Source organism: Myxocyprinus asiaticus, chromosome 34, assembly GCF_019703515.2.
Source record: "Myxocyprinus asiaticus isolate MX2 ecotype Aquarium Trade chromosome 34, UBuf_Myxa_2, whole genome shotgun sequence".
In the NCBI taxonomy this organism is placed as follows: Eukaryota; Metazoa; Chordata; class Actinopteri; order Cypriniformes; family Catostomidae; genus Myxocyprinus; species Myxocyprinus asiaticus.
In genome coordinates, this window is record NC_059377.1 from 21,593,525 (window position 1) to 21,665,613 (window position 72,089).

The 72,089-nt window shown below is 39.0% G+C and overlaps 1 long non-coding RNA gene across 1 annotated transcript; it reads right to left on the reverse strand.

Moving 5' to 3' along the window:
• Positions 1-16,437: 16,437 nt before the first annotated feature.
• Positions 16,438-27,726, reverse strand: LOC127425335 (uncharacterized). The gene is made up of 6 exons (XR_007894604.1): positions 27,596-27,726; positions 21,754-22,307; positions 21,427-21,621; positions 21,051-21,153; positions 20,220-20,457; positions 16,438-20,025 (listed from the first exon to the last, which is right to left on the reverse strand). It is a non-coding gene; the product is annotated as an uncharacterized LOC127425335 (long non-coding RNA).
• Between the last annotated feature and the right edge of the window lie 44,363 nt (positions 27,727-72,089).

The window sequence follows — 72,089 nt, forward strand, 5'->3', positions numbered from 1 at the left end:
ATCAGACCTACCACCGTCGTGTCATCAGCAAACTTAATGATGGCATTGGAGCTATGTGTTGCCACACAGTCATGTGTGTACAAGGAATACAGTAGTGGGCTGAGAACACAGCCCTGCGGGGCTCCAGTGTTGAGGGTCAGTGATGAGGAGATGTTGCTGCCTATTCTAACCACCTGGCGTCTGCTTGACAGGAAGTCCAGGATCCAGCTGCACAGCGAGCTGTTTAAGCCCAGAGCCTGGAGTTTCTCATCTAGCTTGGAGGGCACTATGGTGTTGAATGCTGAGCTGTAGTCTACAAACATTTGATTTGATTAAGATTGAGTGGCAATACAGAGCAGATGTAATCTCTGATTAGTCTCTCAAAACATTTGCTGATGATGGGGGTCAGAGCAACAGGACGCCAGTCATTTAAACAATTTATTTTTGATTGTTTTGGTACAGGCACAATGGTGGATGTTTTAAAGCATGTGGGGACTACAGACAAAGAGAGGGAAAGGTTGAAAATGTCCGTAAAAACACCAGCCAGCTGGTTCGCGCACGCTAGCGGCTTTGCGGATATTCACCCGTCGGAAGGATCGGGTTACATCCGCTACAGAGACAGAGAGTGAACTAACCTCTGTAGCTTCAGCCGCGAGAGCTCTCTCCGCGAGGGCGGTGTTATTTCCCTCGAAACGAGCATAAAAAGTATTTAGCTTATCCGGTAGAGAGGCAGCGGTGTTCATGGCGGAGTTTTTATTCCCTTTAAAGTCAGTGATGATGTTAATTCCCTGCCACATGCTTCTAGAGTTGGTGGTGTTAAACTGTCCTTCAATCTTGCTCCTGTACTGGCGTTTTGCGGTTCTGATAGTTTTTCGGAGGGCATAACTGGCTTGTTTATGCTCCTCCGCGTTCCCGGAATTAAAAGCAGAGGTCCGCACATTAAGTGCCACGCGAACGTCGCTATTGATCCGTGGTTTCTGATTCGGATAGATCCGTATTGTCCTGGTCGGAATCACTTCCTCTACGCACGTTCTGATGAAACACATTACGCTATCAGCGTAAAGCTCGATGTCGTCATCAGAGGCGGACCGGAACATCTCCCAGTCCGTGTGATCAAAACAGTCCTGTAGTGTAGAGTCTGATTGGTCCGACCAGCACTGGATCATTCTGAGGGTGGGTGCTTCCTGTTTCAATTTCTGCCTGTAAGCGGGCAGAAGCAGAATGGAAGAGTGGTCCGATTTGCCAAATGGTGGGTGGGGGAGGGATTTGTAGCCATCCCGGAACGGAGAGTAGCAATGGTGCAAAACCCGGTCCCCTCGTGTGTTGAAACTAATGTGCTGGTGATATTTTGGTGCGACTGATTTTAAACTGGCTTTATTAAAGTCCCCGGTCACAATGAACGCGGCCTCAGGGTGCGCGGTTTCCTGCTCACTTATACTCCCATACAGTTCCTTGAGTGCCCGGTCTGTGTCGGCTTGTGGGGGAATGTACACAGCTGTGATAATGACTGCTGTGAATTCCCTCGGTAGCCAGAATGGTCGACACAGAAGCATAAGAAATTCCAGATCAGGAGAACAGAAAGACTTGATAGAATGTATGTTCCTCTGATCACACCAGGATTTGTTGATCATAAAACATACACCACCTCCTCTAGTTTTACCTGAGAGGTCTTTCGCTCTGTCCGCTCGGTGCACGGAGAACCCCGCGGGTTCAATGGCTGAGTCTGGAATCTCCGCAGACATCCAAGTTTCCGTAAGGCAGATAATGCAGCAGTCCCTTGTATCTCGTTGGAAAGAGATCCGCGCTTTCAGCTCGCAGAGCTTGTTATCCAGAGACTGAACATTTGCCAGTAGAATAATGGGTAGCGGGGGTCGATTTGCACGGCGTCTTACTCTGATGAGAACGCTGGCTCTGTTTCCCCTTTTCCTCCTGCGTTTCCGCGGCCATGCTGCCCAGACAAAGAGCTCCGCTTTCATGTTTGTAAACAGCGGGTTGGCATTGAGGAATGTGAAGTCCGGTTTTCGGTTTTCGTAGACAATGAGGCAGACAACATCCAAGACAAAAAACATAAGAATTGTGAACAAAACAAACAAAACATTGCTATGTTGTGTCGGAGCTCGCAACGCAGCAGCCATACTCGGCGCCATCTTGAGTCCAAAAAATAAATAAAAATACAGTACATCCTTGTTTCTCCAATAACTTGTTAGAAACAGCCCAAGCCATGATACTAGTTCTGAAGTGACATTTTTAAATTACTAACGGAGGCTTGGATACATCATTTGTTTTGAACCAGCAACAGCAGATTCTGATCCGTCGTGTAAGAAAGTAGTTCCATGCACAAATGTGTTTTTTTTCTACCCGTATTTGGTTTTTCCTAATTTTTTTAAATGTACTTGTTACTTGTTGTATATAAGCAATATCACACTCGCAATCATGCTATATCACGATATATATATATATATATATATATATATATATATATATATATATATATATATATATATATATATATATATATATCTTCAATAGGCTGAAAAATATCAAGATTTATTTTTTGTGGCCATATCGCACAGCCCTACTTCCGGCGGGTAAAGGCACACAGGGTTTTTGTTGTATTTACAAGGTATGAGGGTTGACACAATAAATACTTCTGAGGATGAAATAAGCACTGGATTTGTCAATGTTTGCCAGGTCAGTGGCAAATTAAAAATGTATTTTGTGTTTTGTTTGAGGCACTTAGTAGCAAGTAAATTGTATGTCTATATAGTGAAGTAGACTGTCTATATAAATGTCTTTATACATTTTCCATTATTTTCTGTACTGCTCACGAAGACTGCCACACAATTGCTGTAATATTTTTAGATATTTATTTAATTTTGTTCACACTAGTCTTTTATTGTGGCACATGATATATCATGTTTCACCACCCCTAAACGGCACATAAATCCGATACAATCTGTGGCTAGTCACTTTGCATGTCAATCTGATGGTCTCTTCCTGTCTAAGTGGGCGGTTTTTGGCCGGCAGCTTTGTCTAGACCATACATTTTGCTGTTTAGTTAAAAGTCTGGCTACGCAAGACTAGGGAGCATGGCCAAACATGTCATGAGAGAGGCGTGTCAGTTTCCGAGGGAATGAAATTCGGATTTTCTTTCATCACAGAGTGGGAAATATAATAAAAGAGAGTGATGGGTGAGATCGACACAGAACGGGACAGTGTAGGATAGCCTGGACATGTTCCTGTCCACTGTCCAATGAAGAGGTGTTTAATGAGAACTTGAGGAGAGGAAAAATGACAGCGAGGGAGTGAAGGAGATGCTAGACCAGAAAAATTGAATGTGGAGTGTAAGGTAGAATGAGAGACAAATTTGGAATATAAAACTGGTGGGGTATTAAATATTAATCTTCCTCAGGTTTGGTAGAGCTGTACGTCTCTCTCCGCAGTACATTAAAACACTCAGCAAAGGGTACGAACCACAGGAGAAAATTTAGCTCACACCCATGAACCAGCACGAGTACACACACACAAACACACACGCAAATAAAAGCAGATTTACTCTAATGAACTGTCATCCACAAGCATGAACATTTTAAATCAGGACACACCTGGGTCCATGGGCATAACACACACACACACACACACACACACACACACATATACAAAGTGAGCTGTCACATTCAGATATGCAAAACATCTCACATAAACTTTCTGCACTCAAACTCATTATATTACATCATTCTAAGACCTTCAGTCAGTGAAACAGAACTTTGCATCCAACTGTGCACTGCCATGTGTTCTGAGGATATACACATCCCCCATCTATTTAACTACAAACACTCTTTTCCCATTTTCTCCTGCAATTTACCTCTGCATCCGCACACTTCCATAATGCATGACTTCAGAGAGAAAGAGATAGAAGAATCTATTGTAATTAACTTTTTTGTTAGTGCTTTTATAATGCTTTGGCAATATTATAAGTCTTTATACTGCCATGTAAAGGCTAAAACACAGTAACTACACATTTAGTCAAATCTGAGTTATGACCGTGATCGGGTCTCTTAGACTTTGATCTGTCATGTGAAAGATGGCCAATGGGTTTGTCTCAACTACGTTCAGATAAAAAAAAAAAAAAAACAGTGTGAAATTGGTGGTACAAAATCCACTCCAAAACCAAGTAACTCTGAAGCCATTATTCTCAGTTTGAATGTTATCGTAGTTACTGCGTTTAGTGGGGCAGTTCAGTTGTGTCATTAAAACTTAATTGACTATTTTTTTCCACCTGTATAATATAGCAAACCAAAATCTCCATACAGACTTGCCCTTTAAAATCCACAAGATCCACTTTATACTGAAAGATGAATGGTTAAGAAGATGATGGGCAGGGCAAATCAAATGTCCTGGATGAACAATAACAGTTCCCAACCTGTGTGTCATTACCCCAACTCTCCAGTTCCCATCTATTGCTTGTGTAATGCAATATGTAATTCAAGCAGAGCCATTCACTTTTATAATAAAAGATAGCCTTGCAGACCAGTGTGGGTCAAGGAGAGTGTCTGGCCCGCATTAGATAGAAATAGGAAACGAAATGGGAGATGGGTTGAGCTGTATGTGTCAAAGGTTTTTCTCATATAGGTCTTACTTTAACATAATAATTATGTTTTATGCATGTATATACTTTATGTATACAAGGTCAAGTAGGTCATGACAGTGATTGTATATGATAAAGGTAAACAAAAACACAATAGTCAATTTTCTACCCTCAGGCCGAATGGTTCTCGTTGTGAAACTGTGCCATTCCATGCTGATCCGGGTCAGTTGGCACGTTTACGGCTTCTTTTTCCACTGTGGTGCTTGAATGTACACAACAAATATGTCAGTTGGCAACGCCGAGAGAGATAAACATTGGAGCAAGTGCGCTATTGAGGCTGATCGCATTTTCCAGTTTTTAGGACTGCTTTTTCTGTCACAAAAAGGAAAGCAAAGACAAAAGGCGAGAGGTTTACCATAATTTTCTGAGGGGCTGTGCATGCCACCAGACACGAACACACAGAAAGGTAAAAGTTCCCGGAGTAGCTAAAAAGGACATTTATTGACAAAATATTATACAATTAATGTAATTATATAATATATGAGTTTTAATGAGCTAGCTAGTGTAATCTACCTCCCTGACTAAAAAGGTGTGTAGAAAATAAATGACTATACTTGTTAAACTCTCATTATATAATCCGGAAGATATACCAAACATACACTATACTAAACTTTATAACAAACTTTATCAACCTCACAACAGCAAACTTTGCCAGCTGTCTAGAAACAAATTAATTACCTTGGTGTTGGCAAATTGACAATCTTGAGTCGCCACGAACTAAAGCCACTCAACAAGCACTGTTAAACACTGTAAAGCACAGTTAGCTAACCATGCTGAGAAATCTGGGCCGAGAACGGTTTGTAATCGTTCCGAACCATGCTCAAGTGGAAATGTTACTATAACCGTTCCTCACCTTGCTCAGAACCATTTTGCCCAATGGTGGAAATGCAGCTAATGTCTTTTTGTGTATTTGAATAGACACTTAAAATATGAACAAAATAAAACCTGTCAGGGAAGAAAATGGGTTCAATCAAAGTTATTATTAAAACAAATTCTCTATTGGTATCATAGCATTCAGGAGTTTGTGCACCCTGCCTTTGCTGATATTGACCCAGTAGTGACCAGCACTTATCTTCTCTTATAATACTGCATGATGTGGGAAAGTGCACATAATAGGAACTGTGGCCATTCCTCCATATAAAAACCTTCAGTCAGTTTTCAATAGGTTTATGTCTGGGAACTAGGCACTAGAGAAGCTTCATTCTGTTATTATTAAGCCCAGTTTACGGATTTAGAGGTATACTGTGATCAATATCTTGATCTTAGCCTTCTTGTATATGCTAATTACTATATATTAACAGGCTCTTTAGAAAAAATAAACAACAACAACATAATCTCCAAGAAAATTACATGTTGCTTCCAAATGTTCATTTACCCTGAAATCCCGAAATACTTACAAGTGCCATCACCTATCAATGTTTTTGCATCCATTTCATTGTGATCACCTTTTCCTCTATCCTAATGTGTGTGTTGTGCGAGCAATCTCTGAGACACAGGTTCTGGTCCCATGGAAACCAGGACGTTTTTGTGTTCACATAAACAATGGTGAGCGTGATTTAGAGGTTGCATTTTCGTTCTAAATTGACATTTACTTTACTGAAGGTTAGGTTTAGGGTTGGGGTTTGGGTTAGGGGGTAGAGTTAATAAAATATACATTGCTGTTGACTGTATTACATACAGTAATTTAAATTCACTTTTGGTGCAACTTTGTGGACATTTTACCAGAAAACTGGAGCTCACATGTGCCCATATGTTCAACAACACTTCCAGCTTCGGCCACTGGGGGCAGTAGTTCAAATTTCAGTAAGCACAGATCGATTTCAGCAGCAGAATTTTCAACCTAATTTTGCCAAATTCAGCGTGATCATTCTGGACAAACGGCCCCACAACATCACAAATTCAACTTCATGCTTCACGATAGGGACTGATTTTTTTCTCTATGACTTAAACTCTTTATATGTCAGACCCTCATCTGGTCTTTGTTGTACAATGGCTGTATTTGTGTCTTATATGATCCTTGAAACTGTCTACAATCAGTTCCGATCATGTTTGGCAAACTCCAGCTGCATTTCCAGTTTGAATACAACAAAATCTTTCTTAAAAAAAAAAAAAAAAAAAAGCCTTATAATCCATAAGCTAGTTTTATTTATGTTTTACTACAGGCAGCTTGAAGTTTCAGACTTTTTGTAAAGAATGAAAAATGACTAGAAAGGGGGAATCCTTAAGGGAATAAATTTTTTGTATTTGATTTTTTTACCATCCAAATGACTTTATATTTATAGTAAAGCATTTATTTTCAGCTATAGGAATTGGACTAGTCAGCACACCTTCTTCTTGGGAAAAAAATAATTACAAAAATGGACATACATACTGTAGGAGTGGAGCTGCAATGCTGGATTTATGGCCACCATGACTAGACAATAAGTATAATGTGGTCCTCATCACTTGCTTCCAACACTGTACCATTTTAATGTCCCCCTTTGGCCACATCCTCTTGTGAGCCTGGATGAGGGCCAGGTCAACAATAACTGAAAGGTAGTTGTTCTCTGGCACACCACTGTATGTAATGTATACTCATAATGTTTGAAAACTGAGCTCCATATAGGGTACATTGTGGGGAGTGATAGAGTCAGCACTTCACCCATTTCCCCCCTGACAACAATTGCTCAGCCTTCTGGGAAATTCATATGGTTAAGCTTACTCCTGATTAAAAACCCTGCAGTCTCTCATTAGTGCCCTGCTGCCTTGCAAAACGAAAGAGAGCAGAGCTATTGATCACATTAGCATAAAAAGCCACAGTTGCAGGTGACCTGAACTTATTGTTCTTCCACAGAAGAATAATGTGGGCAGCAGACCTCTCTTTAAACCCAAAGTTACAACCTAGCTTGGGCTCCATGAATACTACATTATCATGGCCACCTGTGCCATTACTGCACTGGCTGTGGGTCAGTAATGAAAGAACAATGTAATAGTCAGAGGTCAGACAGAGACTGGCATTCGGTCTCTGACATGCACCATTTGACTTCCCTGTTCTCTCATTCTTTCTATTCTTTTATTCCTCATGTAATATCAGCACTCAATCATGGACACTGTTGCAGTAGAAATAGTACAGTCTGTATGTTACAGAAATCGAAGATGGGAGACATTTTATTTCAAAGCTGTGGTAGTTGATTTTTGACATTTTGGGCATTATGGCATCATGTTATGACCCATTATGCCTTTGGAAATCAATTCTCAACTCTTAGCCTTCTACCTATATTCATAAAATGTACCAAACCTTTGATTATATACACTATATTGTCAAAAGTTTGTGGCCATCCAAATATCACACTAATATGTGCTTGTTGAGCATTTACATTCAAACCCATTGGCATAAGAGCTTCCACTCTTCTGGGAATGTATTTATTATTATATTGTAACATGGCTGCTGGGATTGTCTCCCATCCAGGCACTGATGTGGCATTGTCATTCTGGAATAAAAAAGGACCCACCCTTTAGACTGTTGCCATATATTGTAGTTGGAAGCACGCATATCTATAAAAAGTCAATGTATGCAGTAGTTTTAATGATTTGTCTTCACTGGAATAAAGGGGCAATGCCGATATGGGGTATCCACATACCTTTGGCCATGTATCACAGTTTAATCCTAAACTTTACCAACTTGTATACTGGGGCAAATAGATGTTAACCTCATTTTAAGTCTTTCTGAAACCGTGAGACTAGGTAAGTGGTTCTAAGCTTTTTATTGTTTCTCATTACCCAGAAGGAAAGACGCTGATCTGCTAAATAGAATTAGGGAAGCACCAGTAGCTGTATTTAAAACTGAGGCCATAAAAGATTGGTAATCTTAAGCAGATGCACAGTTTGTGAACCGTGACAAAAGCAGTGGAAAGGAATGAAAAAGTGAGTGTTTGTCCTTTATCAAAGTCTGCAAGTTAAGGACATTCTGTATGGAGAGAGAAAAAAAGAAAGGCGAAAATGAGCTGGCTGAATTTTAGAGGTCAAAAACAATAAGGGCAGAAGATAATTAATTTTATTCGATCTCTCGCACTCTCTCTCTATCACGCTTGCATTCATTCTCGACTGTTTAGAATTAGGACTGAAAGCCTGTGCCAAATTCTGTGTCAAAAATAATTAGGAAGAAAAAAAGAAAGAATAAGAAGTTAATGCAGTATTAATGATGCAAAAACTGGCTCTCACAAACACTCAAGGGGACACAAGTGCTCCTTCACTGATGCATTTCAGTTCACTGTAAACCCATATGCACAAGCGCACACTGACATCTCTACGCCGTGCCAGCCTCCAAACCCAGACGCGAACAAGCACATGAATACTTAAATGTTTTCCTGGAGTTTTTGAGTTTATAATCATGTTTGGAGTGAACATGGTGGCAGCACAAATGACTATGGTGACCTAAATTTTCTGATTGCTGTTGCCTTTTTGGGACAATGGAGAAATTGTATTTTAATTATTCTGGCCCTAGATGCAGCCTCAGATCAATGGGAGCTTAAAACCGTGATGATCAAATTTCTACCTCATACTTCTATTAAAGGGATAACCATAGTTCACCTAAATGTGATAATTCTGTTATCATTTACTTACCCTGATGTTGTTCCATTTGAATTTATTTCTTTCATTGAACACAACAGATGTTTTATTTTATTAATTTTTTACTGCATTATTTTCTTTGTTCTTCTATAATGCCATGTGGTTTCTCATATTTAACATTTCAGGTGAGACTTTTTAATGTGGATAACATGCAATAGAGTGTTGAGGTGGGATTGCATTAAATGAATCACAGTGGGAAATGTAAACCCCACAGATTGGTTTCAATGCAAGCATTGTAATGAGAGTAAACAGTGTGCATGAGGTTCCCTTTAGACTGTCTTGCATGGTCCATTACCGTGAGTAATTGTCCTTTGGCTTTAACCCATCACACATTCTCCAAATCATTTGAGGGTACCTGGAAGATATACATAGCCAATTTATTCCTAACGCCTGCTTCATTTTCCCTTTTTATTCCTATTTTTTTCTTCTTGTCTCTTTCTTTTCCAGTCTGGAAACCCTTCACAGGATGATTTTCTTGCATGTGTGAGACAGGGTTGGTTGGAAGTAGAAAGGGGGCACATTACATCCTTGCCACATTAAACAGACATTCCAGCCAAGAAGTGCTTTTAATACTGGAACAAACAGGGGTGAATTCACTAAACAGTTGCACCACTTTTGCGTGCAGTGTTTCTGCACAAAAACGTGTGTCTTAACCACCCTTTTAAGCAAAACCTCTATTTTATGTATATTAGGCATATTAAAAATTGCACCTTATTTACAAAAGTCAATGCTATTTACTTGGTGGAATTAACATTGTGCTGTTACCACCCACAAAAAGCAGTAAATGGAATTATGTTTAAAAGGGATGTACGTATGTGTACATTTTCAATTAATCATGGCAGCAGTAATTCATGAAATGATAATCAAACGATGGACAATAAAGCATTTGAACCGGGTGTATATCAAATGCACATTTTATTCGAGTGCATTTTGAGACTGTTAAAGAGCCTATTTAGTTGCCTGGATAGCAGTGGTGGAGAGATGCTGTTAGTGGTGGGGATTTTAAATCATCCCAGTTATTTGAGTCTTTTGAATCTGTTCACCAAAAAGATTAGTTCAGATTTGCGACAAATGACAATAGAAGGCTACAAATGATTTTTTTAAATGGTTTAAACGAGTTTTTGCATTAAACCAAAAGCATCAAGTTATTATGACCAGAGCAAGACTAATTATCCTTTATTAAAATGTGCGTGTCTACAATTCTACTAAGAGACTTCAGCACTGCAGAGTGTTTAAGCATCATAAGCATTTCCCGACAAATGACAACAAAGCATATCTCTCGCATTGTGAACTTCTAAGCACAAATTGTTATCAAGCTATACAAAAAAGACAACAATACTAGCCAAATATATACATATATATATATATATATATATATATATATATATATATATATATATATATATTTATGGGTTTCAATAAAGTTCATATGTCAGATGTGTGGTCAACACTCATTCTTACTTATTCATAAGTAATCCAACAATTTTCTTGTTGAACGAGATTGCTGAACTGAACGAATAACTTGCCTCCTCCTCTCTTTCAGCAAGTCAGCAGATCTTTGTTCATGAACAAGATGACTGATTCATTCATTTTGTTTGTAAGCTAATGTGCCTGTACGTTCAGTTCGTATACGAATGACTCAAATGACATGGTTCAGTTAAGGGGTGTGTTCGTTCAGTGGGTCAAACCAAAGATATGCTTCTTCACAGCACACATTTGAATGCTATTTGCTCATGCTAAAGTCAGTCTTTAAAAGCAGGACAAAGCAACACAAATTTAATTTGCATGTCTACAAATGTACAAAGACACTTTAAAAAAAAAAAAAAGAGTTTAAACACCATAACCGTTTTCGCCACAAATGACAAGAAAGCAGATCTTATTTGTTTTATATTTTGTGAAATGCTGGGCTTAACTTTTACCAAGACATAGAAAAAGTGTGTACACTGTGCACCAAAGCATATTTCCATTCATAATTCATGTCATTTTCACTGAACTTCTTCAGTCATTTTTACACATTCATATAAATTGGGGATTTTGTGCATACCTATAAACTTGAAAAGTATTTCACCCCTTTCTCTCCTTGTTGAACGTGATTGACTCACATGCCGAACTCAACGTATGACATGCTACCTCTCATTCAGTCAATCAGCAGACGCTCAGATTGATTCCTTCATTTTGTTTGCGAACGAGTATACCGAGTATATAGTACATTCAGTTTGTTCATGAAATTGTCTCATCTCATTCAGACTCAAACGTCCGACTCGACTGGTTCAGAAAATTTTTCAGTGGGTAAAATCAATTATATGCTTCTTCACAACCCACACTCAAATGCTATTGGCTCGTGCTATAATCAGCCTTTAAAGCCAAGAAAAGCCACCAAAGCAGTAGTCTTTCACTTTAAACTACAGCTCATTGGCTTCGAAAGGGAGAGATGTCAGTGAACGAGAAATATGAGTCAGTGTATGGAGGTGAACGAGAACGACTCATTCACTTAAAAGATTAATCCACAAAGACAGATTTGTTCATGAACGAAACATCACTAGATGTTTTACAGTCCTTGTAAAGTATGCCAGATCATGGTAGTTTGCATCCTCCACAACAGCATTTAGGACTGACCTACGAGATCAGAAATAGTTTTCTGCAAATTGCGTTAAACAGATTTTTTGAGCCAGTTAGCAACATTACCTGATTTGTTTAGTTCCAAATGTGTGCAAATGAATGACACCATCATCAAGCACAAATCATTCTTAGTGAATTCCATCCACAGTGTTTTCCCCAGACAATGTTTGAGCAAAATAAGATTGTGTGGTATAAAATACAAACAAGCATCAATGTTTTGTAATGTCATCTAGTTGTTTCTGTCTAACTCTTTCTTTCTTTCTTTCTCTCCAGATTGCTAAGTGTTTGCAGACAGCAGAAGTGTGTTTTGTGTTTTGTTTCTCCTCTGCTGATAATGAAGCACCATTTTCACATGAGGAGAGAGTAAGTATTTCATTTCTGTGACTGTTGCCACATGTGCATGCTGAGCTATTAATTACCTTGGTTCACTGTATGTCTTTGAAAACTGCCCCTCTGTGCTGCCATGGAAAGCCATTCTCAATTTCAATCTTCTATCAGGTATCTGGCTGAAATTACACGAATGTCATTATAATGCCCCCCAAAACCCTCACCTCAAAGGTTCCCATGCCTCTCATGTTCTTTGAAACTGTTCTTTTTATTCTCAAAAGTTTGATGTGCATATGTTTAGCAAAAAGAGAAAAAAAGAGACTCTATGTAGGGGTCTTTACATAATATTTAAAAGGGAGAGTTCACTCAAAAATTGTAATTCTGTCATCATTTACTCACCCTTATGTTGTTCCAAACCCATATTACTTTCTTGGCTTCAATGGGACACACAAGGAGATGTTAGGCAGATATCTTTTTTCCGTACAACTGTGGCTAACATTCTACCTAACATCTCCTTTTGTGCTTCACAGAAGAATTAATGTAATATATAGTAGGTTGATGCTGCATAACACATGATACTGGAACATCATGGGATGGTGGGGTATGGTTTTGTGGTTGTCCCTGGTCAGTCAATTATTCATGGAGCTGACATAATGCCACGAGAGAATGCTGCCTATGTTTGCTGAGAGTGGTCTTTGACTAAATCTCATACAGTGAGATATCACTCATGCAGTATGTGGAGAGGTGTGATTAAGACACTGCCTCAGAAAGTATAGATAACAGCTTAGGACATGGTAGGACAAGTGAGGTTGTAAATTGTCATTACATGGGTAGTGTAACGATGCTGGCAGTGCTGGCAATGACGATGACGTAGTGTTGAGAACCCAAGTGCAGTTTATTTACAAAGTGAGAACCAAAACCCTAACTATAAACGTGAAACATGAACTTGTCTTGTCTTGAGGCGTGGGGTGTGGCGAGAAAGGGCGAGGGGCATGGGACCAGGGCAGAGTCCATGGGGGGTGGAGCCATGAGAGGCTCGAGGGGCAGAGCCATGGAAGGCGGAGCCGTGAGAGGCTCGAGGGGTGGAGCCATGGAAGGTGGAGCCGTGAGAGGCTCGAGGGGCAGAGCCATGGATCTTGGTGCCCGGAGAGTAGCCGAAGACTCGAAGGGCCAGGGTGGAGCCGATGGCAGGGAGGACCAAGGCAGTGCTGGAAGCTCGGAGGAGCGAGGCGGAGCTGGGGGAATCGGAAGACTGAGGTGGAGCCGGTGGGACTGAGGACCAAGATGGAGCCGTAGGGAAGGAGGTCCCCAGTGGAGCTGACAGATCGGAGAGCCAAGGCAGAGCCAGGTGACCGACAGACCAAGGAGGAGCCGGAGGGACGAGGGACCCTGGCAAGGCCGACAGGCTGAAGGACCACAGTGGAGCCGAGGGAATGCTGAGCTGAGGCAATGTCGAGGGGCCGACAGGCCAAGGCGAAGTCCAGGGCTCGGAGGGTCCAGGAGGGTCGGAATGCCGAAAGTTCCCCTTGCCTGCTCAGGAGAAATAAGGGTGGGTATAAGGGTGGGAACCATCTCCAGGTCCAACTGCTCAGGTGTTGCTGTGACATGGCATGGAGCAGGCTGAGGCATTGCTGTGACGTGGCATGGCGCAAAAGATGGCGCTAGCTCAGCGACCATGATGAGGAACTCTGGCTTGGCGGCCATGACGTGGAACTCTGGCTCGGCGGCGGCCATGTCGTGGAACTCTGGCTTGGCATCCGCCTCCCCCACAGTGAACGTGGAACCAATGATCTATAGGGCGAGGTCGATATATTGAGCCAGGCTGAGGGAACTGTGACCGCCAGGCATCAAGGAGGAGATCGGCTCACTTAACCCCACCCTAAAAATGTCCTTGAGGTCGACCACATTAAAATCCACCTGGCTGGCTAGTGCGCAAAAGTCCTCTACGTAATCCTCTAGGGGCCATTTTCCCCTGACGTAGGCGTATGAGCCGAACTGCTGGGTTCATTATTCGGTCAAGTATTCTGTAACGTGTGCTGGCAGTGCTGGCAATGACGATGACGAAGACATAGTGTAGAGAACCCAAGTGCAGTTTATTTACAAAGTGAGAACCAAAACCCTAACTATAAACGTGAAACATGAACTTGACTAGACTTAAAATTTGACATAAAAATAACATGACTTGACTTGGCTAGAACAAAACACATCCACATACATTCACATTCAGTATTGACAATGCAAACATGAGGGCTTAAATACAAGACATGGGAGAACATAAACCAATGAACAAACAGAACTGATAACAAGCTAATTAAACAATAAATCAATGAAAACATGACACATGAACATGGAGGGAAAACATGAAATCATATGACAAGGGAACAGGAACTAAACTTTTCAAAATAAAAGACATGAATCAACAAAATACACATGACAGGTAGCCAAATTTGGAATGGATTAGCCAAGCCATAATATTATGTATCTTTCCTTTATGAATGCATTCACATTATGCCTGAAAGTTTTCCATTGCATATTTGCTATAATGCACATTTACAAGCAAACCCAACAGGCAACATGTGGAAACTGATCTGGCATTTTGCTCATCAGCTCTTGTAGACAAGCTTATTTTGCTAAAACTCTTAAAGATGGAATTAGTTAGCTTAGTGACCTTTGACCTTATATATATATATATATATATATATAAAACGTTTTGTAGGTTTCATCTTAAAAGAATGCATATGTACAAACATCACAGATTTATAAAAATGTATTTATGTACATGTCATTTCTTAGACATATTGCTATGAAGACAATATGCCCATGTTTAAAAGTAGAAACTAGGAAAATACTGTAGGAGATGATAGAGGCTATACGTGTTGTCCGCACCGATAAGAAAGAAATTACACTGCAAAAAAACAAAAAATAAACATCCTTATGATGAGATAAATCTGCTCGAGAAACAAAATTACATTTAGATGTTGAGACATTTTCAGAAAATATATGTAGAATATTCTGTACAATAAGTTTAATATTATAACCCCATTAGCAAGCAGATCTTGTTTGTTTTATGCATAAACCTAACTTTTATAATTTTGCTTTTCTGGGAAATGTATGGTTTTAGAGATGTTTAGATATGTTTTATCTATTTATCATTGCAATTATGGTCGGACTAAAGTGGGACAGGCAAACCATTTCTCTGTGCAATATTTTGTACTACCACACATGCGACCACAATACAGCACACCTTCTTGCGGCTGTTTAGTACAATTACAGAGCCATCTGACCAGACCTGTCCAGAACGCTGACCACCACAAACCCACTGAATATGTCTGGGTAGGGTTAGGTTTAGGATTAGGGGTAAGGTTAACAGTGTAGATACGTACAGATGTAATTAAATGCAGGTACTTTATGTGTAAGTACAATGCAACAACATGTACATAATAAGTACATTGTATCAAATGCTGAAGTCAATTGTAATTAAAGACACCAAATATAAAGTGGGTCCACAATGCTCCCTTCTTGAAATGCCATGGGAAAAGTATTCCAAATGCAATGGATCTGCAACCAATATTTCATTTTATAGCAAATATTTTTATGCCTTTTCAATTAGTTATGTAGGGCTTTACTGGTTGTTTAGATCAGTGTTACTATCAGAAATAATTAATAATTATTTCTTTAGTTATTAATTAATATTTTAATTAATTAATTGAATCTAACTCATTAAAACCTCATATGGGTCTCCAGTAAATGTAGTGCGCTACGTTTAGGAGCGGTTTTGGTTATTAGCAATAATTAATAATTATCAAAGATATTTATTCATTATTAAAATCAATAGAACATTGATGAGAATCAATGTTAGTTTTTTTATTCCTTTAAATCAACAACTATCAAAGATAATCACCAATCATTAACATCGATGAAACATTAATTAAAATTAACACTAGCTTATTGATCATTCAAATTCAACAATCATCAAAGATAATTATCAATTATCAAAAATCAATAGAATATTAATAAGGATTAACATTGATGGGGCACCACCCTGGAATCAGGGACTAATAACCACATAGTATAACAGTTTCAATATTAGATTGTTTTCTTAGGAAAATCGACATCTGAAGAATATCGATTTTCGGGAAAAAAAACAATGAATGAAGGCTTGAATCCGAGCACTGACATCCCGTCAGCATGACACAGGCATATGCAAAACAAACCAAAACACTTCTCTTTGTAATATAAACAAAGTTTATTTATGCAGTAATATCAATTAATAATTAATACAATGCAGTCAATAAACTTCTGACTTCCAACTACAAACTAAACAGTGATATGATTAGATATGGAAATCAAAATAATCCTATAACACATGAGGGTGTGTGTGTGTGTGAGAGCGAGTGTGTGTGTGTGTGTGTGTGTGTGTGTGGTTAGTACGAGAGAGAGAGAGAGAGAATTAAGTGACGGCCCCAAAGCCGATTTCGCGATCGTGGGAGAGAAAGCACCTGTTAGTTTATCACTCAGAGACGCGGTGGACGGCTCGTAAACAGTCCTGCGTTCTTTGATTCTTTAATGGATAAACTCAGTTTGCCGGTCTCACCCGCAATGGCGAAAATGCACAACAGTCCAATTTGGTTGGACCACAATACAGCAAATCAAATTCATGATAATTAATACCCTGAGTATTAATAATGAGCGGACATGGTGGTCCGTAAACTGTACAAGCAAAAACCTTGAAACACAAGAATAACACACTATAATATTCTATCTCTGCCCGGACGTAAACCTCTTACTTGAATCGCATGAGGATGCAGAATGTGGGTTCATCCGTCCTTTAACTCAGACTCGGTTCCTCGAGGCTCGGGTGATGATGGGAGGCCGTTTCCTCGCTCTGTCGGCGGGCGGTACGGCTGCTGATTCTTGGCGGGCTGGCGGAGAAATCAGAAATGTCGACTTGATTGAAGATGGAAGAGAAATCTTTAATCTCTTCACTTCTGCAGGCAAACAGATGAAGATGCGGATCGCTCGGCAGTCTCCTTCGGATCCGTTAGAGTGTTCGGTTGAACACAGAGTAATCTCAACTCGTCCAGCGAGATGGAGATTGTATGGCCACAGTTTCAAGTCGGACGTTACTTCCTTGTGCCACGAAGCTGCACCTGAGAGCAGCGATGAGCTGCGTCTATACACGGCGAACAAAGTTGCTGGAAGCAAATCCCGGAAGCATTTCAGAGGTATTTCTACTCCTGATGATGTCATGGTTGAGGGACATTCTGTTGTGTGCCTCATCCAATAGGAGTTGAGAGTTCTATCCTTTAGTGAGCAAGGCTTCATGGGATTTGTAGTCTGTTTTGGACTCCCTTTGTTTGATTTTGGCACGATTTTTATCAGTAAGATTTATGACTTGGTATGTGGGGGCTGAGTTAGGTTTTATGACTGTGTTAGGCCTGCCTTTGCCTTCAATCTGAATACATGAGGCCCAACAGTTACATAAAATTAATATGTTTTAATGCCTGGATGATGATTAGGTCTGATTCGAGTGCTAACTCAATACATGAGGGTGACATTTAAATGAAAAGTATACTTTTGAATCATTCTGTTTAGTTCATTACTTGGCAGTTTTATTCCCACCATTAAAAAAGTGTACATACGGTAAAAAGTATGTGGATGATGAGCACATTTTTATTTCCAGTATATTTTCTTTATAAATTCCACACTTTTCGATGTCCATTTTGTACAGATGAAACACTTATTTATCGGGCCACTGGTTTTCATGTGTTATTTCCTGAAGGTGATGCTTTAGTGAAAAAGTGTACAGCTGAATTTTTAAAAAAGGTAATTGGTTGACAAAGTCGAGACATTATTATACAGATTACACTTTTCGTTATGTTGCATTTTGGCAGAGGAATATTTTATGAACATAGTGCATCTTCCTCCATACAATCCAAAACCTTCTGCTAATCCTAAACCTAACTCTTCTACTAACATTTACCCTTTCAATAAACAACTTTTGGATGTTATATAATAACATTATTTTGACTGGTTATGATGCTGTTTTCCATGTCAGGAAGTCAGACAAGTTCTTTGTTTACAGTTATTTTCCCCCACAAGAAAAGCACACCTACTCACACACACTCTTCAATTTTACTCCAGTTAATTCTTTCTCCATAAGAGCTCTTCATCAGTTTCAGCACTGGCTAATATGCTGCGTCTCAGTGGGAGAGTGTCTCTCATACAGTAGACTGTGTGATTGGTGCAGCTCTCTGGGTCATACAGATAACGGTAACACTTTACAATAAGGTTCCATCTGTTAACATTAGTTAACATCATAAGTTAACATGAACTTACAATTAATAATACTTCTACGGCATTTATTAATCTTGGTTAATTTTAATTTCAACATATACAGTTGACATACACCTTAGCCAAATACATTTAAACTCATTTAAAGTTTTTTTTTCACAATTCCTGACATTTAATTGTAGAAAACATTCCCTGTCTTAGGCCTGTTAGGATCACTACTTTATTTTAAGAATGTGAAATGTCAGAATAATAGTAGAGAATATCAGTGGGTCAGAAGTTTATATACACTTTGTTAGTATTTGGTAGCATTGCCTTTAATTTGTTTAGCTTGGGTCATATGTTTTGGGTAGCCTTCCACAAGCTTCTCACAATAAGTTGCTGGAATTTTGACCCATTCCTCCAGACTGAACTGGTGTAACCAAATCAGGTTTGTAGGCCCCCTTGCTTTCAGTTTTGCCCACAAATTTTCTATCGAATTGAGGTCAGGGCTTTGTGATGGCCACTCCAATACCTTGACTTTGTTGTCCTTAAGCCATTTTGCCACAACTTTGGAGGTATGCTTGGGGTCATTGTCCATTTGGAAGACCCATTTGCGACTGAGCTTTAACTTTACATTTACATTTATTCATTTGGCAGACGCTTTTATCCAAAGTGACTTACAAAAGAGGAAAACATAAACGAATCATCTTAAGGAGACAGTGGTACGAAAAGTGCCATATTACAAAGTTTATTTTTTATTTTTTTTTGTGACTGGTTAAGTGCTCATGGAAAAGATGTGTTTTTAGCCATTTTTTGAAGACAGAAAGTGAGTTACCTTCATGAATGGAGTTGGGAAGGTCATTGCACCAACGTGGTATGATGAAGCCGAAAGTTCGGGAAAGTGTTTTGGTGCCTCTTTGTGTTGGTACAACAAGGCGACGTTCCTTAGCCAACTGCAGGCTTCTAGTGGGCACGTAGCTCTGCAGAAATGATTTTAGGTATGCTGGAGCAGACCCAGTGACTGTTCTGTATGCCAGCATCAGAGCCTTGAACTTGATATGTGCATCAACCAGCAGCCAGTGAAAAGAGACAAGGAGTGGTGTAACATGCGCTCTTTTTGGTTGATTAAAGACCAGACGTGCTGCTGCATTCTGGATCATTTGCAGGGGTATAATTGCACATGCAGGGAGGCCTGCAATGAGAGCGTTACAGTAGTCCAGTCTAGTTATGACAAGTGACTGAATAAGAAGTTGTGTGGCATGTTCAGAGAGGAAGAGTCTTATCTTCCTGATATTGTAGAGTGTAAATCTACTTGATCTTGCGGTCTTTGAGATGTGGTCTGTGAAATTGAGTTTGTTATCGATGGTTACACCTAGATTTCTGACCATTTTGGAAGGCATTACTGTAGTTGCACCCAGCTGCATGGTGATGTCGTGTTGAACAGCAGGGTTGGCTGGAAAGACAAGGAGTTCGATCTTGGCTGGGTTAAGTTGCAGGTGGTGTTCCTTCATCCAGGCCGAGATGTCTGCCAGGCTGGCAGAGATTTGTGCAGTCACTGTGGTGTCGTTGGTCTGGAAAGACAAGTAGAGTTGCATGTCATCAGCATAGCAGTGGTAAGAGAAACAATGTGCCTGAATGATGGGTCCCAGTGATGTTGTGTATATAGAGAAGAGAAGTGGCCCAAGCACTGAAACCTGAGGTACCCCAGTAAGTAGCTGATGTGGCTTGGACACCTCTCCTCTCCAGGCTACCTTGAAGGACCTACCTGAGAGATAGGAATTAAACCAGCCAAGCACAGTTCCTGTGATGCCCAGCGAAGAGAGGGTGGAGAGTAAGATCTGATGGTTGACTGTGTCGAAGGCTGCGGAAAGGTCCAGCAGAATCAGGACGGATGATCTGGATTCAGCTTTTGCCTGTCTCAGCAACTCAGTGACAGAGAGCAGGGCAGTCTCGGTGGAGTGTACACTTTTGAAGCCTGACTGATTGTCATCCAGAAGCTTGTTCTGTGAGAGATAGGCAGAGATTTGATTGAAAACTGCTCTTTCAAGTGTTTTTGCCATGAATGGGATGAGAGAGACTGGTCTGTAGTGTTCTATTTGTGTGGGGTTAAGTGCAGGTTTCTTCAGCAGCGGGGTTACTCAAGCCTGCTTAAATGTAGTGGGGAAAGTGCCTGTAAGTAGAGATGTGTTAATTATGTGAGTGAGTGCATGTAAGATGGATGGAGAGATGGCCTGGAGAAGGGGATAAGGAATGGGGTCAAGGGAACAGGTGGTGGGTTGGTTGGAGAGGAGGAGTTTAGAGACTTCAGTGTCAGTCAGAGGAGAGAACATAGAGACAGAGGAGTTGCATATAGGAGACGGGTGTTTGACAGGGTGAAGTGCTGAGAATGTATTGCTGATGGTTGTAACATTATTAGTAAAAAAGACATCTGCTGTCAGTGATTTGTCATGTGGTGGAGGGTGAGGGCAGGGAAGTGTGTTGAATGTTCTAAACAAGCTGCGAGTGTCTGTGGTGCTGTTGATCTTGTTCTGGTAGTAGGAAGTTTTTGCAGATTTAACGTTATCTGAAAAAGTTGCAAGCAGAGACTGATACTTACCTAGATCTGCTGAATCTTTAGATTTCCGCCATCTCCTCTCAGCTGCCGATGTTAATGAAGAACGTCAGAGAGCCAGGGGCTGGGTGGTGTAGTACGTGCTGGCCTTGAGGAGAGAGGACAGATGTTGTCTAGACAGGTTGTTAAAGTAGAGCTTAGTGTGTCTGTGGCAGTGTTTACATCAAGGGTGTAAAATACATTTTGTGTGGGAAGAGAGGTAGAGACAGCAGTGGAAAGGCGAGAGGGTGAAAGAGAACAGAGGTTATGGCGAAAGGTGGAGTCTGTTTTAATGTAGATGGGAGAGACATGTTGAATTGAACAAAGTAGTGATCAGAGACATGTAAAAGAGTAACAAGAATATTTGAGTTGGCACAGTTACGTGTAAAAATGAGGTCCAGCTGGTTGCCTGATCTGTGGGTTGCTGTGGTGCTTAGTCTTTCCAAGTCAAATGAGGCCAGAAGAGCACTGAGTTCAGTGGCCTGGGGCTTGTCTTGGTGTACCACAAGTGGCTTACCATCCTCCAGGAAGGAGGACAGCAGGACATCTAACTCCTCGAGAAAGTTTGTCAGCTGACCTGGAGGGCGATAGATGACAACAACATGTATTTTTGTGGGTTGCAATGTATTAATAGCATGGAATTCAAAAGTAGTATTGTTACATAGAGAAGAGTGTGGTGAAAAAGTCCAGTTGTTATGAATGAGCAAACCTGTTCCCCCACCCCTACCAGTGTGTTGAGGGGTGTGAGAGAAGGAGAAATTGTTGGAGAGAGCAGCAGGTGTTGCTGTATCCTCTGGACATATCCATGTTTCTGTCAGTGCCAGGATGCTGAGGGTGGACTGTGTGGCAAAGGCTGGAATGAAGTCAGCTTTGTTCACAGCTGACTGGCAGTTCCAGAGTCCCACTGAGAAAGAGAGCGGAGCAGGTGCTGAAGTGCAAAGTGGCCATAGGTTGTGTGGGTTGCGTTTTGTCTTGCATCTATATCATGTAAAGTGTCTGTAACAGATAACAGGGATGTGCCTGAAGGCATATGTTATTCGTGAAGTAGACATGTTAGCATGACCAAGGAAAATAAGAAGAGAGATAAAATTAAAAGATACTTAAGTGCTATGGTGAGTTGCGCCTTGTCGGTGTCCTTGCTCGGTGGACTCGCACAGGTAGTCTTTACACAAGTAGGTCTTCACACGAGGAGGGCTTTACATGAGGGCTACCACTTCTGTTGCCGCTTCTGCATCAGCGTTCACATCAAATATATACACGATGCTAATGAGCCATACAGAGAAAAAACAGGACATGCCTTAATGCTACTTAGCACAACAAAGCTAGTCACGTGGGCAACCGAAACTACGGGTCGGCGAGGTGACAAGCGTGGGAACAAATGCGACTTCTGTAGACCACAAATAAATTATGCTACACTTTAGCAATAAATAATACTCTAAAACAAGTGAAGCACTGTTTGTGCTTCAACTTCATGGCTGATGTCTTGAGATGTTGCTTCAATATATCCACATAATTTTCTTTCCTCATGATGCCATCTATTTTGTGAAGTGCACCAGTCCCTCCTGCAGCAAAGCACCCCTACAACATGATGCTGTCACCCCCATGCTTCACGGTTTGGATGGTGTTCTTCAGCTCGCAAGCCTCACCCTTTTTCCTCCAAACATAACAATGGTCATTATGGCCAAAAAGTTCAAAGTTTCATCAGACCAGAGGAAATGTCTCCAAAAAGTAAGATATTTGTCCCCATGTGCACTTGCAAACTGTAGTCTGGTTTTGGAGCAGTGACTTCTTCCTTGCTGAGCAGCCTTTCAGGTTATGTCGATATAGGACTCGTTTTACTGTGCATATAGATACTTGTCTACCTGTTTCCTCCAGCACCTTCACAAGGTCCTTTGCTGTTGTTCAGGGATTGATTTGCACTTTTTGCACCAAACTACATTCATATCTAGGAGACAGAATGCATCTCCTTCTTGAGTGGTATGATGGCTGTGTGGTCCCATGGTGTTTATACTTGTGTAGTATTGTTTGTACAGATGAACATGGTACCTTCAGGTGTTTGGAAATTGCTCCTCAGGATGAACCAGACTTGTGGTGGTCCACTTTTTTTTTTTTTTTTTTTCTGAGGTCTTGGCTGATTTATTTAGATTTTCCCATGATGCCAGGCAAAGAGGCACTGAGTTTGAAAGTAGGCCTTAAAATACATCCACAGGTACACCTCCAAATCAGTACACCTCCTATCAGAAGGTAATTGGCTAATTGTCTAAAGGTTTGACATCATTTTCTGGAATTTTACAAGCTGCTTAAAGGCACAGTTAACTTAGTGTATGTAAACTTCTAAACCCACTGGAACTGTGATATAGACAATTAAAAGTGAAACAATCTGTCTGTAAACAATTGTTGGAAAAATGACTGGTGTCATGCACAAAGTAGATGATCTAAATGACTTGCCAAAACTATAGTTTGCTAATATTAAATCTGTGGAGTGGTTAAAAGGTTTAATGACTTCAACCTAAGTGTATGTAAACTTATGACTTCAACTGTAGTAATAATTTCTTAAATCACAATTTGTGTGTGTGTGTGTGTGTGTGTGTGTGTGTATATATATATATATATATATATACAGGTGCATCTCAATAAATTAGAATGTCGTGGAAAAGTTAATTTATTTCAGTAATTCAACTCAAATTGTGAAACTCGTGTATTAAATAAATTCAATGCACACAGACTGAAGTAGTTTAAGTCTTTGGTTCTTTTAATTGTGATGATTTTAGCTCACATTTAACAAAAACCCACCAATTCACTATCTCAAAAAATTAGAATACATCATAAGACCAATAAAAAAAACATTTTTAGTGAATTGTTGGCCTTCTGGAAAGTATGTTCATTTACTGTATATGTACTCAATACTTGGTAGGGGCTCCTTTTGCTTTAATTACTGCCTCAATTTGGCGTGGCATGGAGGTGATCAGTTTGTGGCACTGCTGAGGTGGTATGGAAGCCCAGGTTTCTTTGACAGTGGCCTTCAGCTCATCTGCATTTTTTGGTCTCTTGTTTCTCATTTTCCTCTTGACAGTACCCCATAGATTCTCTATGGGGTTCAGGTCTGGTGAGTTTGCTGGCCAGTCAAGCACACCAACACCATGGTCATTTAACCAACTTTTGGTGCTTTTGGCAGTGTGGGCAGGTGCCAAATCCTGCTGGAAAATGAAATCAGCATCTTTAAAAAGCTGGTCAGCAGAAGGAAGCATGAAGTGCTCCAAAATTTATTGGTAAACGGGTGCAGTGACTTTGGTTTTCAAAAAACACAATGGACCAACACCAGCAGATGACATTGCACCCCAAATCATCACAGACTGTGGAAACTTAACACTGGACTTCAAGCAACTTGGGCTATGAACTTCTCCACCCTTCCTCCAGACTCTAGGACCTTGGTTTCCAAATGAAATACAAAACTTGCTCTCATCTGAAAAGAGGACTTAGGACCACTGGGCAACAGTCCAGTTCTTCTTCTCCTTAGCCCAGGTAAGACGCCTCTGACGTTGTCTGTGGTTCAGGAGTGGCTTAACAAGAGGAATACAACAGCTGTAGCCAAATTCCTTGACACGTCTGTGTGGTGGCTCTTGATGTCTTGACCCCAGCCTCAGTCCATTCCTTGTGAAGTTCACCCAAATTCTTGAATCGATTTTGCTTGACAATCCTCATAAGGCAGAGGTTCTCTCGGTTGGTTGTGCATCTTTTTCTTCCACACTTTTTCCTTCCACTCGACTTTCTGTTAACATGCTTGGATACAGCACTCTGTGAACAGCCAGCTTCTTTGGCAATGAATCCTTGTGAAGGGTGTCAATGATTGTCTTCTGGACAACTGTCAGATCAGCAGTCTTCCCCATGATTGTGTAGCCTAGTGAACCAAACTGAGAGACCATTTTGAAGGCTCAGGAAACATTTGCAGGTGTTTTGAGTTGATTAGCTGATTGGCATGTCACCATATTCTAATTTTTTGAGATAGTGAATTGGTGGGTTTTTGTTAAATGTGAGCTAAAATCATCACAATTAAAAGAACCAAAGACTTAAACTACTTCAGTCTGTGTGCACTGAATTTATTTAATACACGAGTTTCACAATTTGAGTTGAATTACTGAAATAAATGAACTTTTCCACGACATTCTAATTTATTGAGATGCACCTGTATATATATATATATATATATATATATATATATATATATATATATATATATATATATAAACATTAGTTAATGTACTATGAACTAATGTGAATAACAATGAACAATTGTATTTTTATTAACTAGCATTAACAAAGATGAATAAATGATGTAATATATATATATATATATATATATATATATATATATATATATATATATATATATATATATATATGTTCATTGTTAGTTTGTGTTACCTAATGCATTTACTAATGATAAAAAAATTAAAAGTATTAGTCAGATAATACTACAAACATGGTGATGAATCAGGTTTATGTTAGGTTGTTGCTCTCATCGTTCTCTCTTTCTCGACTATGATGATGTCAGGCTCAGAGCTGGGGCAATATCTTTTAAATATATATAACTATAAGATTATAAAATTAATAATTTAAATATAATATTATTTTATAATGAGACAGCATTAAACTTGAACAAATACATTTACACTAAAGAAAAAAAAATACATATGTAAAATGTAGTTAAAAAACATAATGAGGAACAAACAACAATACCTGCCTTAATAGTTTGCTAGAAAAAAGAGGCAAAGTTCCTCAATGAACCACAAAAGAACCATCCGAACAAACTGATGCACTTAAATGAATCAGACTATCCAACTCTACATATGAGAGAGAGGACATTTGAGGAGAGTGCTTGGCCTGTAAAGTTCCATGCACAATACAATGTAACATTAAAAACAGCAATGTAGTGTGTTGTCACAGAAAAGTAGCTTGTTATTGGAAAAGCTACACTCTATAGAGAACAGCTAAATTGTCACCCCACTGAAAAATGGAGTTAATTTAGTAGCATCGCCACTATTAATTATTAAATCGCTAAAACAGGCTGATTCAGACTATCCTTTTAAATATCCTTTCATATTTCCCATCCTTTTGTTGCATTTTGTAATAGGCTACTTTTCTGTCCTTTGTCCAGTGTAGAGGCATAGTGTCTGACCTCTACATAACCTGCAATGAGTGATGTTAGTGGGTGCATTGCTGTGAGCATGCTCACTCTCACTTTTGCTGTTGTCCCCACTACTGCATGCAATAGTGATAAGGCCTGAGGGAGGCAGGAACTCTAGGAGTTATGAAAGTCATGTCTAATATGCTGTTAGTCATTTCTTAGTCTTGCATAGCCAGACTTGTGACTTGTGGTATAAAGTCTGACTCAGTTTGTAGGTTGTCCTGGCCAAAAACTGCCCACTTAGACGGGAAGTTTACATGTCTGGACGGGTAAATTGAAAAATTATTTCAAAATATGAAGCAGCAGTCTCCGAGAACAGAAAACACTGAACAAAGCAGTGAAAATCTGTAAAATTTGTGATCAGTGTAACTGTCCATCCTACAGTAATAAGTTCAAATTAATTTACTGAAAGAAAACAAAGAAGTTTTGTAGTTTGCTTGCTTCTATGTGTCTAAAACAAAACTATGAATAATTTTAAAAATATATGAAGCAAATCTGACAAACCACAGCAAATCTAGTTCTTCCTCAAAATTGCTTATAATATCAAGGCTTTTAAACAAGATTGTTTCCTGGCTGACTGATAAAAATCTGTGCATCTGAGTCCCGGAAGTTGTCTTATAGTCATGCGATTTGATTGAAATTTGTAATTTCCACAAGTACGTTCCAGTTGTGTGGCAATATGCATCAGATAATCAGTGAACAGACTGTGGGCGGTTTGTGGGCATGCCATCTGACCTCATTTCTATGCTGTGTCAGTATGTATGGGGTTATTTGTCATTAAGCAAAACATTTGTATTTTTTATTTTTTTTTTGCCAGGAATTGTTTTTGCAAGGAATTGCAAGGACTGTTCACCTTCAGTCTCTGTTCCAAGTTGCCCCTTTTTAGTATTGAACCTGCTACCTTTGTGTTGCTACCATAGTAACTTAACTATAAATGGTTTGTTTGTTCCCATGAGCTCAAAAATCAATTGAAACACTATGCTGCAAGCTTTTAGAAAGAGATTCATCCATCAAGGTCACTCTGCAGTTCATAATGGTCATCTAACACCAGCACTCTGTTTAACAACAGCTTTATGAAGTATCTTTGTGTTTTTCAAGGATGTTTATCTGCCTCTTCAAGAATAGATATCAGCTTTTCAACGCTTTCTATTCCCCCAATTTTGCCTAACATCACAGACAAACTGACACCCTGTTTAGTAAGGCAAGCTGTTTATAACAATAAACTATGAAAGCCACATTGTTTTATCCATGAACAGTCCCAATATTTGATTATATCATTTATTCTCTTCATAAAAAGCATTAAATATATTTCTGGCTACAAAAAAAGGGCTACTATATACAGTATATTTTTTTAAATGTCACTTACTGTTGCATATGGTAAAATATGTGTTCCTAAAAAGAAAATAATCCAACAACCAGGCCTCCTCAGGTTGTAAATACATTTAAAAGTGTGTTGCTTTTCCTTCCTAATGTTATTAAAATTCAAATCATTGTAACTGCTAGTTTACTGAAGCACTGTGTGTCACTGTTTGATACTGAAATGTTTAATCCAAAAGCAATATGCTCACAAGTATGAGCAACAACTTGGAAATTTGCTGATCCATCACTGTATACTGTCGATGTGAAACATTAAGATAAACAACTCTCTCTCTCTCTCTGTGTGTTGAATCCAGCTTATTTGCTATTTTGGTACTTAAGTCCTTCCTAAAATTTGAAACATCCAAGTCAGTGTAAGAGCAACTTTCCACAAATTATTAATGTGTTTTTAACCAGGCTGCAAATTAAAGGTACCTGCTTGCACATGCTGCTTATGTGTACATTCTGGTTGGCTGAATTATCTTAGTTTTGCAAATCTGCATACTGGAATAATAAAGCTTTGAGTTAGACATTAATAAGTTTGGGCCCATATTTTGAAGTTGCCAAAATATGCTCTGTAAATTTCATATTTTTGCCCATCTTCTCAGCTCACATAGTCTTTGTGTCATTGTGCTTATGTAAGAAAGGCACCATATTTAGATGTTTATGTTTAAAAAAATATTTAAATAGGAATCTTTTAAGAACCTTTTCTCTATTACACTAAAGGTGTACATTTGCGTGTGTGCTCCACTAAATACAAACATTGAATGTGTGAGATCAGTCAGAATGAATGTTATATTGAATGTTAAGAGTTTGCATGGTGGTATCAGTGTCGATGCAACAGGTCAAACATGTCCTTGACTGGATCTGCAATCTCTTAATTGACCCAAACCCTTCCCAGACAACCAGATATGACATCTGACCTTCATGACATCAGGATGTCATGGGAGCATTCTGACCTTATATGTTGGATAGCTGTCCAACACTAAGGCACTAAGAGATATGCTTTGTAGTAGAGTTGGAAATCAGAGGTTGGAGAGACAGGTTTCAATAGTGATACATGAAATGCATGAGAATTCTTAAAGTTCATGGTCATTGTAGCATCTAAAATTGTCTATTATTTGGGTGCAGTTTGATGCTTGTTCATTTGTTCTTTTTTCCATGTATTTTTCTTGTTCTCACACTGCCCTTTGGTTTATAAACTTATTGGTCTGTTTGCTGCAGTTAATCCAGTCATTGACTGCTGGCACCTCAGTGGATTTTACCAGCCATGTTAATTATGTATATAGTTAGAAATATTTTAGTTTAGTCCCTCAACCTTGCCAGTGGATGGTACCCAAAAGTGAAACTAACCACCCTCATGCTGATATCCAACTCCAGATGTGAAATCTGATAGTAGATATATCTATACAATGGCAATAACACCTTGGCTGCAGTAATCTATTCAGGGACAAAGGCAACCCACTTTCTTCACAAAGGTTCCAAAATATTTTTACAAAGAATCCAGCTGCCTATGAAGTGTTAGATGGCCTATTATCCTCCATAGAAGAACTTATGATCTTCCATAGTTTTATGTTCAGGAGTTGAAACAAGATAGATCTTAGTAGTTTATGTCCCTGATAGTAGATTGATGGCACAGTCCCACAGTTTGTGGAAAGTAAGCATGCAACTCTGCATACTGTTTGTAATATGATGGGACAGCAACTTCCTGCTTGCAGTCTTTGAGCTGCATTTCAGAATAATAATAATAATTTAAAAAAAATCTACCTCGTTTCCTAGAGATAGGAGTCAACCAAGGATAACCTTAGACAACAGGATGACTAAGACTGTTAATGAGTTTGTAATATAGTAGAACGACTCATAGGCTAATGAGAGAAAGTCATTCTGTAATTACTCTTCCACTAAAGGGTTTGGCATCTGATGTTTTAATACATGCAGGAGGTAGTAGGGATTGCCACAGATATTTAATATCTTGATATATTCTTGGTTAACTGTGTCCCCAGTGCACTGAATCTTTGAGATTTTACACATTATCATAAGAAGTGCTTTTGTTGATGGTTATTTGCTTGTTTGAAATTGCGAAGGTTTTGACACCAATGGTTTTTGCATGGTTTGAGTCAGGACGACTAGGTCAGGAGCAGTGTTGTGTAAGTTACTTTCAAAATATAATCCATTAATGATTACTAATTACTTTTGAACATTTTAATTAGATTACTAATTATTTCATCTGAAACGTAATTAGATTACTAATTTACTTTCTAAACCAATCAAACTTGCGGGAAAAAACCAAATGTGACACTAATTGCTCTTTTAGTACTTTAATATTGACTGAAATATTAACCAGATTACAGCAATATGACAAAGACAGCAACTAGGCTAAAGAGATCCAGTGCATTTCTAAAAATGCAACTTAACTTTCTTATCTCAAATATGCTGTAGTAGTATCTTCAGGTGTTTTGTGTGTCCGCTATCTACAACCTTCTTAGCTGTGTGTGGCATGTATGTACAGTATTCTTGTTTACCTGTGTTTGTGGTGGTGTGTAAGACAGAAAAAAATACTAATGAACTGAAAACATTTCTGAAAACCTATCTGCAGGCAGCTTTGATAGTAAAACCATTGTGTATTTGAATGCTTGTTTTTTTTTTTTTCGGTGTGAATATACAGGTTTGCTTGTGTGTTTTATCATGCATGTCTGTGTGCATGTATGTCTGTTTGTGTGTGTACATGTGCTGCATGTGTGTGTTTACACAACTTTACAGTGAGTGGATTATTTCTACCTCCCTGCTTGTGCTCGGATGAACTGAGTATCCTTTATCACTTGAGCATCTGTAACGCTATTGTAACGCTATCTGTGTATGTGTTTTATTGTGTACAGTACATAAAGAAAATAAAAAGCTGTTTGCTTAGCGATGTCTTTTTCCAGACGTCGTTCTGCAAATGTTTCCACCTTGTGAGCAATATATCACTCTGTCAGACGGGAACGAGCACTGCTGTTTTCCATATCCACCCGAAACCGATCCCCTCTCCTCCCGTGGCAGCTGCAGAGGGGCACCCGAGGAAGGCGCATGAGGATGGGGTAGAGCGCGGAGATTTGAGGAGGATTTGTCACCGGCCCAGCCTTGCATGCCTCTCTCCTCCATTCAGGGCTGGGGCTGGGAGCATGCTGACACAGAGCTTGCTGAGATTGACTGTGAGCGCATGAAACTTGAAACGCTTCACTTTCGTTTTCAATTTGAATAAAAAACTACACTCCACTGCGTCCATAGAAACACAGCTCACTCATCTGCCATCGCCTCGATATGTGTCCTCAATGGCATAGTGGTTTGTTAGAGTGCATGCTCATTAGCTAACTGTCAGGGTTGTATGTGTTTTTGTTCAAGTCTTTTACTTTGATAAATTTGTTCCATGCCATGTTTGTTCCTGTTTCCTTATCATGTGACCTTGTCATGTGTTTCCCATGTTCTTGTGTCTTGTCCCCATTGGTTCATTGGGTTGTTAACAGTCTCGTTATCTTGTTTAGAGTCCTAAGTGATTTAAGCCTCATGTTAGCCATTGTTCATTGTCAGGTATTGTTTGTGTAATGTTGTGTTATTGTTCTACCAAGCCAATTATAGTCAAGTTTAGTCAAGTTCATGTTTTTGTTTTGTTCACGTTTGGAGTTATGGTTTTTTGGATTTTATGTTTGATAATAAAACTGCACTTGGGTTCATCACACATCATCGTCTCTTTGCCTACATTACACTAACATAGCAACATACATTGAAGTACCAACATAGGAACGTAATACATTTTAAAAGGCATTCTACTTAATATCATTGTTTTAGTAGTAAATGTGTAATCCAAGTAATTACATTTTATTCATGTCTGTAACTGTAATCAGATTACTTAATTTTGTTAAGTAACATGTTACATTACTGCGTTACACCCAACACTGGTCAGGAGATGCAGAGATGACCAGGATGACAACAGTATAGACATTTTTTTTTAATTGCCATTGCCTCTCCTCTACAATGATCACTGTTCTTGTAAAGCAGTGTGCAGGGATAATCCAGAGGAACATTTAAATTCAGATGTGACAAATAGCCATTACATAAAAAGTAGTCAAGTGAATGCAAGTAACTGGACTACAAAAGCAAGTTGCCAACACACAAGACTTTACAAAGACAAAGAATATTTATAATGTGCATAGTTAAATGGCTTTGAATTCAGGTGTGTTGTAACTATGGTAATTATAATTTGACTTCTAGGTGGGGATACCCTCTACTGACTAACTGAGCTCATTGCATAGCCTTGAAGCAAAAAGCCATGCAAGGTGTAACTGATCATTTTGGTTACCAAGCAAAATTACACTGGCAAAAGGAAAGAGGCTGAATGATTCCCAAGACAACTGACCTCAGGCCAAAGGATAGGTGTGGACATGTATCATTGGCCTTTGGTCTGGAGTTGTGTGCTAGTTGTTCAGCAGCATATCATGAACTGGTCACAATTTATAGACAACCCGAATAGTTTGAGTATAGAGTACTCAAAAATAGTTAATCTGTTTCTTGCTGTAAACAGTTAAAAATACTTTCATATATGACTAAAGTGATAACATCAATTGATTTTTTTCTTCTTCCATATTCCTTAATTGTGTCTGCACAGATCATATCTTGAACTTTCAGTCCCTAAAGATTTAACATTTAAAATGTGTTTTACAGCAGACTCTATGTGGTGGACTCATCATGCTTTTCTAATTTAAATATCATTGTGGAATGAGGAGTTTCAGGTTGAGTGCATTAGCCACCACAGACTCATGCCAATGTCATATTGTGTGCATGAGGTCCCACTGGAAGAATCGACACCTACATTGATGGGTAGTTAAATGAATGCATTAGTGAACTTTCTAAAAGCCATACTACACATTAAAGCGTGTTTTGATTGCATAAGTGTTTTTATGTTTGCACTAGGGGCATTTCTAGGATTTCAGTCTTGGGGGGGCTTAGTCCCTTATCTGAATATGAGCTGTAGTGGCTCAGAGGAATATTTCTACCTTGAAAGGGACTTATATACTGCCTAACATCCAGACTGACATTACACTGAAATCAGAAACAGTAAGTTAACTTTTCTTTAGCTAAAATCAATCTGTGCTTATGGAAATTCAAAGCACAGCCCCCAATAGCCAAAGCGGTAAGTGTTGTTGAATTTTTGGGCATGCGTGAGCTCCATTTTCTGGTTGAAATGTCCATGGAGGGGAGCCAAAAGCGAGTTGTAAAGCAAGTTGTTTTTAGCTGGACAAGATGTAGTACAGTGAAGGGGAATGTATAATTTATAAACTGTACCCTCCAACTCAAACCCTAAACCTAACCATCATCAGTGGATTAAAAATATAATGTTAGGTGGTAAAATGCAACCTCAGAATCACACTCATCACTGAACATGCAAACAAGATTACTTCCTGGTTTCAAGCGGGATGCAATCCTGGGTCTCCCTCCTTACCCAAATCTGGCTTGTACATATTCATTCTCTCTACATCTTTACCTCCACCTCTCATTAAACACATGCGGTTGTCTGTGCTTCATGCGGGGGATAGTGATTCATATATTGGCTGTCTGTTTCTTAACCCTCTGGGATCTGAGGGTGTTTTGAGCCCTGGAGAAGTTTTGACATGCCTTGACATTTGTGCTTTTTTCAGTTGCTTAAAAACATATTAATGGCTAAAGACTGATAACACTGAATTCAGCACAAACTGGGCTCCAATAATATGTGAACAAAATGTATGTAGATGTTTGTAGTTTTGAGAAAATAATGTTTATGCATGTTCTTTGAAAAAAAAAAAAAAAAAAAAATTAAGTCACTGAAATAAGGCCATATATCACATACTAAACATTTGTTCACAAGACTTTTGAGAACTGGATCTTGTAGCCTAGAGTTTTTGCTACAAAATGATTTGAAACCATCCTGATCATTCATTCATACAAAACAATATAGTCATTTAACTTTTGTAAGACACTTTTAGTGTTAGAAAGGCCATATGCGAGGAGGCGTGGATGATCATGAATATTGATGTGATTCACACCTGAGGAGACAAAGAGAGAATGAATGTGAGGAGACTTAATGATTGAATGTATTGTTTATAACGTATTCACAAAATCAAGTTTAATTTAAAAGAAGTAATCTGACTATACATTTTCTTTACATAAAGACTTTACTTAAAAACTTTAGACCTACACTACCATTTAGAAGTTTTAGATCTGTAAGATTTTTTAATGTTTTTAAAAGAAGTCTCTTCTGCTCACCAAGGCTGCATATTTGATCCAAAATACAGCAAAAACAGTGATATTGTGAAATATTTTTACAATTTAAAATAACTGTTTTCTATTTGAATATATTGTAAAATGCAATTTATTCCTGTGATCAAAGCTGAATTTTCAGCATCATTACTGCAGTCTTCAGTGTCACATGATCCTTCAGAAATCATTCTAATATGCTGATTTTCTAATATGGGCATATTTACAGCACATTTTAAACATTTACACCCAAACAGAAGCACAAGCTTCGTTGATGATAATGAAGCAGCATAAACACTAGTTAAAATATAATCTAAACATTCATATTATTTTTATATCATATTACATATCATATTTATATCATTCAGCACACAATTGAAATACCTGCTTTAGCAAAGACAAACTTGCCTATTAGGACATATTTCAAATTTCAATACTCTGAATCCTGGCTGGCAAGTCTGGAAATAGTCCAACTAGTAAAATATGTACATGTTTATATAAAATAGCATGCCAACTAATATGTAAGTAAAACTAAATTACTTACTCATCCGAAATTGTATCCTCGGCTGGATCAAGTCGCTCTTCAAACGTTCATCGTTTCAACGTTCAAACGTGAACTCTACATCACTATCCAGGTGCTTCCTTACCCGTGTAGCGTGCCATCTTCCAAACGCACAGAAAAGTTAATAAACTTGATGTTTTTTAAGGCACTGTTGTGGCGTTTACCATTTGCATTGATAGCCTCAGCACATTACCGTATGAATAGCGCGCTCTGCTGGTGGGTGGGATCACATTAGGGATAATTAGCTGAGCCCAGAGAAACTGTACATCGCTTTGTTTCATACAGATTACATTGCAGGAGAATATTTGTTTTAAATTTGAATTGTTTTATTTAAAAGTAGACATTCTAAGCTTTCTTTAGACATATGTTTCATGTTTGTGTGATAAATATTCGCGGAGTTTCAGTTCATTTTTGTGACGCATTTCAGAAAGACGCTCGCGGAGACAGAGACGGCTGAAAGCGCACCCTGTTTATTTTCTTTATTTTACAAAAGCACAAGGTTTTGTTGTTATTGTGAGTGTACACAAATAAAAGTAGACCCTTTATAGTCTCTAATGATGTCTTACACATATCTGTATGCCCAAAAATGACAGAGTATTTTAAGTTGTTTCCGCTGTTATGAGGAAAAAATCCAGCAAGACGAGCCGGCACGTCCGTTGACCCCAGAGGGTTAAATGGTATTTTTGCGCCGTTAATGAGCTCATTTGTAGCTTGGTGCTTAGCTACTTGCAAAACTGTAAATAAATCTGTCTAGGGAGCTGTATTTCTCTCTGTCTTTTTATCACGCTTTCTGTGCTTGTAATTTGTTATTCATTCTTTCACTCTCTCCCTTTCTGTTACTGAAATACAAATCATGCCCTCTGCTGTGACGAGGAATGAGGATCTAAAAGCAGCTTTTAATAAAACAAAGATGAATAAGGTAACTCAGAAAAGGAAACAAAACACAGGGAACCAGGCACAGAGCATGACAACACATGTGAAGACTTTAAATACACAAGGGAATGAGGAACACCTGGGAAAAACAATCAGGGGAAAACCAATCCTGAAAGAAAACTACAAAGGACTACAAAACTAACAGAAAACAGGGTCAGGAGGCTTGGGATGTAGCCGCAAGGCCGAGACAGGGTCAGGAGGCGGCCACAGGACAGGGACTAGGTGGGCAGAGCAGCTGTAAGAGGAGTCTCTGGTAAGGCAGATGGAACTGCTGGAGGAGTCGTCTCTGGAGAGGCTCGAAGGCAGGCGGAGCCGGGGGAGGCTCAAGGGCAGGCGGAGCCGGGGGAGTCCAGGATGACTGGGAAATGACCTCCGTGGTCGTGAGCACTGGCAGCGACTGGGGAACACCCTCTGTGGTCGTGAGCACTGGCAGCGACTGGGGAGAAGGTGTCCTTTTCCTTCTCCTTTTCCAGACAGCTGGGAGCATAGTCACGTGCACTGGCTCACTGGCCCGGCGGGCGAGGGCGCTGGCCCACTGGCCGCGGCGGGCGTGGGGCAGGGAGCAGAAGATGCAGGTTTTGGCCCGGGGTTCCTGCCGTAACCCACTGTGTAAAAGGGATCCGCAAAGTTCCAGAGCCTTCTCCACACATTCGCAGAGTCCAATGAGGATCAGCCGGAGGCATCAGTTCCTTCAGTGCACTATTCAGACCGGTCCGGAAGAAAACCACCAGATAGCGGTCTGGATAGTGCACTAAATTCGCTAGCTCTAAAAACTCACGGACGTGATCCTCAACTGGACGGTCCCCTTGCTTCAAAAGCAGAATTCTGACAGCCGCTAGATCCATTTTTGGTCAGTCTTTCTGTGATGAGGCAGACGAGGAATGAGGATCTAAATGCAGCTTTTAATAAAACAAAGATGAACACAGTAACTCAGAATTAAAGGGCACCAGACACAGAACATGACAACACATGTGAAGACTGACAAAGAAACCAGGGGAAACAAGAGCTTAAATACACAAGGGCAAACAAGGGAACGAGGAACACCTGGGGAAAACAATCAGGGGAAACCAATCATGAAAGAAAACTACAAAGGATTACAAAACTAACAGGAATCAGGAACTAAACAATTTCAAAATAAAAGTCTGAGCACAAAAAACAGGGAATACGTGACACCTACATTGGAACACTGCATTGGAACAGAAAAAGAGAGAGAGAGATGGCCTAACTGAAGATGGCTTTATTCAGGCTGGCTGAGCTAAGAGAAACATGTATTGATTGCATTTCCTTATTATCATCTCTTAAGCTTGGCTTATCTCTGACAAGAAAAAGAGAAGACTTAGCCTTGCACATGCTTTTCTCGTTTTTCTCTCTTCTTATTGATTATTGGATGGAGAATTATTCCTAGCTAATTTTCTAATTATAAGATCAGCATTGCAAAGTTTAAGCCAAGCATAGTAATTTTAAAGGTTTTTCAGGGTCATATTTTTTGCCGCTCTTTCACTTTCTGTCATTGATACCGCCTTGTCTTATTCTTTTTCTATTACTCTACTGGCAGGTGCTTCATTAATTCTGTAGGGTAAAATCTAATTGGTTGACCTTGCTTTTTCCATGAAAGTACTTGTGTAATCAAGTTCGACTAATGTGATCTTCTCAAAGAGGGAACTTAACAATTAAAGTAGTTAACTAGTTGTATGTAGACTTAACATTTCTTTTGAAGCATCATTTCTTTCTTTTTTATCTAGTTATTTGAATTGAATTAGCTTACAATCATTCAAAAATGAAGAGAAAGATTGCCAACAATATGCTCTCTCTCTCTCTATCTCTCTCTGTGTGTCTCTTTCTCTCTGATGATTTATATATCTCTTGATGCTGATGCGTGGGCTTGTCTAATCTTAGCTCTTTAACATCCATATTTTTCTTCATACCTAGTTCACAGTTTCTGTGTGTGCACATGTTAGCGAGTGCATGGGACATGTAAAAAATCAAAGTTGTTAGGAGCCACTCAGATGTGAGATGTTGTGAACTGCTGAGCTCTAATCAAAGTGATCCATCATGTTAGTGGTAAGTGAAGAGAACAAAAGCACTTACCAGTATTTTTCTGGGGGGAGATTTCTGCTCACAGTTCTGCCACTCGGGATATCAGTCTGTATCCAGCAAAGGCTGATACTGATATGTTGTAACAGTTCTAGTAAACTGTTCCATTTATTGGCTAATGCTGCTATGTTATTCCCGACCTTGAGGGGGTACTAGGGAATTACTCCGGCAGGAAGGAGTTCCCTCCTTAAAGCAGAGAACAAGACTGGTTAGAGAGTTGTGCTGGCAGTGGCTACAAGTGTTTGCTCAACTATAGCTTCTTTACACCAAAGCCCTATGTTGAGGAACATCTTGTGTTCTACAGCTCAATGTAAGTTGTTTGTTGCTTGTTTCTTATTTTGTTACTTGATTCAATGTTTGCTCTCATTTGTATATATCATTGGTTTGATTTGTTGTTTTTATTTGTTTAGAGTTTTTTATTTATTTATTTATTTATTTTTTGCTTTGTTTGCTCATCAATTATGGCTCAGAGTGGACAGAATGGAGAAAGACAATATGGATTATGTTAAAGGAGTGGAAAGAGGCACCTTCAGCTGCATGACCATTGCCTGAATGCTGTAGAGGGACAGGTTCTAGAAATAACAAATCAGATGACAACTCAAACACGGCTATTCGACCAGAGTCAGTAAAAACTTGAAGAAAAGCTCACCTGCATGGTTGAAAGGCAATGTAACAGTTTGAAGCAAATTCTTGAAGACCAGTTGCAGGATATGGGTAAGGCCATAAGGGACTACCTGAAAAGAAGAGACAATCAGCTGAAATCCAATATTTATTCTGGACCAGATGCTATTTCTTCACAACATCATTTCCAGTCAGCCAGGTAACTTCCGCATCTCAGCCGATTTCTTATAAGGCACTGATCAAGATAGAATTAGTAAAGATGGAAACCATAACATTGCCCTACTGTCAGAAGGTAACATCAAACTTTTAGCCTTGTCTGTAGAGTAACAGAAACATCCATGTGATGCGGTTATAGACACAGGTAGCTCATATTCGCTAATCCAGGTGTCATTGTGGAGAATGTGGAAAGCTGATACAGAGACTTGGAGATCCAACCGAGGACTGACATTCGCTATTGCCAACTGCCAAATTCAGTGGGCATAAGGTGAAATTAATTGGAAGTGTACGATGATGGAAACACACACCCTGTGCGACAGTTCGATATGAGGGATCAAGACCTTTTATTTCCCCTTATTCTAGGCCTTGAATTCCTTGTGTCAGTTGGAGTCAAGCTAGATTTTGACAGTTCCACTTATTTGATTCCTGGACAGGAAGAGTCAACACAACTTTTCTCTTGTGACCACCAACCAGCCTGCATTCATATTCATTATGCTTTACCAACTGTACAAGTATCCAGTGATACCATAACTGTCATCAAGGATTTGGTGAGTCAAGCAGACATTTCCCGTAGCAAGAAAAGATGACTCAAAGGTTTGTTATTAAATTGGCCAACCAGTGTGCTAGGTCAAACCTCTGTCATTAAACATCAGATCGTGACCAGGGATTCTATCCCGATATGCAAAAGAAAAAACCCTGTACCAATTAACAAGCAAAGGTTCATAGATGAGGAGATTGAGACTATGTTGAACAATGGCATAATAAGACCATCCACTTTGCCTTGGGCAGCTCCAATAGTCTTAGTACCCAAGAAGGATGGGGGTGTTTGCTTCTGTGTGGATTACTGAGTCTTGAATGCCAAAACACCATTGGACAGATTTCCTATGCCACAAATACAAAACATCTTGGAGTCATTATTTGGGGCATCTGTGTTCAGCACCCTAGACTATGAAGCAGACACTGGCAGGTAAAGATGGATGACTGCAGCATCCAGAAAACTGCTTTCATTGCCAAGCACAACCAATTTGAGTTTGTTTGTCTTCCATTCGAGTTGAAGAATGCAGGAGCAACATTCCAAAGACTGATGAACAGAGTCTTGAAGGATCTGATCAGTAAATGCTGCTTCGTATACATTGATGATATTGTGGTATATTCCAAAGATGTCCAACAACACATCAAAGACCTTAAGAGTGTGTTTTATGAACTGGAATCTGCTGGCTTGATGCTAAATCTCAAGAAATGCAACCTTGTTAAAAGATCACTGTCATTTCTGAGGAAGGGATAAAAATGGAGGAGTCCAAGTTAGAGACTATAAAAAGCTTTCCCCCACGAGAAACCTCAAGGAAATTCAATGCCTTCTAGGTCTCGCCAGATGGTATTATCGTTTCATCCCTCACTTTTTCAGAATATGCTGCACCACTTCATGCATTTAAGAGGAAGGATGTGCCATAGAATTGGAGTAAGGAATGCCAACATGCCTTAGAAACCCTGAAGGATGCTTTACAAATGGCTCCAGGTCTCATGCCACCTGACACCAACAAACCCTTTAAAGTGCAGACAGATGCTAGTGACATTGGACTAGGAGCTGTGTTGACACAAGAATCAGAACAAGGGGAACATGTTGTTGCCTATGCCTCCCGACTGCTTCATGGAGCGGAGAAGTCATATTCTGTCTCGGAGAAGGAATGTCTTGCCATGGTGTGGGTTTTGAGAAATGATGAAAATATCTAGAGGGAAGACAGTTTGAACTTCTTACAGATCACGCCACTCTTACCTGGGTATTCAACCACCCTCATCCTACTTCACGACTCACAAGATGGGACATCCGACTCCAAGGACTTCCCTTCATAGTGAGGTATAGGAAAGACCAGTGGAACATTGTCACTGATTCATTGTCCTGTACCCTGCCTGGAGAGGAACTCCTGAGACAAGTTGCGATATGCCAAGCACAGGAGGTAGGTAAGGATTTGCCTATTGACTGGGAAGAGATTTGTAAAGTGACCAAGCTCTGCAAGGTTTATGGGACAATGCAAAACTTGCCCCACAAAATCCTGATCACATTCACCACATTGTACAAAAACACTTCTTGTTCAGATGTATTCCTGACTGTCAGAAAGGTAATCTTTTGCAAGTGGTTATCCCAACAAATCTCTGACAACAATTTCTCGAGTTTGCACATGACAACCCATTGAGAGGACACTTGGGGCATATGAAGACGTTACATCAGCTACTCAATGTGGTGTATTGGCCAGAAATTAGTTGGGACGTTTGGAATCACTGCAAACAGTGCCAGATCTTCTAGCAGTACAAACTACGCATATCCAAACTCTCTGGACACCTTCAGTCTACACATATAGAGGAACCTGGATAAATGCCCAGTATAGATCTTATGGGACCATTTCCAAAGAGCTCAAAATTGAATGAGTATCTGCTTTTCGTCATGGACTACTGCAGCAAATGGGTGGAGGTATTTCCTTTACATTCAGCAAAGACTCCTGTGATAGCTGACATCTTTATCAAGGAGATCTTTACCCGTTGGGGAACTCCGACCTACCTGGTGTCAGACTGTGGACCTCAGTTCACCTCACAACTTCTGAACACCACTTGCAAGCAGTGGGGGGTAATCCAGAAACTCACCACCGCATATCACCCGCAGACGAACTTGACAGAGAGGGTGAACCGAACCGAACCGAAGTTGGATTTGTAACAGTTCTAGTAAAGTGTTCCATTTATTTGCTAAAGCTTCTATGTTATTCCGCTAGGGAATAACTCTGGCAGGAAGGAGTTCCCTTAAAGCAGAGAGCAAGACTGGTTAGAGAGGTGTGCTGGCAGTGGCTCTGGTATTTACTATAGCTTCTTTACACCAAAACCCTATGTTGAGGAACATCTTGTGTTATACAGCTCAGTGTAAGTTGATTGTTGCTTGTTTCCTATTTTGTTACCTGATTCATTGTTTGCCCTCATTTGTATATTTCATTGGTTTGATTTGTTGTTTTTATTTGTTTAGAGTTTTTTTTTTTTTTTTTTTTTTTTTTTTTTTTGCTTTATTTGCTCATCTAATGCTGAGGATATTTCAACTGGATTACACTTTAGACTTTGACTGTATTCATCTATTGATGTCACCCACTTGGACTATTGCCTTGTTATGCTTCGGATTATCATTCATGCTGAATTATATCTTTGCACAACTGAACTTCAATATTGCTGAAAATCCTACCTCTTACCTGAAGATCCATGGTTTGGTGAGAAATTGACTATCTGTTTATTTACATCTGGACTCAAAACTCTTGAATGCTTCGACTGAAATGAACATACTCCTTAAAAAGCAACACTGGGAATTGTCCTTTTCTTTATGGATGTTTTCTTTTGAAGTTGAAGTGATCAATGCTTTTGTATATATGTATAAATGTCTGGCTTGATTATTAGTGAATCACAATTTCATAAATACACTTGATCTTCACTCTTGGATGAATGGATTCCCCTCATTTATATATGTGACTAATTTGTAGTGTTACAGTGTGGATATATTTTGTCACAGAACTTTGATGAATGGTTGTTTAGATATATCCCATACATTAGCTACATTTACATGCAGCCTAATAATTGATCAATTTGACAAAAATTATCAGATTTAGCTCGATCCAAATTCGACAATTCAATCCAATTGAAAGAGGTGGTTCAGATCTGAAATAATCCAATGAAATAGAAGAATAATTGCCATGTAAATCATTCAGTATGATTACTTTCACTATCAGATTCAAAAATGCATTGCAGGCATGCATAGTGCAGTCCAGGACAACTCTTTCACCAAACTTTGCTAACTATTTATTGTTGGAGGAATAGTATGATGCTAATTCCGGGACACTTTGTTTAATTCTCTGCTTTTATTCAGCAAAGTTAGCATCATAGAGAAGAAGGCTTTATTTGCATATTTTAGATATGTTAGGAATTACAAGCACATGTATGTAATCCCCAAGCTGGTCTAGGCTGGTGTATGCTGGTTTGGTGCTGGTCTTGCTGGTGGACCACAATTGTCATGTTTTTCCCCAGCAAAAGTTTAGTTTAAAAGCCTGGTTGTGTCACCAGCACACTGGAATCCCTTGCTGGGAGACCAGCACCCAAAACACAACATAAGCTGGTGACAAGCAATGCTGGTATTTTCAGTAGAGATACAGGATGCTTTTTTGTGCTTGAAAACAGATAGATGGAATATGTGATGCAGTAGGCCTTTGCGGACCCACCTTTCTCAACAAACTAGCTCAAAGAATGGGTCCACTTGGACCCACTGGGGGATGTGGAGATAAAAATGTGGATATTTTTTCCCTAAAAAAATAAGGGGAAAATGATGGCTCGATCCGCTAATGCACTTCTGGTGCAATATGGAATTTTATTTACAGTGCACCAATAAAAAGAAGGTGAATCCAAACGTGAAGTAATATTTACAGCTAGTGCAGACCATGGGGTCCACATAAAGGCTATTCCATAGTGTAGAGCACATCTCAATGCGTTCAGCGGGAGATGCAGATATAAACACGGAGACAGCACTACCACGAAAGCTGTCCAGGTAGGGCGTGTTGATGGGATAACTGTCTGCCTGCAACAAAAATATATCATTATGGAACACTGGCAACAAACGCTGGCTCTAAGATAAATGAGATTTCGAGAGGCAGGTCACAGCTCTGTTTCAGGTTATCATAACTATACTATATACAATTTTAATTTTTTGCTCTGCCAGAGGTTGTGAATTGTTGCATCTGAGTGTATTGCATGCATCTCTGAAAATAAATAGTGTTGTTTGAGGGTTAAGATAAGGAATCCAGTCAAAAACCACTAGATTATCTCTTCTAGGAAGCACCACTTCACGATTTGCAGTCCAAAAAACCCTCTAGCATTGCAATCTAACTCTCCCAGACATTTACAGATTTGAACACTGCTAATATTTTCTCGATATTTCCCTTGGGCCTAAGCTAACCAGTGAAGTGGATTGAGTACACAGGAGAATGAAGCTAGTTATCAGAATATAGTTATCAAAAGACCACAGCAAAAACATAGTCAATTATGTACTAATTGCACCTTAAACCTCTACTGATAGAGCTGGAGATGCCCATTACCCTGCATATGTGAGATAATTATATACTGCAGTGAAGAATTAGAGGTGGGACCTTCCAGAAGCAGTTTGATAATTTTAAATCACAATATCTCAGATGTGTCAAACCTTGTGACAGTCTCAGGATAAATTACAACAAATGACTTTGGGAAATTAATTATCTGTCTATTGTTGATCTGTCAAATATGTTTATCTGTCTAGCTCTAGCTGTCTTCAGGTCAACTTCTAGGGAAACTTAATAAAATAATTTTATAAATAACTTAATATTTTTTGTTGGAATGAATTGTCCTTCTGCTATCTGCAAATAATTTCAATTTCAACAAGTATTCCCTTCCCTTCCCCTCCCTTCCCTTCTCGTATTTCTCTCCTGTTTTTCTGTTAATCAGAGCCAGCACTGCAGAGAGGTTTATTCAACAAGGTTTATCAACCACCACGGCGTAGCTCCAAACGCACTTCACTAGACAACAATTAATGAATCACCCTACCAAAACATCACAAACAAATAAGCTTCAAATTGCATCCCAGTCAAAGGTAATGATGGGAAATGTTTTAGAGTTAAGTGGTGATGAAGAATGAGTCAACGGCTAATTATTTTCTTCTTCAGTGAGGCAGCCATAATGGAGTCTGTAGCCAATTAGCTAATAAAATCAGTTGTACCTTAATAATATAGTTTGTTAAGCATACCATTTGCACTATTTGCACATGAATGAATGTGCAATGAGCGTGCTTGTGTGTGCCTGTTTACGTTTGCACATGAGTCCTATGGGTGCTGGCAGCCTGTGTACATTCTCTTGTAGTGACCGCTGGTCACATTGCCAGCTGATCCTATACATGCAACACGCACATTTACCCCATTTAAACCATGTATTAAGATATATCTTGAGTGATCTGATCCCAAGTCAACAGCGCAAAATACCAGCCTGATCTAATAAAAATTAAATGACTGTGGCAACATTTTTGCAAAATGATATTACGTGGTGTTAAAAGCGGGATAAATTTCCCCCAGTCAGATTAAGTTTTTAAGGTTAATGCTCTGTTGTGTTTTAAATCAACAAAATCTACCTTCCTACCCTAAACCTTAAACCTAAACCCACAGGCATTGAAAATCCCTATTTAGGGGGGCTTGAGCCAATCTGTGATTGCCTATTGTGACCTCTCTAACAGCAGAAGCTCTTTGGTGGCATTAATTGCCTGTAAAGACTATAGCACGAGCCGATAGCATTCGAGTGCAAGCTGTCAAGAAGTGTATCATTGGTTTGACCCACTGAACGAATACGCCCCTTTACTGAACCAGTCAGTGATTTGAGTCTAAATGATAAATAAGTGAGGGTCTGGATCTGTTGACGGACGGAATGATTGCAGTATGTCATTTGTTTAGTTTGGTAATCTCGTTAAACTAGGAGAGAAAGAGGCTGGATGAATTATAAGTAAAAGTGACTGATGACATTACAATGATATCAGGATGTAAGTGAAATGTATAATTATTTTTATTCCAAATTTGTCTTTTTTGTAAAGCTTGATAGTTATAGCAGTTCACAGAATAATATATATGCCTTTTTGTCATTTGTGGGGAAAACACTTATGATACTTAAACACTCTGCTAAAGTCTCTTAGTACATTTGTAGACACACATATTTTAATTGAAATTAATTTATATATTTTAAAGTATAATAAGGCTTGTTTTGGTTGTAAATGACACAATGTGCTTTTATCAATGGTTTACTGACTCATTCAAAACACATAAAAGACATAAATTTGTTGCCATTTACTAGTGTAAAGTTATGATTTACAAAAATGGTCACTGAATGAATCAGTGAATTAATCTGAACAAGTCTTTTTGATGAACGGATTCAAAAGACTCAAGTTAATGATAGAATGATAGAGAATGATAGAAATATCATCTGGAGTTAATTTACTCCCCTAAATAATGACCATACTAAATGTGATATTTGCAGAAGTAATAGGTTTTTGTGATGATTGATACAACTTTAAACTATAGAAGTTGTGAAATGATTGATTCATGTTGTACAATTTTTGTTCATAAATTAAGAACAAAAAAGGAATTATTATAAAAGATGAAACATGTTGCCAATCAATAGACAGTTGCGTAGGGTGACCATACATCCTCTTTTTCCCGGACATGTCCTCTTTTTCGGACCTTAAAAAAGCATCCGGCCGGGATTTCTAAATTTGCGAAAATGTCCGGGATTCGGCTTTAGTTGCATTATGATGTGCATCTGGTCAAATACTTCATTGTGTGCGCATACATATTTGCATTGCTTTAACCCCTCTTTGTAAGTCCCGCCTTCTCACACACCAGTTGATCAATTATAAGAGGCTTGCAGCAACTATTGGCCAAATTCCTGCCTGTCAATCTCTCCGTGAATGCGCAAAGCGCTGTTGTGTTCGGCATTAAACAGTTGCTTGACAGTAGCAGCAAATGACAGCTGAGTGGAAACAATGCCCAAACGAAAGTGCAAATTTACAGAAGATTTGCACAAAAAATTCCCATGCTTTCATCCAGGTCGAGATCCGTGGGAAGCAGAATGTATGACATGTAAAGCTGGCACTTATGTGTCAGTTGCTAATAAAGGTGCAAGTGATTTAGAAGCACACATTAGCTAGGGTCAGCAAAAGGTGAAAGTTTATCATGTAAATTAACGGACTACTTTTTGCGACCAGGTAAAATTGTTATCACATTGCTTCATTTTCCATGGCCATTCAAAATAATAGTAATAGTAAATGAAGGTACACTCATGGCATCAAATAATTTATTTTAGTACATGGACATTCAAAAGAATGCTGGAAATTTGTATTTATTTATATATATATATATTTATGTTATGCTAATAGAGTGTCTTTTTCACTGTATTAAAGTTTGCATTCATTGTAACACTGTTTTGAACCCTATTATTCATTATAATGTATAACATTATAATGTATCATCTTATAAATCATGCACCGTAGTAAAAGTGTTTAGAAGTCATAAGACAGCATTGTGTGAGGAACAGGGTGAAAAATGTTTATAAACGGACAATCTGCAGTTTTACAAATGATTTGTGCGAAAGGGAATACATGTCTTTGTTGTAGCACCTAGTGTTCAGAAGTTTGTAAATTAATGTAATCCTGCATTGAGGATAGTGTAAACGTGTTTGGCTCGCTGTCCTGGGTGAAGGACTCGAGGCTCGAGACTTGAACAGAGCTCGAATACCCCCCGGACTTAGATTAGTTATTGATTAAATAGATATGTGGAGGTGGAGGGATGCCGGAAGGCTCAATGCCATGTAGAGGTAAGCAGCTGTTTATATACGCTTGCTCTGGCAGTGTGATTGGTCAGATTAAATAAACTTGCTCCTCCCAAACTTTGTTAATGAAACTCCATTTCAGTAGTTCGCAAATTAATGTAATCCTGCATTGAGGATAGTGTAAACGTGTTTGGCTTGCTGTCCTAGGCAAAGGGCTTGAGGCTCGAGACTTGACCTGAAGGGGCCCATCATGAAACCTGATATGACTTCTTAGGAGGTCATTGACTACATTGTGTTCAGTGAGGGCTGATTGCAATTTATGGCAGATGAGATTTGAGGTCAGCAGATTCTCTAATCCGGGGTTGAAACCGTATTTTAACCCAGACAATAGGAATTGGGTGAAAGACTTGTCTGGATAGTTAACCAATTCTTTGGCTAATGCGGGAATGATGACAGGAGTGCTGAGGTACTTTCTAAAAAAATGTATTGAAGATTTTTTGACAGGGCATATGGAGCAAGCTTGAGCTCCTACGCAGAAGTTGCGGATGTGCAGGAAGTGGCACAGTGATTTGTAGCATCAGAATACATTGAAATTATTGCAGATTTTTTTGCCTGCTGAAAAGCTCACTGTTCTGCCTTTGTAATCTTTGCTAGAAGATTCTGACGGGTTGCTACTGGGTTGAGGAATGTAGTTAGTTGTTTTATTTGTGGTAGCGATGGGTTGGGGTGGGGGGGGTGACTGTGGGGCAGAGCGTGGTTTGATGTTCGGTCGACCTGCAGACAGCTCATGAAATGCTACTGCATCCCAGGAACACTCTATTGTGGAGATATAAATCTAGCGCTCCCCAGTACTGACATTGGTTCCACTGCGCTACACTTGCTGCACATTTTACTGAACAAAGCTTGTGATACGTGAAAGAATGACTGCCACCATAGGAGAGTGATAGTTCAGTGATGACTGATTGGTAGTCGTTAAGCTCACGCCATCTGTGTGGAAATGCCCGAAGGCGATGCAAAATTCAGTGAAAGTGAGTATGTGAGAAGATCTGGGAGAGGGATTTTTAAGATTTACTGAAAAATTGCCACAGTCTATGGATCCATACTCGTTGTCATGGTCGACTGCTGAAAGAAAAGAAGAGAGGTTTATGTCTGCACCTGCTAGAATTTGAGAGCGAAGGTGGTTGAAGGCTGGCGGAGGTTCTGTAAAAGCAGCATTTGGGGGAATGGCAAGAGGTATGGCTGTTTGAAGGTGAGCTGGAAGGTTGGAGTTTGCTGAGAAAGGATTCGGGACCTGGTTCGCTTGCAGAGGCAGCCTCGTGCAGGGAACGGTTCCGGCATAGGGGAAATTAGAATGGTAGAAAGGAGGGGGATAGAGTGAAGAGGGGAATGGGTCTGGAGTGGGGTTCTCCAGTGGAGGCAGCCTCATGTGGGAATCCGCTCCAGTGGTCCATGGATAGGAATGGATGGAGGGATGGATGTTGGAAGAAAAAATAGGTTGCGTGGAAAAAAAGAGGCATTTGAAGAGGCTGTCATTGAAGAAAGGGAAGGATGGCCAGTATGAGCATGGAATATTCTGAGGACAGATGGTGAGCTGACTACATGTAGGGAGATGGATTTGCTGAGAATTCAGTTATTGAGTGAAGATTTGTCGTGGTAGATTGGAGAGGGAGAGAAGGAGGAGAAGGGAGCTCGGTGGGGTAGGGGATAGTGACGTGTGCTCCTTGACTGGAGATTCTGCGCAGGCGCTGTACTTCCGTGGAAACCTCAGGGCAAATATTACCGCTGGTGCTGGGTGGCTGAGACAGAATTCCAGGTAATTCTGCAGTTTTTGGGTTGAGGGAAGCTGATTTAGAGCGTTTAGCGGGTGGAGACGTGGTTGGGGGTGGGTGAATCGCTGGGTTTAGAAGCGACAAGCAGGCCATTGAGCTGGGCTTTGTTAGAACACAGAGGGAATGGAATATCTGCGACTGCGAGTTTTAAGCCATTGCCGGTCCACTTGGCAATGCCGGAAATGGCTTGGTGATCGGACGTGAAAGAGGCAATGGATGAGGAGGTATGAGAAGCTCTTGAGGGAGGGGGAGAAGAAATATTCGGGCGGAAGCGCCTGGGTGAAGAAGTATGCGAGCGTGAAGCTGGGTGGCCTCGATTCGCCACTGGAGGTTGAGGAACAGAGTTAAGAGGTGGAGAGATGACCCCGGGCTCGACAAGCTGTTGTGGGGAGTCCGGAGTAGTTGAGAATTCCTCATCAGAAGTGAAAAGCTCAAGTTCGAGAGACATCTTCGGGTAAGGGTGGGACCTAATGCCGGAAGGCTCAATGCCACGTAGAGGTAAGCAGTAGTTTATATATGCTTGCTCTGGCAGAGTGATTGGTCAGATTAAATGAACTTGCTCCTCCCGAAATTTGTTAATGAAACTCCATTATATTTTACCAGGAAACTGCCACGATACGTACAACGAACTACGTAAAAATAATTTAGCAAAAATGTAGGTATAGTAGCATGATTCTTTGAGACCAGGTTTCAAAATACAGGTTTAAATGGGGTTCAATGCGTTTTGCGATTTAATCACTTAAACCACAATCTAATGTAAAGAAAATAACTATTTGTTTGAAAAATTTGGAAAAAATACATACATCATTAAGTGATTAAATCGCAAAACGCATTGAATTTTATTTTTTAATTTTATTTAATTTTATTATGAACACCTGTTCACCTACATATTCATGCAATTATCTAGTCAGCCAATTGTGTGGCAGCAGTGCAATGCATAAAATCATGAAGACACGGGTCAGGAGCTTCAGTTAATGTTTACAGTATCCATCAGAATGGGGAAAAATTTGATCTCACCAATTCGACCGAGGCATGATTTCTCGTGCCAGACAGGCTGGTTAGAGTATTTCTGTAACTGTGGATCTCCTGGGATTTTCACACACAACAGTCTCTAGAGTACTCAGAATGGTGCCAAAAACAAAACAAAAAAGCATCTAGTGAGCAGCAGTTCTGTGGATAGAAATGCATTTGATGAATGCTGATGAGAGAGGTCAACAGCAAATGGTCAGACTGGTTCAAGAAAGGCTACAGTAACTACTCTGTACAATTGTTGCAAGAAGAATAGCATCCCAGAATGCACAACACGTCGAACCTTGAGGCGGATGTGCTATAACAGAAGAAGACCACATCGGGCACTTAATTGGAACCATAGTGTTCCAAATAAAGTGCTCATTGAGTTTACATGTATATGCACAAGACATGGAATTTCTTCAGAGTGACTGAAATCAAGATGCAGTTCACTTACATAATAACTGAGAATTTCTTGGAAACATCACAGTTGTGACCCTCTCCTCGAATGTGTTTCAGCTGACCACTTGTGGTTGGACCACCCAGATGGATAGATCTCACAGCAATACCAAGTGTAAACAGGGCTATATGTTAACACAAAGCAAATACGCACTCACTGTACATGGACACACACTTCACAGCACTTAACACTGAGTATCTGCTCACTCAGAAGATCACACATATTATCTTAAACTCTGTATTGTAAGTAGATGGAAACGTGGGAGTGCGTTTCTGTGCGTAGTGTGCACTCAGCAGCACTTTGACGCAGCATTGAGATGTTACACGTAATGTGTCATACTAGAGAAGTACTGTATGTTAAATATCACATGGGAGGACTCCAACTGTTTCCTCCCTGCTGTCAGAGAGAGAGAGTGTGTGTTGATGTGGAGAGTGTGAGTGAATATCTGTGTGTTAGCCCGGTCTCTGAGGGACTCTGTCATGTCCCTGTCACAGTGATCCGAAAATACTCAGAGAATGGTGTGAATTATGTATGACACCTCTCTCTGTCTCTGTCTATGTCTCTGTCTACCCTCTGCTGAACACAGACACCGCCCAAGGAAATGAAGCCTGGAAGGTCTTTCTCAATGTAATATTATGGTGCCAATTTTTTATTGTGCCTCCTGATGGTTGGAGGCTGCAATTCAATCAGCACATCGATCAAGGGGTCAAGGTTTGCTTTGGCATTTAGCCACCATTATGGGGGAAAAAATGCTGTTTCTTTATTGATGGCCATTCAAAAGTAGCTGTGTATTCTCTGTGTGTGTGTGTGTGTGTGTGTGTGTGTGTGTGTGTGTGTGTGTGTGTGTGTGTGTGTGTATATATATATATTGCAAGCAACGTAGCTATACTTCCCTATTAAGGCAAAATGCTGTAATTTCGATGTTTATCATTTTTTATCAGTAATTGAGTAATGACCTAAATCGGGTGTCTTTGACTATGATTTGTCCTTTGACAGACAGGTTTGGCTCAACTAGGCTCAGATAAAAAAAAAAAAAAAAAACGGACTATGACATTTTTATCAACATTTTGCTGGACAATCTAAAGCTTTGAAGCCATTTCTCTATTTTTATGTGTTGCCATAGTTACTGTGTTTCGTAGGGCAGTATAAATCACCAATATTCCATTATATTATAGATTTTTTACCACTGCGTGATATTATTTTAGCAATGCAGATTACTTACTTCAAGGGTAAACTGCTGTTGAAATGAATGGTAATACTAATGGTTAGCTTTCTCCAGGCATGTTAGACCTTTTTGAAAGCAGCTTTTAATCACTTTCTCGCTGTAATATTATAGTGACATTTGTTCCCCCTGGTGGTTGGAGGCTGCATTACAATCAGTACACTGAACTGTGTTCTGGATCACATACTGTATACAATATAGATGAATGAAGACTACCGGCATTTTTAAAGTGTTATATGTTAGAGCCATGAAAATAGTTTCATGTATTGTATATGTCCCATGGTGATTTCTACCCAATTATGGAGTAAACAAGACAAAAGGACTTGCTTTGCCTTGAAGCAAAATGTTTTATTCATGTGTTGTATCAGTATGATCTATTAAGAACACAGTAAATAATTCCCAATGTCAAAGAAGCCTTTCAACTCAACCCTCTCCCTCACTTCTCTCTTTATCTTTTCTCTCTTAGGAAAACATGCACACACTCACACACACACACACACACACACACACACACACACACACACACACACACATATACAGACAAGCTCTCTAAGCTCGGTCATGTTTGGAGCATCTTTAAGTCAGAGACTCAAGGCTTGAATTTAATGAATAAGACATGAAAGAGTACTTGGAGTAGCACCTCAGATATCGCTCCATTCAACTAACCTGCTCTGCTTCATTACGTTCCGCTCCTTCTCTCTTCACAACCTTATTTCCTGTACAGCTCATGAGTGCTCCCCTTAGTTACCTTCTATATAAAAGCAGAGATGACAATAATTGGTTTAGAGATATGAATAAAAGAATTTAAGAATAATCTTGAGCTGACATCCTCTTATGGGTCTATGAGAATTCTTGATCTTCCACTCATTTCCCCTCTTTCTCTTTGGATGTTAAATCTGTTAGATGTTTAAATATGCATGGGGGAATTTACTAAGAATTAATTGCACCCACTGATAGTGTCATTTATTTTCATGCACTCATCAGTATTTCAGTATTTGCTGAGAAAGGTCCCCAAATAAAAATAATTTTATATATAATAATCAAAATATTAGATAGATAGATAGATAGATGATGCAAAATATATACTTCTATATCCAGCTATTTCATTAATTTCAGATTTCAGTTAATAGAATTAATTCAGTACATATTTAATTAAATACTGTACATTCCCCTACCTTGCACATACATTACCACTTGCACATGTACATATGCCATTCTGTTATATGTCCTATTATTTGTATGTCTATTTATACTCTTACCTTTTTTATATTATGTGTCTCACTGAAATGTTCTGTGTGCACTTGTTTCTCCTATCACCAAAAAAATATTCCTTGTGTATGTGAGAACACTTGGCCATAAAGCTCATTCTGATTCTGATTCTGATTAATACTCCTGTGTGATCCACAAAGCTTTTGCAATATTATTCCAGGATAAAAGATTGCATCAAAAGATAATCCCAATGAGTAAATAAGGATTTGGATTTTATTTTTATTTTTTTATTTGAACTGAGTGTACTTTCTGTTACACCTGAATTCAGTTCTGAAATTAGTTTTTGAGGTGTGTGAGACTGTGAGGCTGATTTGATTCAAGTTTTTTGGTCGTTAGAAGGTTGCTGCCATGAAGCATGGATCACATGGTTTGGAAATGAGATTCAGGGGCACAGTGATGCAGAGCTTATAACCTGCAAATGGGCCCTCGTGTTAAAGTGATTCACATGTGAGATTACAGACTGTGTAAAGTGATTAAGAAAAAAGGATTCAGACGTGAGATCATTCAGAGATGACGCAGACTTACTCCTTAGAGGAAAAGCTGTTAACGCTCGTGTTCTGTTGAGATTCGTTTTACTTCTTGATTGTTTGGTGCCCCAGAGACCCTAATGCTGTATGTGTACAAATAATAATTGGTATAGTATTTCGAAATCAACCTGTTATGTTCCCTTTGATTTTGTTATTTTTAAATCTTATTAAAACCCAGTAGACAGATATTATTGAAGCCTAATCCACATAGACCACTGTTCTGCTACACTGTGCACCAATCAGATCATTTTTGCGTGTGGAAATTAATTAGATTTATTCATGTTTTACACCTGGGGGTAAGCATAAATAATGTGAATTTTTTGCTGGAGGACTTTTGAAATGTTATACAGTTAAATCATGTTAAAAAATTGATATTTCAGACTCAGAATGGATGAACCACATTCAAAATCACCCAGTGTATACAGCCGAGATTCATCCTACTTGTGACAGCCCATTAGACAAATTCTATATTAATGCACCAAGTCTATATATCTACAATATCACTTACAGTTAGGCTCATGAACTGTATTACTTGGTGGAAAAAGTGTTTATTGTGATTATTATTTAAAGGAATGTTCACAGTCAAATTAAGTATATTTTGAAAGGCTCTCATTCAAAAAATCCGAAGCATACTTTGGGCTTAAGGCACTTACATTGAAAGGGAGTGGGGCCACTCTATAAACATGAAGATTTCATACAAAGGTGTACACTACAGTCTTCAAAGACAAAGGACAACTGGCTCTAACAAGGACAGAAAGAGATGTGGCAAGCCAGATGTACAACTAAACAAGAGGATAAGTACATCAGAGACTCTAGTTTGAGAAATAGACGCCTCACATGTCCTCAGCTGACAGCTTCATTGAATTCTACCCGCTCAACACCAGTTTCACGTATAACAGTAAAAAGAAGACTCAGGGGTGCAGGCCTTATGGGATGAATTGCAAAGAAAAAGCCACTTTTGAAACAGAAATCAAAAAGTAAAGTTTAGAGTGGGCAAAGAAATACAGACATTGGACAACAGATAATTGGAAAAGAGTGTTATGGATCTTAACCCCATTGAGCTTTTGTGGGATCAGCCAGACTGTAAGGTGCATGAGAAGTGCCCTTCAAGACAGCCACATCTATGGCAAGTGCTACAGGAAGCGTGAAATGTCACCTGAGTATCTGGACAAACTGACAGTTGGAATGCCAAGGATCTGCAAAGCTGTCATTGCTGCATGTGGAAGATTTTTTGATGAGAACTCATTGAAGTAGTTTAAGTTCTGAATTTTTTTTTTTTTTTTCAAATTGTAATCGTAATTTTTCACGTGATTAATGTCCTGACTATACATTGTGATCAGTTGAATGTCACTTTGGTGAAAAAAGTACCATTTTCTTTCCATAAGAGCAAAATCTGTACATTATTACAAACTTTTGGCCGCCAGTGTACATGTTAACTTGATTGTAGATTGATAAAATATCTACATGATTTTAGTGTGATAAAATCGCTAACAGGGTTTACTAGTCTTATATTTACTGGAATACCTATAATACTGGATATTTTACTTCACACCGATTTCTTACACGATTTTATCACACTAATATCATGTTAACACATATAATGTTTATGTATTGTCCCTATATTTATATTTTCTCTATTACATTTTGTTTCCATTTTAAGCACCTTACGGTAAACACGATTTTTGATTGTTTTAAAAAAATAAAATAAACGGGAGATGAGATGAAATTATTTTGTGTGGTAATCAACATTATGCCATTATGATTGAGCTTAACTTGTATTAGACCCGGAATATTAATTTAATAATAATTGTGACCACGTATTGAATATTAGTGTACTTTATTATATTGCTGTTACTGCCATTTTTCTGAAAGCAATTTGCAACTCAAGGCTGTGCGATAGAGTGATTTTACCACTGTTATATGGGGTTTTAAGCACTCTGTTTGTCATTGCACCTAAGGATACCACTTAAAGCCAGTACATTCACTGAAATGCATGGCCTTGAGTGACTTGAGTGAATTTTACAAGAACTGAATATAATCAGTTCTTGTAAAAATGACCCCTTAAAAGTCCCCTTCCAACTCCACCAACACAAGAGAGAGCGAGAGAGCGAGTGTGAATATGAACTTCTTTAAAGATTTAAAATTTGCTGCATAAACATTTTACCTCTCCCTGCACACAGAATTAAAGAATTATTGTGATAGAGACATGGAACTATGGAATGAATTAAACATCAGGCTGGATCTCTCTCTCTCTCTCTCTCTCTCTCTCTCTCTCTCTTTTTCTCTGGCTGTCACAGCAGGGCTTTGATGCACTGAACTGCACTGCACACACCCTTGGCTTGGCAAAATGTTCTAGCATGGGGTTGGTGAACAATAGTTTATACTGTTTATCTCAAGATTTATTGTATCTTGTTCATCGATTGGTCTCTCTCTTCCTCTTTCTTTGCAGTCTAATCTCTTCTCTGTGCCTCTACCCATGTTTTTGTGTCCACCGAATCATGCTTAACTCATTATCATCATTCTGATGCAATGAACACAATGTTCTTCAGTTCGCTTGCATGTATTCTAGAGGTAATATGTGTATGTTTTTGCAAGTGTGTGTTTTCACATTTGCTTGAACATAGGAACATACAGTACCTTGTGTAAGAGCATGTCTTTGGTTGCGTTTGTTAAATTATTCTTCAGTTAAACCTCAGATGCATTACCAATACATAGAAACAGCATGCTTGATATGTTATACATGTCATTTTAGCTTTAATCTATCTTATGAGAGTGAATTCCAGATGCATTAGCTACTCTCTCTAATCAAGAGGGACAGTAATATAGCATATAAATAAGCCACTTATCTGCCTATTCTGATTCATGCTACACTTCAGCATCAGCGTGGATGCTGGTACACAGCAGTCAGTAGAGACCATTGCAGGATTGTACATAAATTATCAACAGATTCCATATGCCCATGCTTGTAAAACTAGATCACCAACTGCTGATATGAGGATCCTGGGAAGCCTGGGGCTGCCCCACATTCTCTTGGGCAGAGGCAGGACCATACTGACTGTGCCGAGCACTGAGTTGTCCTGGGGCCTCTTTGGAATGTGCATTGTGTGTGTATCTGTTTGTGTGTGTTGGATTTTCTGTGTTGATACTGCATATGTGGGTCTCTTGGTATATAACAGGCTGTCAAGCAGTGAGTATTCCTCGTGGATGCTATAATGTGTGGTTCTCGCTCTCGGTGGGGTGCGTGGTGAGTTGTGCGTGGATGCCGCGGAGAATGGCGTGGGCCTCCACACACGCTACGCCTCCGCGACAATGCGCTTAACAAGCCACGTGATAAGATGCATAGATTGATGGTCTCAGACACGGAGGCAACTGAGATTCGTCCTCCGCCACCCAGATTGAGGCGAGTCACTACGCCACCATGAGGACTTAGAGCGCATTGGGAATTGGGCATTCCAAATTGGGAAGAAAAAAAACAAAAACACCTGCCTAATATTGTGTAGGTCCCCCTCGTGCCGCCAAAACACCACCAACCCGTAAGGTAACTCAGATAACTGCTCTGTACAATTGTGGTGAGAAAAATAGCATCTCAGAATGGCAGTTGGTGCTGTTTTGACGGCACGAGGGGAACCTACACAATATGAGGCAGGGAGTTTTAATGTTGTCTGATCGGTGTATATTCGAATCACTGGTCCACAGTGACTGAAGCTGGAAGTGTTGTTGAACTTATGGGCACATGTGAGCTACAGTTTCCTGGTAAAATGTCCTCATAGTGGGCCAAAAACGAGTTGTATTTTTAGTTGTAAATTATGTAATACAGTCAACAGGAATGTATATTTTTATCAGCCCTACCCCCTTACCCAAACCCCAACCATAAACATAACCATCAGTGGAGTAAAAATGTAATTTTAGAGTGAAAAGGAAACCTCTGATCTGCGCTCACCGTTTTTTATGTGAATGCAATTACTTCCTGGTTTCCATGTGACCAGAACCCATGTCTCTGAAGCTTTCAGAGTATGGTAAACACACGTACATGAACAACATGTAAATGTAACATGTAAATTTCCTGTGTGAGCATGTTGCAAAAAAAAAACAACAAAAAAAAAAACAAGTGTACTCCCTCCATTTTGGAGTTAAAATCACACTTTTGAAAGTGTTAAATATGTACATCACCCAGAGAGTACATTTTAACACTGTAAAAGTGTATTTATATATTTGACAGCAGTGTATATTTAACTCTCAAAGTGTTCTCTTCCTCTGTGTTAAATATGTACTTTACTCAGAGTGTACATTTTAACACTGTGAAATTAGTGATACTAAATTGGAGTTAAAAAGAGCTACTAATTTAATACTGAACCACAGTTTAAGGAACACTGAATGATAGCAGTTCACGTTCAATTTTAACTTTAAAATCTACACTATGTGTTAACTATACACTACAGTATGGTAGGCATACCATGTAAGAGTTTAAATTTGCCCTCCACCCTCATCCTCACCCCCACCTCATAATACAAAAACTGAAAGAAAAAAAACACATTTATTGTTTCCTCTGCACACTTCACAATTGTTTACAGGGCACTCAAAACCCATATGTAACAAGGTTTTTAATATGGGGCAAGGAGGAGGTGGGAACCAGCTGAACAGTCAACATAAAATTTTAATAACAAACTGAACTCAAACATAAACTGCCAAACAAACAAAGATGCACACACACACACACACACACACACACACACACACACACAGTTCCGTGCGTGTCTCTCTCGAACTGGTGTCTCTGCCCCCCCCATCACTCTCCCACTGATTAGTCAACTCAGCGCCAGGTGTGCGTCATCACGGCCCGACCACGCCCCCCTCCTCGTCACACTCCTGTATATGACTGCATGAGGTAACACATAAAGTACTTTTTAAAGAAAACTCCTTTCTCAGAATTATGCAAACAGTCTTACCAAATGCTGGAATCTCATCAACGAATCAGGGCAAACAACAAGATCTGTATGATATTCAACAGTTTCTTGTCCATCACAACATAAAAACTGTTAGTTGCCTGCTTGCTGGTCCCTGAAGCTAGTAGGTATGGCTGCTGATCCTTGTTCTCAAGGTGTTCCTCTTGGCTCCTGCAAGACTAAGGAAAAAGCAAAATACCAAACAATGAGTTATATACCCTCTTATGAAATTTTAACTACATAATTGTGTGCTATGTTTCACATTTCAAAAAGTATTGTAATCACCTTGTGAAAAACAACTAGATGACCCATGGCCTGAGCTGCACTGATCTTGTTTTCTTTCTGACAGGCTGAGGTGGCAGAATGTGCAAAGTAGCAGGAAAGATGTGGCATAGTACCATTCTGTCAGAAGCAAGAGAGTTTGCCATCAATATGCATTTTCAGACAAAATTACTTTGCTTGATTGAAATGACCTACTTCCAGGTTATAATCCATTAGTTTTTTATGTTTTTAAAAAGTAACATGTTAATTATTCAGTATCAAGATTCAACTCACTAAACTATTAATATAACTTTGGCCATTAACACTATACCTGGATGCTCATTCAAGGATTCAGTGTATTGGTTCCTTGCAGACTTCCAGCAAATGTTCAAGCACTCATGAGGAATTTAGGGTCTCTGCCTCTCTGATTATAATTCTTTTTTTATTTATTTATTTATTTATTTATTTTTTGATGGAGAGTCAGCCACTTTTCAAACAGTTTGGCAGCTGTTTCTGGTGCAAACAGGAGGCTTAAGTCCTGAAATATCTGTATAATCAGAAAAATAAAAACACTACTGCAAATCACCTTTAAATGGATTCTAACTCATTACTTGCTCTTAAAAAATATATGCTATTTTTTCAAATAAAATGACTATTTAAGGAACATTAATAAGATAACAGGATTATCCATCTACATCATCTTACACATATGACAAATAAATAGCTCACATATCCTCTCTTGGAAAGTGGATCCTTAAGGTGCTACTACCCAATGCATATTTCTCTTTGGTAAGTCGACGAGGGATTCTCCTGCAAAACAAAAAAGATAGAACTAGTTAGTTTATGGACCTTTACAAATGTAATTTAACTTTTAACAATAAATGTAACTTTTAGAGTGAAATTAAAAACAGGCTGAGATCAAATCATTACGCTCTTTTACACTCAAAGTTGAATCAAAGATTTGTGTGTTATAAATGGCTATAAAAAATACACTATAAAACCGTTCATTCTCTTTCATCACTATAAAGTACAAATAATTAAATAGTAAATAGTATTTATTTTTTAATAATCTGGGGTTTGTCAGTGGAGTTCATTCAACTGAAAAACGTGCTAGATTCACATTCTAACTATATTTTCTGGATCAACAAAACCTAATCTGTAAACTTTTAGTATGCTCTGGACATGACACACAACAAATTCTTTTATTTTGTTACTTGTCTTCATGAACTCATATTAAATACACATTCAAACATGTTAACTTATTTTGGTTTTCACCTTACTTTGCAATGGGATTGTAACAGTCTAAGGATGGGCAAGGAGGAGGTGGGAACCGGTTGAACAGTAAACTTACATTTTTATGATATAAATGAACTTAAAACAAACATAAACAGACACACATGTAACGCAGCCGCGTGCGTCTCTCTCTCTCTCGAACTGGCGCCTCCGGCTGCCCCTTATCTCGCTGATCAGCTGATTCAGCGCAGGCTGTGCTCCATCACGGCCCGGCCACGCCCTCCTCCTCGTCACAGGGATCACATTCTATTTGGGAATCCATGTAACCATCTGGAATGCTAGAAAAAAATAAATAACTCAAATTAATTGGATTAAGAGTTCCAATTTTATATGATCTCGTATTCAGGACTGGCAATATTTAATAATAAATAGCACCTGAGTCTAGGGACATATGGCTGCTTACAGGGCACTCAAATTTGTCTAAAATTAGACAGAAATGCGGTGCAAACTTGGTGAAATGTATGCTTCTCAGGCACCCGCGGAAAAAACGCTGACATGACATGCATGGACATACACCATAATTAACGACTTAACGACTAAAAAAATGCAAAAATGCAAAGAACAGCTTTTTAATACACCCACAGACGTTAAAGATCTCTTTAATATGCACTTTTTTAACCGAAAGTAATGCATAGTGGTCAAGGGAAAGCTTCAGATCAGTGTGACACAGGCGCCTTCTAGCTAGCGAATGACTACGAATAATCCCTTTTAAACATAAACTTGTCACCGTATCTGAAATATTTAAGTTAACATGCAGATATAAGCACATCTTGATGTAAAATATCTATAAAACGCAAAGTTGTAAGTACATTTACTCACCAGTTGCTGCTTCTCATCCTCTTGGTGAAGTGAGGGAAAAAATGGTGTTTGGAAAATTCCTCAGCCACAGCACTGCCCAAATGCCCGGATGTTGACAATAACACTGACAGGTGTTGGATACCTGTAACTCTGAGATTTTACACCCACACTACACACAATATTGTTCATTTCACTAGATCTAACACTAAAACTAAACACTTTGCTCTGAAATGCCTTAACACTGGAATTTTAACAACAGTGAATTGGAACATGCTTCAGTTGGCCAAAGAGTAAATGAAGTGACATGCATTGAATATATCAATGTATTAGGCTTTTTCAGTTTGATTATACATTCTTCTGTTAAACCACACTCACAAACACTCTCAGATAGCCACTGCTGTAATTGAAGCTCTGTGGAGCCTGTTTGCTTTTTCACAAGTTGTCCTTACCCTTTGTAAATGGGTAGGTTGGTGCTCTTGTCCAGCCTACTTATTAAACAGATTCATTTTGTTCATTTGTAATGAATTCATTCGACAATTTTTTATGCTTTATATCTCTATACACCAAGGATTTAACAGCACAAATTAATTCAATAATGCACTCCAACACCATGTTTCTTAACAATAAAGTAGTTGTAGACGTAAGTCTCATAGAGAAAAATGGCCTGATATTACCGAAAGCTCTTATGAAGACAAATACATTTTATTCACACTAATGTGTTTTACCTCAGGCTCTCTTCAGTGTCTGTGGTAGCATAGATTACCGTGAAAGCTAATATCCTAATGGGCAGTAGAGTGCTGATCTCATTCACTTTTGAACAGACTTTGCATCTACATTCTCATTTCACTGATGTAACCCAATTTTGCTTGTTCTTTATGAAGATTAAAGATCAACATGAAAAGATTTTGGGAGCACCAAAAGAATATTACACTGATTACATTGTGGAGTAATGAATGCATTCTCCAACATATTCTTTTGTGTATCCCTCAGTGTTATTGTAAAACAGACTGCTTTTGACAATGCAGAATTATCTGTATAATTTAATCAATTCAAGACGTTTGAGAGGCCTTGCCTTGTAACAATGGAAAGAGTCTGTCTCTTTGGTCCTCAATGAAATGACTTGAGGAAACATTTGGGCAGATACATTGTGAAATTGCAAGTATATTGTATTGTTCCACATAGTAAGGTGAATTTAATAAAATAAATGATTGTGCTCTGTAGGGTAAATGGTCCACATTTATCATCTAACTGTACACAATCAGCGATATGTATAGCTGATCAGGTTAGTGCACCACTTCCCAGCCACCAAGTAGTCGTTGTGTAATCAGAAGTTGGCTTTTTAGTAATAAATAGTTTAAAAAGTAAAATAGAACAAAATAAACAGATCTGTGGATTCAAACAACTCTAGCTGACAGCCCAAAAATTAAATCAACAGTGGTGTGAACATTAGCAGGCTCAGTAGAAAGGCGTTGATGATGCTGAGACACTTGAAAGGTGAGGTCTCAGCTTCACATTCTGAACTTCAAAGGAGCATGAAAGGAACTTTCATTCCTCAGGACCTTAAACCAATACTTTCTTAAATCTCTCTCACAAATGTGTGCTGCTGTGGCCACATATGATTCATTATGTTATTTATTTACCAACTGTTACACTATCGCTAACACGAGGCTTCATAAAAAAATGTACCACAGTAATGCCATTTGTTTTACATGTACCATGGTAAAACCATCATATTCTTTAAAGTACCATGGCACAGAATATGGTAGTCATTTGGTAACTTTTAACCTTTAGTAAAAATCTATTTTACAAGATTGATCTGGCCAAACAGGCAGTAAAAGACAAACAGCAATGTTACAAACTGACAAAAAATCAGTTTAAGGACAAGTATTTTATATAACAATAGACAAACAAAAAACTAAAAGAGAAAAAACACTGAAAAAGTGGTAAACTGTAATTTTTACCTCAAAGATCTTTTTTTTAATTATTTAATTTATTTTATTTTATTTTACTTGATCTAGCCCATACAAATTACTTTTGTTGGTGTAACCTAATTTGTCATGTATATTTAGTCAGATTAGATTAAATTGTTGACTTAAATAAAACCAGTTAATTTAGATGTTACCATATGAAACACGTTTTAGGTTACCTCACAATTATTTTTTTTATTTTTTTACAGTGCAGGTTTTAGTAAATCAGAAATGTAGAATTACCAAAGCAGCTGCACTTAAAGTCTTATTAGTTCTGTAAATTAATTGAAAGATGGGAGTGTAGCCAAGTTTGTGTTTACTTATGGAGGCAGAGAAAGATTCACATGACAGCTTGTGATAAAGAGGCCAATTTAAAGCAGAATGTTAATGTTACATATAACTTGATTTTACGAGCAACTTCTGTGCATATATTTAACATACAGGCTTTGTAGCAACTTATGTAGCCAAATGCCTTTAAACAGCAGAATAATGTCACGGTCCTGTCACTCTGTCAGTCTGGGGTTTTGTGTGACAGGACCATGACATCATCATCCTATGTCTGTCTTGTGTTTCATTTTCTGTCTCTTTGTGAGCGCACGGTTTTGGTTGTTATTTCCCTGCCGTGCGCTCCTCTGTTGGTCTCATCTTTCATGTTCGGAGCATGGTGTCTGGATCCTGACTTCCCTGTCTGGTTCGGTTTCGGTTGGTGTCGGGATCCGGACACTCATGCTCCTTGTTCTGTCTGTTATTGGCATGAGTGTATTGCACTTATGTCATCTTGGAGTCATGCACTCACGTCAATCTCTTCGGTCTGTCTTGTTTCATGTCCAATCTCGTGTCTCATGTCTGGAGCATGATGTCTGGATCCTGAATTCCCTGTCTGGTTCGGTTTCAGTTTTGGTGTCCGGACACTCATGTTCCATGTCTTGTCTTGTATTGGCTTGAGTGCATTGCGCTTATGTCACTGTGGTGATGGGGGCATGGTCGTGTGTCTGTCTGTGGGAGAGAAAGAGCGGTAAGGCTCGTCACCTGGGTTGTAAATATCTCTAACACCTGTCTCTTGTTATAGTGATGGCGGAAGGAGACTTAAAGGCCACCAGCACTCGAGTCAATAATCTGTCTGTGTCTGTCTTGTGCTGCGCGCCTGGGTCGCGAGCTGTCTTCATGTTGTGCTGATGTTCGGTCACTTCAGTCTGAGGTGTTGGGTTTGTGTGTGGCCGAACTCTCGCACAGATGTCCTATCTTGTTTTGTCGCCTGTTGCGTGCATCACATGGGGTTTGCCTCGTGGTGTACCCTCAGGCTTTGTTTAATGTGGGAATGCGTGGCATCGCTTTGTTTGCCATTGCTACGCATTCTCTCGTCTTGTCTGTCGGTTGGCATGAGTGTATATTGCCTTATTGTCTTGGCGATGTGCGCTCATGTCATTCGGGTGTTTGTTGTCTTGTGAGAGCATGTGGTTGTTTCTGTATTGCCGTGTGTCTCTCAGTCTTGCGTCATACACTGCCTCCTTGTTTGCCTATTATTAGTTTATTAGTCACACCTGCCCTGTCTGTTAACCTGTTTGATTTCTCTCCCTATTTTAGTCTCCTCGTGTATGCTGTCCAGTGCCAGTCCCATTTATGTCGGTCCTGTTATTTCTCCCATCACTGTTCGGTCCGGTCGGTCATGTGTCTAGTTACGTTCTGCTCCAGCCTGGATTATATTATTCCCCTACGGGGTAGTTTATGTTTGTTTTTCCCTTTTTGTATTAATAAATTCTCCTTTGTTTTAACTCTGTGTTTGGGTTCTGAGCCTTCTCTGCAATCTCTGACAGATAAGTCCTAGATTTATTACAGCCTTTTTTAGAGATTTAAATAAGTTGAATAACTATGCAAAGGCCTGTTTTGTGGGTTGCTTCAAAAAAAAAAAAAAAAAAAAAAAAAAAAACAAAACAAAAAAAAAACACGTTACAGCAAGTCACTCCAAATCAAGACTGACGATGGAGTGCTGTGAGGACATGGGACCGATGATCTTCTGAGTGTTTATACCCATGCAATCAGTAGCCTAATGTCATCATTATTAAGATTGCAATTAATTAGATTATGATGAGTGTGCGATGACAAGCTGTTTGGTTTGATTAGAATTCACTCCCCCATGAAAAGCAGAACTAACCGCCCCATGGTCCGAGACAGTGTTTCTTCCAAAAATATCCCTCTCTCCACTTCCTCTCTCTCACCTCAAATCTTTTTGATTACATTACCACACTCATCCTCTAATGGAATCTTTAGTGCGGCTACTTATTAAGATTCGGTTGAGATGGTCAGGGTGTGTTACTTGTTAACATGAGGCAGTCAGGTCAGTCCATTATGCTGGCCACTGATCAGTACAATTATTGCTTTTTAAACGGACTTTTCTAAATCAATGACAATGAGGGTTGTGACACCGATTGTGCTTAACCATAATTTTCTGTTGAAATCGACTTTTCGGCTTTTATGTTTGGGGTCGAAGAGACCCCAATGATGTACATCTAAAAAAAGAAATAGTTGTATTTATTTATTTATTTATTTTTAAACCAACCTCTTACTTTCCCTTCAAGTTCTTTAAATATGTTAATCTGACCTAATTGAAACCCAGTAGGTAGTTGCTGTTTTAGCTTTATCTCTGTGTTTTATAACAAAGTAAGCATGCAATTTGTCTGTGTGGGGTCACTTTGACCACATTAAAGACATTGTGGAAAAATATCAAAATAACAAACAACTGGCAGAAGTGTATATCTACAGTACAGAATACACCAGTCAGAGAATGTTAGCATGTGGAAATACATTGCATTTATTCAAGTTTCAAATCTGGTGTCTCTGAGACCCTAAACAGATGTATTGTAACATTTTTCATGGAGGACATTTGAAGCAGGCTATCAGATTGAAAATTATGTTTACAGTAATTTATCATAAGAAATTATCCCCTTCAGTTTTTTGGCTGGTGGTTGAACATGAGACATGAGATTATTGGTCATTCAATGTTTCAGTGAAATAGTCTAAAAATAAAGAGGTCAGAGATTTAAAACTTGCTGAAAGTTACCAAAATGTAAAATGTGTTCATATGTTTAAAAACATTAACTTATAATAGTCAAAGATGACTTTTGTGTTTGCTCACGTCTTGTCTCAGGTAGATTGCAGCTCAGTGTCAGTCCCTACTGGCAGGCTGTTGGACTCATTAATATTAATCATGTTGTCTACATTCACTCAAACTGATTTGCTGAATAAAAACGTGGACTGTGAGTGCTAGCCAATGGCATTAGCGCTTTTGAGTTAGTTCCACCCACTGCCAAAGCAACCAGCTGGCAGAGGCTTCTGCTGGGTCTTAAAGGCTTTGTTTTAGGTGAACGGCAGCCCTTTTTTCCCTTGCACTACAAAATAAATGTATTGAAATGTTATTATTATTTCTTAATGTGAGAGGGACATGTCTCCCTCAATTATAATAGTTACTACGCCCCTGCTCTGATGATTAAACATCTCACGTAAACACAACTTTCTGGCATTGTTTGGTTTATATAATAAGCTTATTTTTAATAGTTATGAGTGTTTAGTACAGTACATGTAAACACTCAGAGATGACTTGGAGAATGAGGTGTTTGTTTCGTTTGGTCTTGCATCTGTTCTGCAAAGCAGTCTGAGAGATTTTTAAAAGAACTTCTTTCACTCTGTCTGAGCCTTATATTTTCCCCTTCTGTACTTTTTTTCTGTCCTGCTCTCCCTCTTTCTACTATTTGGGCTCCTGCAGTGAAGGGGGGAAAGATTGACTTCTTCTTTTTCTCTCGCACTCCCTCTCTCTCGCTTGTGACACTTAAAAGCCTTTAGCATTTCTATGTTGACTCAGTGATTGACAGCTTCCTCCTGCTTAGGCACACAAATCTATAAGTCACAAGAGCCAGACACAGCGCGACACTGGCATTAAACATAGAGCGAACCCTGTGGCATCAGCACAGCTTAATCACAAGACATAGACACACATAGTCACTTGCCCACTAAATCACTTCTCTCTGTCTGTGTTTCTATCTCTCTCACTATCTAGCTGTCTCTTTCATATACACACTCATGTATGCCTGTAAAGACATAATCGTTCCCTTCTTCACTTACTCCAGGCTTGAGTTTTGTAACTCTGGATTTGGTAATAAGAACTCTCTTGGGTTCTCTCACCTTTCATGTTTAAACCCATTATGACACATCCGTGCTCTCACATAACCACTCATTAAGAGCAGAGATGATAGGGCTGGAGGTTTGATTTAATTTGTCTTGTGTAGCCAGACCTTTGACTTAACAGCATACGGTCTGGTCCACATTGCAGCTAATTATGGCCAAGAAGCATTCACTTAAAAACTCACTGACTGACAAATAAAGCAACCAACCATAGTTTGTTTTTAGATGTTTGTTTGGTTAATCTCAAATAGATTATACCACAATAATAGACCAGTGTGAAAATGAATAATTTAAATAATGATTATTTATCAAGTATATAGGTGGATTTTCTCCCTCAGGATGTAGTTGTTCACCAGGAATTTTACTATTTAACATGATTCTTTTAAAAATGAAGTTGGAATAACATGGACTATTGGGTTCAGCAGAAGCATATACCATCGATTAACAACCTCAGAGCTCACGGTAGGTCTGTCTTTAAAGGTCTATAAGTTATCATTAATAATCAATATCCCTATGGAAAGAAAAAGTAAATGGGATTTTTACTTCCAGAACCAGACCTTTGCACTCTATATGCATCAGACAGTCATCAAATGGACTGTGGGCGTGCCATCTTAAGACCAGACTAGATTTTAAAAACAGCAGGGAGGGATCTATCTTTCCCCTTCAATGGCCTTTTATTTTGGGCCCCTGCTGATGAATAGTTGGGCAAATGCATTCAACCTTTTCTGTTTTTCTTTTTTCATTTGACAGATGGACTACAAAAGAGAGGACCATCAGTGCAAAACCCAACTCATACAATCGCACCAGAAATACCCAGCTGAAGCTGTTCTGTTTATTTATTCATGAGGGAATTGATCCTTTTGACTCCTGAGTGTAATGTTGTAATCTTTTATTGGAAGCTTAAGAAGAGAGCCTTTACGGGGGCAACTAGTCACTTAAGGGGGATTATTGAGTAATTGTCTATGTGTGTACGTGTTTGTGTATGTTTTCATCAGGGGAGATAAAATTATCACACTGAATTGGAGGGGGAAAAGGACAAGAGAGAAAAAGTGGAGCATGTTGAGCTATTACACATAAATTCTTACTTGAGTGTGGCAGTGCAGCAATGACCTAGTTCTATTATAGAACTGAAGGGTGTGTTTCTGTGTGTGTAAGTATGTGTCTGTGTGCAAGTGTGGACACTGCATGCATTTATTTCACCATGTGTCAATGCACGCTTGTTCACATTGTATCTACTAACTCAATCTAATAGATGCACAATAATCATGCACTCTCCAAAAGTTTAATAATCCGAAACTCTCAACAATGGAATGATCACTTCCACTGTAAGTGTGTAACAGGATTTCATATGTGTCATGTGGAGGCAGCCATGCCTGCTCTCCATGAGTCTAAGAGGGCTGTGCACACCAGCCAGTTGCGTCTCTTAATAATCTACATTTTCTCTCTTGCCATCAGGAATGTTGCCTCTAAGTTGCACACATCTAATATTGCTCTGGTGCAAACAGAAAAATAATTCCTTGAAGAGTGTAGACTCATAAATGTGTAGGAAAATGCTAGAGGTTTATTGAATCAGAGCTAAATAAATGGACAGTGTTTCAGTCCATCTGCATGTCCATTGACTTTCTGTATGGAATTGAAGCTGTCAGTAATCTTGTCTGTGGAAATAAGCAGCACTGTTTAATTGACAAAATAAGGAGAGTACAGAGATATCATAGCAGCGGAATTGTATATTTAATGTTTAAATACAATTAAATATAATGTTTCCAAAAAATACAGATGTCTACAGAGACCATGTATTATTATTTTGACACATGTGCTCAGCAGTTAAGGCTCTGGGTTACTGATCAGAAGGTCAGGGGTTCAAGCCCCAGTACTGCCAAGATGCCACTGTTGGGCCCTTGAGCAAGGCCCTTGACCCTATCTGCTCCAGGGGTGCTGTATCTTGGCTGACCCTGCACTCTGACCCCAGCTTAGCTGGGATATGTGAAAAAAGAATTTCACTGTATATGTGCAAATGTATAATATAAAGATAAGGCCTTCACTTAGAACTTTCATGTAGTAAAGAAAGATATATATATATATATATATATATATATATATATATATATATATATATATATATATATATATATATATATCAGCTTGTCAGTGTGTCTTCTTAAAGAGAATCCAATACATCAGTCACACCTTGGAAAATTGATGCAAACTTGATGCATGGTTTGTAAGTCTGTAGAGGTCTTTTGAGTATAGGAATTTTTCTCTCATCAGCATTTATAGATGTGTTCTGGTAAGATTGGTCTTCCATTATGCTGATGTTTAGATTTAGTTATTTATCCATGAGTGAGGCTTGAGGGTTTCAGCTTAGCGACAGGAATCTGTATTCCACTGGTTGAGTTCCAGTGACTTTCTTATCACAAAATGAACAGTGTCTATGTGTGTCTGCTAATTAGATGACAATGCTAACCACAGATTAGCCCTGAAAACACCCTGTTCTTCCTGCTGTGCGTGTCTGTTTACACCCATAGTTATGCTAGATTCAAGAGGGTCTGTTTACTTTACACCGTTCCCAACTAGACATGATAAATGTACATACGCTAAATAGTTTCTTCCATGTTAATCAGAGTTTTTGTCCTAACCAGCCGCAACCGAGACAAACAACGAGTGACGGGACATTTTATTGATTACTTGGTATCTATTAAGCCGATCTCATGAAGAAAAAAAAAACATGACTGTGGAGACATTTTTGCAAAATGATGTTATAGATTGAGGCTACATGTCACGGTCCTTTCACCTTGTCAGGTTGGGTTTTTATCTGACGAAGACCGTGACATCATCGTGCTCTGTTTGTTTTGTTCCAAGCGTGTTGACGTTTTCTTCCTCATGTGTTTCTGGTGCCTCTGGCACATGGAATCAATGTTTCCATGGGAACTCAGATTGTTTCCATGGGAACGCTGATCATCCCAACTTTCAGCTGGCGAGCATCACCTGTTCCTTGTTTGTTCATGCCTATTTTAATCCCCTCATGTGTCATGACCTTTGCTGGATTGTTTAATGTTGAATGTAGTTTGTTGTAGTTTGTAATGTGTGTACATTCTAGATAGCTGTTTGATGTTGAGTACTAACCTCACTCTCTTTGCCTAGTTGGCCCTGTCTCATGTATCTGTTGGTTGCCCGCGTGTCGGGTGTGTGGTTTCCTTCCAGTTTGCTGCGTGTCAGCTGGTCATCCATGGAGGATACTTCGTCTCTGCCCACGTGACAGGAGTAAGGTTGCTTTCCAGTTTGCGGCATGTCAGCTGGTAATCCACGGAGGATACTTTGTCTCTGCCCACATGTCGGGTGAAGGACTGCCCATTGCGCGGCCAGAGCACACACGTCTCGTCACCTAAGTTATTGTAAATAAATCCTTTGAACTGTTCCTCTGCTACTGGGTCTGTTTGTCTCGCTGTCACTCGTTACGCTACACATATTGGCAGTTCCAATGTGAAATGTCCATGAAGTTGCAGTAAAGGCGAGTTGAATCTCTTCCCAATCTGATGATTTAAAAAAAAAAAAAAAAAAATTATGTTAATGTTTTATAGAGTTTTAAATAAACTAGGGATGTCCCCATACCAATACTGGTATCGGGTCCGATACCATGCTCCTGTACTCGCTCCTGTACTCGCATTTGTGCTTGTAAAAATGCTACGATAACAATAATTGATACCATCTGACATACAAATGTCATTATGTAAACATTAGCACACAAATTAAAATCAAGTTATGTCCTATTGAAATTATTTAACCACAGATAAATATATAGTTTGCATGTGTGGCACGCTTCAAATGTGAGCGACTGGGAATGTGTGGAGACAGTGCTGTGCTGACGCTGGCTGCACGTACCTTTTAAAGCTCCTCCTTGGCTCATACAGAGAAAAATCATGAGCATTGTGCGCTCTGTTTGTAGCAGATGACAGCGAACAGAGCGCTCACATTGTAGCGCAAGGCACATACAGAGCACATACTTACAGTATTTAATTAAATAGCAGCCTTTTGCGGTTTAATAATCACTTTGAGTCATGTAGCAACCAGCTTTTCCAGACGGAAAAGCTACCGTTATAACACAGAAACACTTCAAAATAAAAGATTTGTCAAAATAAAAGCCCAATTTAAATGAAAACAGGTATGACAGAAACATATCACTACTGTTATGTTATGAAAAATGTAGTGTATTACAACTACTACTGATGATAATAATAATAAGAAGAAGAAGAAGAAGAAGAAGAAGAAAAAAAGAAGATGAAGAAGAAATCAATAGTCATTTTAATATATTTAAGCTATATCTTACATATGTGATACTCTGTTGCAGCACATTGTTTGACAAAATATAACTCCAGTGCTGTATTTTGGATTGTGCTGTGAGGTTCTGTATAAAAGCACTTCATTTTATACAAATAATACAATATACAATTAATTGTTATATTTTCATTTGATTACAGTTTCATTCATTCATTTATTTAAACACCATTTTGATAAACTGTTGAAATGGAGTTCAGAAAAAACAAAATAAAAAAAACAGGTATCAGACTTTATATAGGCAAGTACTAAAAAAATGAAGTACCGGTACTTGTCCTCGTTCTCAAGAAAATGGTATCGGGACTTCCCTTATCAAAGCTTACCTTCCTACCCTAAACCTTAAACCCACCCTTCCAAAAATCGAGAGTTCTGACAAACTGCCTTCAAACTTGCCGCAGATTTGCCGCAAATTTGCCACTTATTATTTTCACATGCAAATGAGCTTTGCGGCAAAATCTTCATTGTCACCAAAGGTTTTCTGCAGGTTTACCACCATCGGTGTAGAGCTGCAAACTTCTGGCAAACATTTGCAGTGAATCGTGAGATCATTTGCATGTGAAAATCATGAGTGGAAACTTTGCGGCAAGTTTGCAGCAATCTTGCTGAAAGTTTGTCAGAACTCTATTTTTTTTTTTGTTTTTTGTTTTTTGTTTGTTTTTTGTAATGGCAAACCTATCCAACAGTGTCATAAAAGCAAATGTAAGATGAAAAACTTAATTGTTGTAGCAACCACGTCATTTTGTGGTGCTTCCAAGATACTTTCGGCTTTTGTCGACTCGCGTGCTCTTTAGGACTTGTACCACAGTCCTTTGCATTGCAAGTGCAATGCTCTATCAGTTAAGCTACCGTGCAATTTGACTGCACTCGAACAAGTTTGTAAATGCAGTTGGTTATGTAATGCAAACGTTAAAATGTATGGCAAGTCATTCATCACAGACAACTGGGTGAAAAGTAAGGTTTTTATTAACTAGTAATCTGCCATTTTACTTGTGATTTGTGTGAAAGGAAATAAAAGTAACTGTTGTTTTAGCACCTCTAGTTTTAATTTCACCAGGAAACTGCCGCAATATCTACAACAAGCCACGTAATAATCATTTTGCAAAAATGTTGGTATAGTGACGTGATTTTAGGAGACCAGTTGTTTCTATTTCTGCTTTTCAGCAGCCCCACCCACTATGAACTCTTATTAATCTAAAATCCCACTCCTCATAACTGTACATTTATCATCAAACATGTTCTGATTGGCTGTGATTGTGCCACTTAACGCATCATTATCGCATTTAGTGTGAACAGACAAATTCAGCTTGTCGCTGAAATATTATCGCATCATGTCTGGTTAAAACACTGTGTTATCCTAATTTGCACGACCCTCTA